Raw genomic sequence first — 71,665 nt, forward strand, 5'->3', positions numbered from 1 at the left:
AATTTCTTATAGGTTTCCTTCCACATGCTTAGTGAACTCTTGATTTCATCATTTTCCCCCTCTTCAAAAGGATTTGCCCTAAATCCAAACCAACATAAAATGGAAGTGAGTTATGTGAAAATTGTTCTCCATTTTATTCTTGGACATAAGCATATTTCCAAATCTCATAATTGTTTTCTACACTTTGAGGAAGTTTTTCTTCATTCAATTGATTGCCTTTATGACTTAGAGAAGAAAGGTTAGTATATTGAAAAATATTAGAAGAATTCCAACACTTAACCACACAAAACAATCTAGACGAAGGTACTAGTGTAATAGTAGGCAAAAAAAAAATCAACATTTTTCTCTCTCTTTTCATTCACCTTATTCTCCTCATTTTCCTTAAAATCTTCTTTCCTCTTTACTTTTTTCTCCTCATGAATTCCTTCCTCTCTTTTTTGTTATCGCTCTCTTTTTTCTCGATCACTCTCTCTTGCTTTTTCTCATTGACCAAACTCTTAACCCTTTCTTTCTCAATCTCTCTTTTCATGATTTGATATTGATCCACTTGATCATGTGCAAGAGTGATTTGATGAGTTTTAAATGAAAATGTGTATGCTTTTGCGTTCTCGATCATACTTTGCTCAACGTTGTTGCTGCAACGGAAGCCCAAGCAACAAACCCCTCGTTTTGGAAGGCACCACATCAAATAGAACCTCATCTTCATATTCTCCAAGTATGAATGACAGTCGCACTTGTTTCGTCATGAGAACATCAACCATATCTTTAAACTCCGGATCCTTAAGACTATAAAGAATATATATATATATGGTTCTAGATCCTCAACAACCGAAAGTTGAAACTTCTCAAGCATGGTTGTACTGGCCATATTGATCCAATATTTTCCATCAACGACCAAACTACACATCTTATCATTCACAAGACATCTAGTAAAGCAACAATTATTTCTTTGTTTGCCTTCCATGATGAACCACTAAAAGATACAAACTTATCAACAAGAAAAAAACACTAACAAACTAAATAAAAATTGAAACTTTTTTTTTAATGTTTTTTTTCTTCTTTCGTTTCTTTTGAAAACTTCTTCTTTTCTTTTTTTCGTAAAGCTTCTTTTTTCAAATTTTGTATTTTTTTTTTTAGATATATGGGTAGACAAAGTGATATTGATGGTAGATATAATTGGGAAAATATAGATGACTCAAGGAAATAGAACAAGAAATATGATACGATATAAAAGCAATAACAAAAATTATTTTTTTTCGATATATTTGAAGCAAGTTTATATATTATAAGATGAAAACAAGCAACAACGGAACAACTTTTTTTTGTTTTGAACAAAATAAGGTGATAGATGATATACAACACCTGATTTCAAGAGTCGATGCTCTGATACCAACTGATAAGTGATCGACTAGGACCATCTTGAAAATTGGCAAGGAACTTGACCCTAACCGCGACCTGTCGGTAGAACCAAAGTTGTCAAAAAGTGTGACCCTAACCGCGATCTACCGGTAGAACCAACACTATAAAAGTTCTTGACTCAAGAGCAAAGGAAAAGTTATCACGAAATAGAAAACTCTCAAATTGATTAATTCTTCAAATTGTGATTTGAGAAGTACATGAGCTTCTTATTTATAGCATAGGCTTGAAAAACTATAAATAAATTATCACTGCCATGCATTTATCAAATACATTGATAAGTGCATGTTTATTACCTATAAAATAGGCACTAACATGACTAAAATTCTCACTAGCCACTATAATGACTCAGAGCACTACTTTGAAGCATTTAGAGAGGCTAGGAGAATACAAAAGATCATCTAAAAATCCACCCAAAAATAAAACGAAAATTACATATTAAAATGAAAAAAAATTGGACTTTTAATGGTTGTCTTATTTAGCAGTAATATATCAGCTCACTAAAGCTTCTTGTCATGTGAATTTCTTATAGGTAGGTTTTCTTTCACATGCTTAGTGAACTCTTGATCTCATCACAATACTACTGAGCAATTCTCCTATTTCACAACAACAGATTACCACCAGTTCGAATATGAGAAGAAGGATACAAAGGAGAAGAATGTGTTAAGATATAAGTATGGATTTCGTGGTACGAACACGACGACGACTATACAATGGAGTTTGACTTTATGTATGAACAAGAAGGTTAAATTCAAATAAAATTAGAAGAGGAAATTTTTTAAATTGCACTAGGTCCCGTTTGGATTGAGCTTATTTTGAGCTTATGTAAAACAAATTATGCCAAAAAGTAAGCTTTTATCTATTATTCACAAGCTTGTTGAGATGAGTTATGAAAAAAAAAACTAAATACGAAGATACAATATTTGTTAGTGAGAACTTATGAATTAATATAAAAACTTATTTATTTGCATAAGCTAATTTTCATAAGCTCAAAATAAACTCAATCCAAACGAGACCTAAATATTAATTTTTTGAATTAATATAATACTTTTATTGAGGCAAATACATTTTTTTTAATGAATTGAGGCAAGTACATGTATCATATTTTTTAGGAGAGTACATGTATAAATTATTTTATAGTAGTTTTATTTATATTAAATGAGTTTTTTTTAGAAATAAATTATATTCAATAAGTATAACATGCAAAGATTCATTCAATTAATTTTGCATCGTTAACATTGTAAATTCGGAAACATGAGTATTTTGGTGGCTTAAATATAGACATATTTGTAGGCATATGTGCTATGTCATTTTATGTTATTAACATGGATGTTGTGAGTTTGTTAGTAGATTCATCCGTTTTGTTTTTAAAGACTTTGAATTTGTATTGTATCGAATGCACTCTATCAATTTGAATGGATGAATATCATTTATTTTTGTCAAAAAAATGTATAATTTATTTTTTAGTAGTTTTTTTTTATATTGAATAAGTTTTTTTTTGAAATAATTTATATTCAATAAGTTTTTTTTTTTTTTGATAGAATTATATTCGATAAGTATAGTACAGAAAATTTATCCCATGTTTTATAATCGGAAGTCAAAGAAAGTCCATGTTCGGTAAAGAAAAAGCCCACATTTAATCTTATAAATAAAGAACTTATCTATTATTATCTATTAATGATGATGAGTGAAAACCCTAAAAAAAAGAGTAGAGAGTAAAACCCTAAAAAAAAGAGTAGAGAGTAAAACCCTAAGATGGAATCCCAGTGCCCTTCTGCCTTCACCACTTCTTCCATCCACAAGCGCAAACATGTATCTGAGGATCACGCGCCTCCATTCCACCCTTCTTGCGACTCTTCGATGCACAACTTCACCGGTTCTGTCAACAGTTCAGCCGCCACTTCCGGTTCTGTCCCCGACTTTGTGGTTAAGGAGGAAGCCGCAACAAATATATTCACTGAAAAATTGCAGACAAGAGGTGGCTACAGTGCCAGGGAAGAGACTCTTAAGAAAGAGGAAGAATCTGGATTGCTCAAATTTGAATGCGTGTGCAATGATGGTGTTGATGACCATATGGTTTCGTTGATAGCATTGAAGAATATATTTGCTAGACAACTTCCCAACATGCCCAAGGAGTACATTGTCCGACTTGTTATGGATAGGAACCATAAGTCTATAATGGTTATAAGGGAGCCTAATCGCGTTGTTGGAGGCGTTACATATCGTCCATATGCAAATCAAAGGTTCGCTGAGATAGCTTTTTGTGCAATTAGTGATGATCAACAAGTAAAAGGTTATGGTACTAGATTGATGAATCACTTGAAACAGTATGCACGTGATGTAGATGGACTAACACACTTTCTCACGTATGCTGATAATAATGCTATTGGCTATTTCATCAAACAAGGATTTACAAGAGAGATTCACTTGGAGAGAGATCGATGGGAAGGTTATATAAAGGATTATGATGGGGGAACTCTCATGGAATGTGAGATTGATCCAAAGCTTCCTTATACTGATTTATCAACTATGATCCGTCGGCAAAGACAGGCACTATATGAAAAGATTAGAGAACTATCTAACTGTCACAATATTGTTTATCCTGGAATTGATGTTCAGAAGAGATCAGAAGCTGCAGGTTTTCCTAATAGAATTGTTGATGACATCCCTGGTTTGAAAGAGGCTGGATGGACTCCTGATATGTACGGTCATTCGCGGTTTAGAGCTTTGGATGGTGCTACTGACCATGTTACAAACCTAAAACATTTAACTGAGTTTATGCGTTCAATTCTAAAGGAAATGCATGATCACCCTGATGCTTGGCCATTCAAGGAACCTGTTGATGCACAGAGTGTTCCTGGTTATTATGAAATCATAAAAAATCCAATGGATCTAAAGACAATGAGTGAGAGGCTGGAGTCGGAACAATATTACGTCACATTTGAGATGTTTCTCACCGATGCCAGAAGAATGTTTGAGAATGCACGTACCTATAATCCTCCAAAAACCATATATTACAAATGTGCTACAAGACTAGAAGCCCACTTTCAAAGCAAAGTGACAACACTCCTCCAGTCTGGCTTCAAAATTCAGTAGAGAGACTTCAACAGCCCTGCATACTACTGTATTTAGATTAATGGTAGATTTTAAAAATTAATATGTTAGCCTACTCTTTTATTTTATCTTTATGAGAAAACTTTCACTCATTTATTAAATATATATTCCCTCGTTGCTTTAATTGTTTTTTTTTTTATTATGTAACGTGCCATGGATATATATCAAGTGTTTCTGCATCTATACCATTCTAAAGGGTTAAATAAGTTTTGTCTTTAAAAAATTACAAAATTATCTGACACTGGGAGAAAATTGTATGACTGTATTTTTCTGTTCATCACGTTCACAACATGGATTTTTCTGCTCTGCTTTTTTCTTTTCTTTTTGTAGACTAATATCAGCACACATAGCATAGAAAATGTAGCTAATGCGGCAAATCAGCCTATCGAAAGAGTTCTTGAAAATTGTTAATTGGTTATTTGTTTTGGTGTAGTCGAACAGAGAAATTCATTGGAGTACTATCTTATTTATCACCTTTAAATACTGCATTTCCAATCACTTTCTTAGTGGTACTTTTTTTTTTGGTGAAAAACTTTCTTAGTGATACTGGAACTCTATCTCCAAGCAATATAAACTTCAAGAATTGAGGAATAAAGACGAATGATCATGAAATTATTGAAAAGAGTAAATAGCTGATTTTTAGGACATTCAATATGCAATTTGCAAGGTAAATATGGCAGCAATTGGGAAATATTTATGCATTTATTAAAAGAATAATGTACTGGTTGCAATCATGATGTAGCCATGAGTCTTGTGTTAGATGCATCTGCTATAGCCTAATTTAGACTTGACTCAGTTATAACTTAATATGTGATAATTATGTATACCTAGTTACATGTACAGAATCCAAAATGCACAAAACATAATGATTTGAAAAATAACCAAGAAAATGAGAGGATAGGAGCAACAAGAAAACCATAAGACAAAATAGACGAAGCAACTCTCCTAAAGTAAGAAAATACGAGCCTTAATGGAAGACAAAGAATGCACAGACAGAATATGAATGGTCATTGATATTTGATATTGAAATGGGACTAAACTGGTTGCAAATCCAAGAACATGTTCACATGAAATATATTTTTTTTTTTTTTTGTGTAAACCAGATCTCCTCTGCATGCAGGTGTGAAGGCTAATACTCAAATGAGCGGCAAACTCTCCTTACAAGTAAAGATAAACTATTTTTTTGGGAAAATGAAATATAAACTTTTGTATAAGGATAAAATGAACCTATGCATTCTTTTAAATCAAGCTTTTGATTATATAACGCAAATCACACACCGGTGAGATTCTAAAGTTGAATTTTCATAATCATGTCAAACTTTTTATTATACTAATTCAAATTTTCATTGCTGCCTAACTCCGTAGAAACAACCATTTCTATCGCGACCTCGTATCCTTGCGCCGCCGGACTGCTAGTCTTTTAGACTTTGTTTGGGAGTTTGGAGGGGAGGGAAAGGACGAAGGGCTTTGAGGGTGATAAATACATGGGAAAATTGAGAAATCTTTTACATTCTAAGAGTATTTTTTTAGAGAGTTATAAATTAATAATGTTTTTGATTAATATATTTTTAATTTTAAGAATATTATAGTGCTTATGATTAATATATTTTTAATTTTAAGAATATTATAACAACGTTGCTTAAATTTGAAGAATTTGTATGAACCCTCCCAAACACCAAAAACTCTCCCTCAATACAATTTTTTAGTTCTCCAAACTAGGGAGATTTCATATTTTGAAGAAAAATAAACCTCCAAAACCATCTTCCCCTAAGGTTCTCTATTTCTTCCACTTACTCAATAATTTTTGCCCAAACCCTCTCTTTCCTTCCCCTCCAAACTCGCAAACAAAGCCTTAGCATACAATTGCAATGTCCTACAATGTTTTTCTCACACAGTTTCCGTTGTGATTCTTCTCGGAAATTTCATGTTTCTCTCAACCACTCAATTCCTGTGTTTCTTTTTTGTTTTCTTTCTTCCTTGCGAATTTACATCAATCAGCTTATGGGTTCCGCTGTTATTTTCATGAGCTCCCCCTTCGATTGATTGATGGGGTTCTCTTCTCTGTGTTGCGTTTCCACACTGTTGACATTGACTGGTCTTTTTCTCACTTGCTTGACCTAAAATTGTTAGAGGCTGGGGGTGGAGGACTGTATATTTTCTCTCCTAAAATTGTCACCTAGAATTTTATGATTTGGCGGGTAACATTCGGCAGGCCTGTCACTCTTAATGAGTCGCTTACCATGGAATTGTGTGGGCTTCGGAGCCCACAAAAAATTTATCAGGATGGTGAGGGTAATATTAAAGCTCAGCTCGATAGATATGTTGCTACGTCTTATTAGTTATCTCTCTATGATTCTGAGTTGGTCTAATTTTTGGTAAGACACTCCTCGGATCATATGCCCATATTATTACTCCTTTGTGTTAAACGGGGTAGGAGGCGCCACTTTATCAAACCAAAGTGATTTGAACAATGTTGGTTGAGGAATGAGGACTTTGAAAATCAAGTCTTATATTAGAGATATATGTTAGATACTAGTTAGTTAGTGAAGGAGTAGTATATATAGTTGTAACAACCCCGTTAGTGGGATAACTTCCTCATTTGTAATATCACATTTTACAATCAATACAACAATTTCATAGCTATTCTTCCATTCCTTCCATGGATGCCATGTTTCCTAACATGGTATTAGAGCTAATCTGGTATCCACCTTGAAGGATATTTTCCACTGCATTTTCTCAAGAAAATCTAATTTTCTCACATCAGTATCACTTTCCTTTTCTTGTTCCTTTTCTCGTTCATTTTCCTTACTGACTCAATTTCTTGCATTTGAGTCTTTGATTCGATTTCACTTCTGATCAATTTTCGTTTGCTTTCACTGAATTCCTTTTTCTCTTTTCTAATTGATCGTCTTCGATTCGATTTTGATAATATCGTTTTTCCCCAAATCCTAGGGTTTCACGATTAAAATTCGATTTCGATTCATTTTCTTGACTTTACATTCAGATTCGTTTTCACTTTCTTTGTTCCCGATCGGTTTCGTTTTGGTTATCGATCTGTCTCATCATAATTTCGTCTGTGATTCCCTTGTTTCAGTTTTGCATTTGCGATTGCGTTTTTTATCGTGAATTTATGTTCTCACCTTTTCCGAATTTCTCGAGTTTTTGATGTTTCGATATCATTTATCTCAATTTTCTGTTTGAATTATGTTTGTCTTTTGATTCGATTTCGTCCTCATCATTTTTTCCTTTTGCTTTGATCTGTTTCTTTCATCTCAAATCCTTGTTCAACTATAAGATTGATTCGCTTTCAGTTTTCTCAGTTTCCATTTCGCGATTCTGTTTGTGACTCAATTTCAGTGGTTTGAAGATCTCTTTCCAGTTGGGATTCTATTGTCGGTTGAAATTTTGTTAAAGGTTGTGATAACTACTGTTTTAAGCCCCGGCTTCAGTAGTTGTCAACCTCAATATCAGAGTTGCATTTTTTTTTTACATATACGAGCTTTTTCTCAGAAGTTATTTGTTCAACTGGTATTTGATGAAGCTTCTTGTACACATCAGTTTTGGTAATCTCTCATATCCTCATTCTATGATGCTTCAGAGTTGATTACTTCTGGTTCAGTTTATGGAGGCTCAGAGAATGACTTTTATGGGAGTAGAGAGGATGCACTTTTGTGGAGTATTGATGACTGGTTTTTGAGGTATTGGATTGATTCTTTTTGGCATCTACATAATGCATTCTTCCTCAACATTTGGTTTTCTCGCTTTATCTGGTTTGTGAGTTCTTGTTATTCCATGTTTCCTCTAGTGCATTGATCTGTCAATTTGGTTGTGTATATGAGAGGTATCTTCTTTACATATGGTTTGTCAATGTGCTGCTTGTGGTTTGATGAATTATTGGATACACATATGTGAATTTGTTATGTTGAGTTATGAGGTTATGCATCTGCTGAGTTCTGAGGTTATGCATCTGCTGCAGAATTCTTTTAATTAGTAGTTGGATTGCAGAGTTATTTGATGATACCACTTTATGGGTGATACTTTTGATTGCATTATGCACATGATAGTAGCGATTGCAGACCAATATTGGTTGCCTTCGGTTGGATTCCACTTTGATTGATTACCTTCTGTTTTTAGTTTACTTGTGTTGGAATGGTATTTGGGCAACATGACATGTTTGTCATCTCAATATTACCTCACTTTGCTGATTTGAATGTGGAACTTTGAAGCCTAAAGGTGTCTTTACACAAGGATCAGAGGATTATCATATATTGGCATTGGAACAATTCATAAGCATCACCTTTGGCAACTCAACACTCTATTAGTTCTAAAGTGGTTTGATGTCAAAATTGGAAGCCTTTGATGCATTGCCTCATATTCCTGGATCGTTATAGAAGCTTTTAGTCTCTGCCTTTGCTTATGGTTGGTATTTGGTGAGACCTATGGTATAGATCAGTATGGTGGTATAGTGAATAGTAGCTGTTGTGAAGTGTAGTCTCTGTTAGCTTCAGCAGGTGCAATCATAGATTACATGACAATAAGCATGTGATTTATGAGTGGTGGCTTATTTGGTTTCTGCACCAAAATCTCTTGATGTTGGTTAGCCTTTATTGGCTTGTTTTTGGGCTTCTGTCCATGATGGTTAAGCCTTGTTGTGCTTCTGTCATGGATTGTTAAGCGTTGTTGTGCTTCTGTCCAAGGATGGTTAAACGTTGTTGTTGTGCTTCTATCCATGATGGTTAAGCTTTGTTGTGCTTCTGTCATGGATGGTTAAGCGTCGTTGTGCTTCTGTCCAAGGATGGTTAAGCATCGTTTTCTTCTTCTTCTTGTGCTTCTGTCTTGAGTTATTGAGAACTCTTGATGGTTAAGCGTTGTGCCTTTTATGGCTTTGTTGATGTTGGCTTCTACTGGATGGTGGTTAAGTGTTGGTTTGTTGCTTCTTCCTCCAAGTGGTTACACCTTGAGTTGTGGTTTCCTCTTGTTGGATAAGCATTTGGTTGATTGCTATGCTCTTGGCCGATGTATTTCCGGCATCTTTCCTTGTACTTTCATTTGCTTGATGTATTTCCTTGTATTTTCTCATTTCAAGTTGGAAGTGTTTTGAACACCTTCCAACTTGAGGGGGACTATTAGAGATATATGTTAGATACTAGTTAGTTAGTGAAGGAGTAGTATATATAGTTGTAACAACCCCATTAGTGGGATAACTTCCTCATTTGTAATATCACATTTTACAATCAATACAACAATTTCATAGCTATTCTTCCATTCCTTCCATGGATGCCATGTTTCCTAACACTCGGCAGGCCTGTCACTCTTAATGAGTCGCTTACCATGAAATTGTGTGGGCTTCGGAGCCCACAAAAAATTTATCAGGATGGTGAGGGTAATATTAAAGCTCAGCTCGATAGATATGTTGCTACGTCTTATTAGTTATCTCTCTATGATTCTGAGTTGGTCTAATTTTTGGTAAGACACTCCTCGGATCATATGCCCATATTATTACTCCTTTGTGTTAAACGGGGTAGGAGGCGCCACTTTATCAAACCAAAGTGATTTGAACAATGTTGGTTGAGGAATGAGGACTTTGAAAATCAAGTCTTACATGCTTGGAATTCAAATTCCTATCTTCTAAACTAAAAAATTCCAGCATACATTGATGATTTTGCTAGGTGGGGTGATGCTCGATTTTGTGATGTGCCAAAGAAAATAAAAGAAGTCCAACATGAACTTGGAAAGATTAATGCTAGATCGAATAAAGAGATATTATGAACAATATATTAACTATCCTGAAAGAACCCTAGACAACCTATTGGAAAACGAAGAAACATGGTGGGCTCAAGGAAATTGTGGCCGCAACATGGTGATAAAAGTACTAATTTATTTTTTGTCATAAGGCCTCCAAGAGAAAGAGTATAAATTGCGTGGATATTGTTCACACTTTTACGCATTTCTTCCAAGATATTTTCTCATCAACAAAACCTTCCAGAAATGATGAAGTGATTGAGATTGTGCAAGACGGAGTCACAAATGATATCAGGAATGTGCTTAACCAACCTTTCACTAGAGATGAGGTCCATGCAGCTCTTCAAAAATAATGTAAATATAATTTACAAATTAAATTAATTTTCATTTATGATTAGCACAAAATTAGTTGCATACTTCATTTAACAATATATTGCTATAATATTTTGAAGAATTAGGCTTCTAAATTCCTAGCTAGTTGTATTGAACAGGACGTGGGAGAAAATTCATACAAATTATGAGATGTATGAGAACAATATGATTATCCATATGTAATAAGAATACAAAGACAAATTTTTTAACTCTTTTACTGTAGTTTCCTTCTAAAATTACCAATATTGAATAGGATTCAAAATATTGACTAAGAGCAAGTTTGAGCATGTTTCATATTTAATATGAAGTAATGAAGTTATTATGGCTAAGAGAGACATATACATATTAAAGTCGTATCTTGAAAACAAAATTTTATTGTGTATCCAGAGGCAACGAAATCATGGACAGGAAACACAGCACAACTTGTCTATTTTCTATAACAAGAAATGCCAAGGATTCATAGTTCACAACAACAGACTTACAAAATAAAATAAAAAACTAATCACGCAAATATGATGAATAAAAATGTAATATCCCGCGAAATTATAAATAGACTGATGTATCAGTCGAGCATGTCAAGACCGAAATAATTTCTAAAGGGTTAATTAGTTATTGAGAAATTTTATGGTAACAAGTAATGGAGGGTAAATGTGTCTTTTCCCTTGGAGGGTATTTTGGCAATTTGGGTCTTGAGATTTTTTTTAAGTGGAAAAGTCCACATTTTTCTCTATCCTTCCACACACTTCCTCTCACTTTGTGGAAAAGCTCTTTCCCTTATCTCTTCCTTCCTCTCGGCTCACTCCCTCATTCTCAATAAACCACCAAAATCCAACCTTAATCCTTTTAGAAATCAATATGCAAGTGATCATTCTTGTTCCTCAACACACTAGGAACCTTCAGCAAGCTTTGAATCCCCTTATTATTCCCTCTATGCCACGTGACCCATCCTTTCTCTTGTTCTCTTGGCTTGGAAATTTGTTAAATTGGTAGTTTTGTTATGTGTTTGTGGTTTTGAGGCAAAAGCTTGGTTCTTGGCAAGAAATTGAAGTGGGTATAGAGGAATGGTATGACATGTATGTTTGGAGCTGCAAGGACAAGAAGAATTGATAGAGAATTTTAAAGAATTGGAGCTTATGTTCATCAATGGTAGTTCATCCACAATTTACAAGGTGAGTTCCTTTAGCTTAGATCTCACCTTTGGAGATTGATTATGATTATGCTAGATCATTAAGATAATATGAATAATTAAACTATTTTATGAATTACTTGCCTTTTGTGCAAACATTTCTATTATGTCATATGAATGGTACATTGAAGTAGAATAAATATAAGATAGTTAGAATGATTATTTCTTGATTAGACTCCCTTACTTGTTTATTCTAAAATATCATATATGTTAATAAGTATGTTGATGTTAGTATAAATGTTGGAGGGAAATTAACAACGCAATTGATGCATATATATATACTTATAGAAATGATTTGAAAGAAAAATTTGAAATGCAGCCTGTGAGTAACATGCTCACAGTGAATTATTGAAAATCGCAGAGAAATGGAAATGAGGAGAAAAATTGAAATGAGTAACATGCTCATAGAAAAAGAAAAAAAAAAGAGAATATATGGAAAAACCGTTTGCTACAACGAGAGATAATGTAGCCTATGACGTACGGGTCATAGTATACCGTTTGCTACAACGAGATATAATGTAGCCTATGACGTACGGGTCATAGTATACCGTTTGCTACAACGAGATATAATGTAGCCTATGACGTACGGGTCATAGTATACCGTTTGCTACAACGAGAGATAATGTAGCCTATGACGTACGGGTCATAGTATACCGTTTGCTACAACGAGATATAATGTAGCCTATGACGTACGGGTCATAGTATACCGTTTGCTACAACGAGAGATAATGTAGCCTATGACGTACGGGTCATAGTATACCGTTTGCTACAACGAGAGATAATGTAGCCTATGACGTACGGGTCATAGTATACCGTTTGCTACAACGAGAGATAATGTAGCCTATGACGTACGGGTCATAGTATTCCGTTTGCTACAACGAGAGATAATGTAGCCTATGAGGTACGGCTCATAGTAACGAATGAAATGTATAATCAATGATATAAAACTTAAAGTCAAGAATTATTCGAATAATATTTGAAATAGAACAAAAAATATAATTATGGAATCAAGGAAAAATTCTAAGGACCCTCCAACATAAATATACGTATTAATATGAGAGTTATGTGTAGAATGAATTAGCTACGAAGCAATATTTTATGGGCATTTTACTAATCGTTGGAAATGAGGAATTTTAGTAATGGAACTCCGGCTTAGTTAGCCGAAACTAGTTGTTATCAGAATACGATAGATTGGGTATATGTTTATGATTATTGTTATGTTTATGATTAAAGTTATGAGTATGACTATATTTATTATATGATCAAAATAGTATTTCAGACAGCGATTCTAGTTATCTCCTAATCGCTCAGTTATGCATAATGAAACGTATAAACCCGAAATGGGTTAAGTTTAGAAACAGATGGCGATCCTAGGTTCCCCGAGGTTGCCTATAGCCTAGGATAGGTGGAACTCACTGAGACATCTTGTCTCACCCCAATCCCTTTTATTTATTTCAGATATTCAAGTTATTATACGACAGGATGGTTGTTGATGAAGAAGCAGAAGTAGCTGGACAATATAAAGTACAAGTCGGTGGTACTATTTCTGAGTTAACAGGTGAGAAATTCTAAGATTTGGTCAGAATTTTTATTTATTGAAATTTTAATGTACCCGATGCCGAGTTTAACACTCATGCTAGATATCCTAGGTAATTTTCTAGTAGGGGTGTTTCAAAAAAACTAATCATGCAAACAGATAGGATGGTATGCTTATACATCCTGAACATTTGACAGCAAAATCTCTTTTATAATAACAATAACAATAGAAGACCATTAAGCAGAATTGCTGTAGAACATGAGTTTGTAAAATATAAGAAAGTTACGTTGCTACTTTGTCCTTCACGAAGGAAGAACTCTAATAATACTTCACTGTTGAAGAATTTTATGTTTTTTACAAGCATATCTAAGTCTACATACAGTTGAGGACTTTGTTCACTAAAGTAAAATTATGTAGGGTTGGTCTTGTTAAACTTCTTACACTACAAGAGTAAAAGAAAGCTTGTGAGGTAGAATACTAACCTGTCTCCAAAAGCTTGCTCCTAATCAAGGGCTTAGCTTCCTTAACTTTCAAGTATGTTTGCTTCTTGGCTTCTGCAACCTTATCTTTCTCATTCTGACTTTTGATTTTCATCTGCAACCAAACCGTCTCCGTGCACTTGTTTCCAAACGGTGGAACTTCAATGATAGGCATAGCTTCAAACGGCAAACACCCGTTCATCCTTAACACCAGACTTATCCCTAAACGCCGGTTTTGACTTCAATCATTCAACGCCGTGTAATCATCAGGAGAGTCACTAGGCACACTGGTCACCACCCCAGTACCTTTATCCATCAAAATAGACAGCGTAGGAAGCACGTATATAACATGGCAGAATAATATCGTCCACATGATCATTTAAACCAAACCTTAACAAGAGTCGATTCCAATCCAGCATATTTTTAATATAAAAGGAGCACCACTGATATTAGAATATGGTATTTTGAAAGTAATGTTTACCCATATTTCACATTGGTCACAACATCACACAACCACTCAAACCATATTTAAGCCATTTCCAAGAACAATTCCCACCTCATTCAAGCTTACTGAAATTTTGGTTGTTTTTGCGGTTAAACCTTTGTCACCTACTCAAATCTCACTTTAACCCATACGCCCAAGTGGCAAAGTTATGAGTGAGCCGGTACTAGGTAAAAAGTAACAAAGTAATTAATAGTTGTTCCAACTTCCAGAAATTTGAGACATGGAAAATGTATTGGATTCTTATTATTAGAATTTGTAAGAAAATAATGGGATTATAAAATGTAAATGACAAAAGAGTTGATGCTGGATTCAAAATATATAAAATTGCGTAAGTATAATTGCAGAATCCTTTATTCGGAAGCATATTTCTATGGATGGATTAGAACTCGTATACCTTTAAGGAAAACTCATTTTTACATCATAAACTCATTTTCTATGGCATGGAGCCTAGCATTTTAATTTGGTGATCCTCTTAAATTCTTTTGATTTTAAAAATTTCCTTTATCGACATCATACATTTCTTTATTTGTTATTCACTCTTTATTGCAGGAGAAGTGATCTGTGAACATACTCTGGTTCTATCAATCTTTTCTGGTTTATTTTTTTAGCCTAATTGATTCTGAGGTTAATTTGATTTGTTTAATGTTTGTTTCAGTTTTAAGTTTGCCCTTCGTATTTGATGATCTGATTATTGAGTTCGTTAGGGTACCCTCAACATTCTGTAAACAATGCCCTCTGGAACATCGAATTTGGCAATGTCGGTTTTGAATTGGATTTTGATGCTGCTCTTTGTCGGAACAGGGTGAACAACCAAGATTTATTCCCTATCAAATTTTATTCTGATCAACAAGATGAATCACAGAGGATTTATTTTGCTCTTTCTCGGAACAGGGTGAATAGGGACAAATATTCATGTTTAAAACCACCTAGATTGAACCACCACCAAGAAGATTTACAACGATAAAAGTTTTCTTTTCTATTGAAGCAAGAATCATGTAAGGGATTGATTCTTCATCTCTCGTTTTCTTTCAGTCACAGCAGATACCAAGACTTGGTGCTGTTGCCAGACTTGGTACCTGCCTTAATGTGTGCCACGTCTTGATATTATCCAACCAAAAAACACACTAATTTCCACAGACTTGTAAGTCACTGAAATGCAAAATGCATAGTTATATTTGTTCCTAATGTAAAATACACATATGTGTTAATAAATATTGCACTTCCATGATTTGGAACACATAATAAAGCCTAAATAAACACACAAATTTCAACTTCTTTTATCACAAAAGACATTCAGAAATCCATTCTAATATGGAGATGCTGAAGAAGTAGTCACATTTATTTTGGTCTGAGGAGAACAGCCTCCCAAATAGGGATATGATATGTGACAAACTAAAATTATTCAGATTGAAGTAGTCCAGCCTCCTTATAGCTCTCAACAGAATCAATGAGTGTTTCCTCCAATGGCCTGAATTTCCAACCTAAACTTTGCAGTTTCTCTGAGCTCAGCATTTTGTAATCATCCATCTCAATATAGCTGCTAGCAACGAAAACTTTAACATAAGATTGTAACCATCAAATCTATATAAACACTGACACATTCACTGCTGGACACGACATTGACACACTGACACCAATGATAATTTGATAAAACAGAAGTATTGATTTTAATCACATGTGTAGGTATCGTCTCGATGCCGGACACAAGATACACCTTCAACCTGAAGTTTCGATGCTACATTGAAACTATTAATATTGACACTGCTAGTACTCCATCGCGCAACATTACTTGCAATTTTTCCTGCTCATTCTCATGACTCTACAATTTTCCTGATACAATTGTTGATATCTCACAAGAACATGCTCAACAGTTAATCTCCTTTACATATACTCCTCATTAATTAATTAATTACTTCATTAGTTTTCTGTTGCAAAAAATTCTTTCTTTTCACATTTCTTACATATTTCTTATACATCTTACTATTATTAATATTACTGATAATATTTAAATTTAGAGGTTGGTTTATGACTACTACTTTAGAAAATGAAGCTTACTTCGTAGGGTACTTGTAGTTTGGATATATACTCTTCAATCTCTCCACCAAATCTTGTATGATGATAGTGTGTGAAGTGCAGATGTATCTCCCGTCTGCCTTGTGATTCTCATAAGCCAAAAGTATTGCATCAACTACGTCTCGTACATCAACAATCCAAGCACACTTATTCTCGAATGAGTCACGGCCTTCTAAGAAAGACATGATTTTAATATTTATATGAAATCTATAATGTATGAAATTAGTTAAACTATAATGGCAGGAAAACAAGTTATGCAGAGAAAAATCCCCATGAAGGGCATATTCATAATTCATGATCTATCTAGTTAGCAGCAGATAGCGTAGCATAGCAGCCGACTCCCAAAACACGATTGCGGTGAAGCGGGTAGTGGTATGGCCATACACTTATAGAGGCTAAAAAATAGAAGAATGCACAAGGAATTTTATAGAAGTTTTGTAACACAAGGAATTTTAACTCGCATTGTACAGTTCAAAAATATGCATTTTTTAATACGAATTTGATAAGGCATATCAGTAGGTACCTTTTAAAAGTTTGATGAGAGTCAAGCTACTTGTATTTGTGGTTGACTGTAAAATTGGTCCCAAAACATGTGTAGGACAAATGGTTACCACGTTAAGTCCAGTTCTTTTCGCGAAATTCAGGGCCTGTTCTTCTGCTTCTGTCTTGGAATAATAATACCAGTTCTGGATCATATGTGACGCATAAGTTTATTTACATAACACAAAATTCTTTGATGATTGAAACATAACATATTTCGAAACTTAATGATCTGAATAAAAATAGTATAACAGACACTACTATCATATCATAAGGTTAATGATAAGTTCATGTCATGCACAAATATAATAAAATCTTAGTGACCTTAGTATTCTTGCAGTAGTCTTTGTCAGACCAACAAGACTCATCAATCACTTTATCTTTCGGTAAATTAGGGTTGATAATAACAGCAGCAGCAGATGATACAAAGACGACACGTTCCACATTAGCTTTGAGACAGGCTTCAAGTACATTAGCAGTTCCCTTCACAGCAGGCTCAATCACTTCCACCTGCATATTAAGCTTCAAGTATTCAGACTTTTTCATGGATGTCGTGTTTACTAACTTGAGGCAAAACTAGAACCACGCGGTGACATATCAAATTAGTATGCATATAAGAGAACATTAGAAATGTTACCTCAGGATTAGGTACAACTGTTGAAGGTACAGGGCTAGCAACATGGAAAACTGCACTGCATCCAACAATTGCAGAGTAAACCGATTCATAATCCAAGATATCTGCTTTGAAGAGTGTAAGGTTCTCAGAAGCTTTCTCCAGTTTTAACAAGTGTTCATATTTCGGACTACCTGCAGTTTTCAGACATACACTTCAAATGAATCCCAACACTCATACCTCGAAAGAATGAGAGAAAAGAGGCATAACAACATCCTCTTCAACAATTCTATTCAAAATAGTATAATAAGTAATTTGAAATTGTAACTGTTGAGCAGATTTTTCAAAGGTCATATATAGGTCATGGAGTTGGTTGAAAACAAAGCATAAAGGGTTCTCACTTCTCGTATGATATATGAAGCATAGACACCTTCGGGATTTCGCGTCTCTGTGTTGACATGAGTTAGTCTGACACTCGTACGAAAAGTGTCCCAAAACGAAACTTTTTATTTTTTGTATCAACACACGTTAGACACTTCTTGGACACATCTCAAATATATACATACAGGGATTAAATATATATTTGTTGGGGTCAGTGTCCTATGTTTTTGACATTAACAGTGTTGACTTGTCCGTGTCAGAGTTCTATGATGGTCATAAATGGAGGAAATATATTGTTAATTTGCTCTAGTTTTGCAAGTTGCTACATATTGGTTGACTTTCATTTAGACAATTAGATTTTGGATTGAATCACCATAAATTTTTTTAGAACTTCTCTTGATCTCTCTTACAGCATCAAAATTACATGTCCTTAAGCCTAGTTTCTTTCCATATATAGTAATGAAATTCATTGCTTATTAAAATAAACTTAAACAATACATATATAACATTAACATCTAATGAATGTATTAGAATATAAATTTTTTTTAGAACTTCTCTTGATCTCTCTTACAGCATCAAAATTACATGTCCTTAAGCCTAGTTTCTTTCCATATATAGTAATGAAACTCTTTGCTTATTAAAATAAACTTAAACAATACATATATAACATTAACATCTAATGAATGTATTAGAATATAAAAAAATTTAGAACTTCTCTTGATCTCTCTTACAGCATCAAAATTACATGTCCTTAAGCCTAGTTTCTTTCCATATATAGTAATGAAATTCTTTGCTTATTAAAATAAACTTAAACAATACATATATAACATTAACATCTAATGAATGTATTAGAATATAAATTTTTTTAGAACTTCTCTTGATCTCTCTTACAGCACCAAAATTACATGTCCTTAAGCCTAGTTATTTTCCATATATAGTAATGAAATTCTTTGCTTATTAAAATAAACTTAAACAATACATATATAATATTAACAACTAATGAATGTATTAGAATATTTTTCAATAATAACTAGATATTTTTAATTAATTCTAAAAAAATTGAAAATTATTAGGAAAAATGAGATGAGAAATAGTACCAGGCTCTCTAACAGTTCCATGGACAAAGTAACCTTTGGAAAGAAGAAGCTTAACAAGCCATGATGCTACAAACCCACCTGCTCCAGTTACACACACCTTCTTATTGTTATTAACACCCCCACTTGTTTCCATTATCTCCTCCTCTTCTTTTACTATCAAAAAATCTCAAGAGCACAAACACAACTCTGAATCCTTAAAAATAAAATCATTCATTAACTTAACAATAATAGTATGGAGTCAAAGAAAGAACAATTATATTATTCAGGAAAATTTCACTGATGTTATGTTGGTGTCATGTGATTCTGTGGTCCATTCATGTTACATGTACATTTTTTCTTGCCATGTTTGGATAAATGGACAATTGTTTATAGCAATTCTACAATGGCAATTCAAAAAAAAAATTGACAAATAAAATGGCACGTCAATTATTTTTTCTATTCCTAGAGAACACATAAATGCTGAATAATTTAAGAGAAATGATATTTTTAGAACAACTTTGTTTATATTCTCATTATATTATACTCTTACTTTCTCAAATTGCTCATTTAAACCAAACCTTAACAAGAGTCGATTCCAATCCAGCATATTTTTAATATAAAAGGAGCACCACTGATATTAGAATATGGTATTTTGAAAGTAATGATTACCCATATTTCACATTGGTCACAACATCACACAACCACTCAAACCATATTTAAGCCATTTCCAAGAACAATTCCCACCTCATTCAAGCTTACTGAAATTTTGCTTGTTTTTACGGTTAAACCTTTGTCACCTACTCAAATCTCATTTTAACCCATACGCCCAAGTGGCAAAGTTATGAGTGAGCCGGTACTAGGTAAAAAGTAACAAAGTAATTAATAGTTGTTCCAACTTCCAGAAATTTGAGACATGGAAAATGTATTGGATTCTTATTATTAGAATTTGTAAGAAAATAATGGGATTATAAAATGTAAATGACAAAAGAGTTGATGCTGGATTCAAAATATATAAAATTGCGTAAGTATAATTGCAGAATCCTTTATTCGGAAGCATATTTCTATGGATGGATTAGAACTCGTATACCTCAAACTCATTTTTACATCATAAACTACCAGGTCTATTTTTCTTGTAAAATTATTAAAAGAACAAATTAAATGCTAACAGAAAAGGAAAAGTCACAAATACCGAAGATGAGGTATCCTTTTCTACACACTAGTAAATGACAAAATATGAATAATATATAGCTCTAATTTTAAACCAGCATATTATAATAAAACGCTCCCTGCACAAGGTGTACAATGGGAGGCCACAAAAAGATACAACAGCCAAATTATATTATAGTAGGCTGTAGGAAGAAAATACACAGGGTGCTATAAATAAGCGCCCAAAGCAACACAGTCCAAACTACAAACAGCACCAAAATAAAGCACTGCTGACCAAAACCGCAGCAGCACCAAAACAGACAGAACAGCTCCTCTGCCTATATATAAAACACTGCTGGTACAGGCAGTCCAACTGCCAGATACGAGAATCACAGAAACCACAATAAACATAAGGACACCAAAAACAAAGTTGCAACACACCAAAAATCAACTGCATCCCACCTCAATGCTGAGGACATTCCTTCTTTGGGTTGACGTACGTGCTTTCTGAATGTCGGTAACCAAACTTTCAACATAAACTCTGGTAGAGAACCATTCTATTTTATTGATAATTCTCGTCCGCTTTCTTTGCTGTATATATTATCCCTCAAATTATATAGAATTGCTCGTTCTTCTAGATTATTAGCCAACAGAAAGGTGCAATGACAACAATGGACAAGTTTTAAAGTCAGAAAAATCATGAAATCTAGTCCGAAGATTTTGGTAACTAATTTTAAGGAGTTGAGTCCATGGCTCTTCAACTCCAATGATCTTCATCTTCCATATAATGAAATCAGTTTTTCTGAAATCATGAGAAAAGCACAAGGAGTCCTTCAATATACATAAACAAACTTGAACTGCTTGAAATCAGTACACAAAAAATGCCCCAACTTCTTTGACAAGTAACCCATGATAGGGTTCCAGAAACGGAAGCAGATCGGTACACCTTCTGCAGATTTGGAAGAATAACCAAGCAAACAAATCAATCCATTGCAAGTTCCAATAGCATACGGACAATCACAATCTTGACGTTGATAATAACGGTCATTCGAAAGGAGGACCCGGATCCGTGGGTTCTCATTGATTAAACGACGCACCGGCGCGGGAAGGAAATAAAATCTATAATGGTTCTATATATTATTCTTGGATAGTGTCAAATAAGGGTTTCGCGCGGATCGCTTAAGATGAAGTTTGATGAATGCAGGATCAGAAATTATAGATTTCCAAGACTTGCATACACACCTCATTTGCATAAGAGATTTCACATCAATAAAGGAAAGGACTTCGATGATAAGGTCATTACAGAGGCTTACCAGAGACTCTGCATCAGGTCGAGCTGAAGTAGTAGTCATTAGAGAGAAGCAATGCTTGTGGGTGAGTGAAAGAAGCAGCAGCGGCAATGTTGTCTATTCACAACTGGTGCATGAAGGTTATTAATTGGTATATGTATATCTTCCACCAGTTGCGTGGTTCATTTCTGTTGTGAGAGTGGAGATGCAATGAATTGATTAAGATGAAGATTTGTGAAGAAGGCAATGAAAGTGGTTGTGTTGCATGGTTCAGTTCCGGTGGAATAGGTGTTTGAAGAGGTGAGTGAAACTATAATAACAAACTACAGGGTGATGATTTCTTTGAAAATGTTTGGTATGTGTGTGTGTTTAATATGGGGAGGAAATTTCAGAAGATCCCAAGAGTAAGGTTCAATGTTTTGTTTCTTTTTCTTTTTGTTCTCTTAAGAGAAGTTTTAAAGAGTAAAGTAGGTTCAACATTTCTTTTCCTTTTGATATAGGTGGGAACATTTTTGTGAGAGAGACGGAGCTTTACTATACATACTTCACACACTCTTCCATTCCACCAAGTGAAATCAATAAAGGTAAATGGGGACCAAGAGACTTAATTTCCAAGACTAAAGTTAAAGTGCGTGCATGCATGCATGGGACTAGGGAGAGGAAAATGTGGTGCCTATCTTCAAATGCAAACAAAGAAGCTTATTTAGGTTTTAATTAAAACAATTAATAATAATAATTAAAATAAATAGGTTTTTATTTTTGAACTAAATGTAGTATCATGAACACAATAAAAATTGGTGGTACGTGTCAGGAGTTTAAGCCTTCTATCGGTGGAAACACTTAAAAGCAATCACCTTCTCTCAAAAAGAACGTTTTTGAATCCTTCTTCATCAATTTTTTTAATTCTTGTTACAAACTTGTCGTCACTGAATTGTAAATGGCGATTCAACTCTTTTAATTGACTTGGGCCAAGTTGGTAAAAAAAAATAAAAAATTTACACTATATTTTTGAAGTTAGGGTTGTTTGGTTTCTTTATCTAATTTTTTAATTTTTAAGTTAAAAATTGTTTGGCAAAATATTGTACAAAGCTTTGAATTTATCATGAATTGACGTAATAAATTAAAGAATGTTTAAAATATTTTTTGAAGGGAAAAAATGTTTAAAATATAAAATATATATTTTTATAAATACGTTTTTTTAATAAGCTAAACTAACCCCCTCAAATTGGCACCAGATACGTTTTTTTAATAAGCTAAACTAACCCCCTCAAATTGGCACCAGAGAGAATCGAATCTGAGACCTTGAGGAGGAGCACACTCCCAGGTCCTAAGCCAATACCACTTGGCCAACCCAAGTGTGTTATTTTTATAAATATTATATTTACGTTTATTTTGTGTAATATGAATACAAATTCATAGTATCATATACAAAGGACTTGTTGAATATTTGAATAAGAGAAATAATTTAAGGAGGCTCAATTATAATAACATAAATAATAGCAAAATAGCTTGCCAAATTAAAAGCATAAATCATCTTGTTAAAAAAAACATAAATAATCACAAACTCAAACTTTTTTACTCTCCTTCAACACAACTCCTATTTAATTTCTAACTCTATTCACTAGTAAAAGACCCGTGCTTTCTCACGGGTCGCGTAACAATATGATAATTATATAAAAAAATCATTAGATTGTTAATATTGTAGAATGTTTATAGATATTAAATGAAAATTGATAAATAGTTGATTAATGCAATGTTTCTATTATTTAAATTTTTACTTTATATGCAAAATATTGTTCAATGTTTGCACTGTCTTCCGTTGCAGATTTTAAATGTTTATATGTGCATAAAAATAAATTTATATACATATATGAGAAAGTCAATATGATAAAATTTTAAAAACTCATGACTATTTTCAAAATACGTAGCGTGTCTATTAAATAAATTTTAATTTTATATTTAAAACGCCATTAAATATTTAAACTACACTCGTTGGGGATTTTATATGGTTATATATGCAGAAGAAATTTTTTATGTACCGATACACGATAGTCGATATGATAAAATTTTGAAAACTCGTGACTATTTGTAAAATATCAGCATTAATGTAGTGTTTCATTTATTTTAATTTTTATTTTATATGCTAAATATTGTTCAATGATTGCACCGTTTTCCGTTGCAGATTTTAAATGTTTATATCTGCATGAAAATAAATTTATATACATATATGAGAAAGCCGATATGATAAAATTTTATAAACTCGTGACTATTTTCAAAATATGTAGTGTGTCTATTAAATAAATTAATTTATATTTTATATTTAAAACATCATTAAATATTTAAACCGCACTCGTTGAAGATTTTATATGCTTATATATGCAGAAGAAAGTTTTTGTATGTCGATATGAAAAACTTTTGAAAACTCGTGACTAATTCTCTACAACTTGTGATTACTTATTCCTTAAAAAAAATCTTGTGATTGCTTATTATTTACTTCATAGTTATCCAAAAATTTGTTACAAACAATTATCCATAATACATTTTTTTTAAATAAATAAATTAAATTTTGTGAAATGACCTTTATGCACATAAAATTTAGGAGATTATGAGTTTGGGTAAAATATGCATTTCATCCCTGCAATTATAGGTCATTTGATTTTTCATCCCTGAGCTTACTAATCCTCCCATTTTGCTCCTGTAAAAGTTAATCATTTGAAATTTCGTCCCTCTTCCCGGTTAATCACTGCCACATCATTAAATTAGCAAAATGGCATGGGAAATGACAAAAATACCCCTGGCTAATTTTTTTTTCTCAAAATGGCTTAAATATGATTTTCGTCCTTGTAATTTGGTCCAGTTTTGATTTTTGTCCCTGTAAAATCTGAAAAAAAATTAAAAATCATAAAAAAAATTCGGAAAAAAACTGTTAAAATTAAATTTTTTGAAAAAAAACAAGTGAAATTTAAATTTTTGAAAATTAATTGTTTTTTAATTTGAATATTATATATTACATTTTTTTTAAAATACTGGAAATTATATTTTCAAAAGTTATAAATTTTGAGATTATATAATTTTTAATTTTATTTTTCTTCATATTTTAATTTTCAAACATTTATTTCCATATTTAAAAAAAAAAAGTAATTTCCAATTTTTTCTTCATATTTAAAAAAAAATATTGGAATTTCCAATTTATTTCCATATTTACATGGATGTTTTTTTTTTTTACACATTTCCAATTTTTTTATAATTTCCAATTTATTTCCATATTTACATGGAATTTCCAATTTTTTTCTCATATTTAAAAAAATATTCAAAGTTTTTTTTACAGGGACGAAAATCAAAACTGACCCAAATTACAGGGACGGAAATCATATTTAAGATTCATCCTCTTCTTATAAGTCAGTGGTATTTTTGTCATTTCCCATGCCATTTTGCTAATTTGATGATGTGGCAGTGATTAACAGGGAAAAGGGACGAAATTTCAAATGATTAACTTTTACAGGGGCAAAATGGGAGGATTAGTAAGTTCAGGGACGAAAAATCAAATGGCCTATAATTGCAGGGATGAAATGCATATTTTACCCTATGAGTTTTAATAAGGACGATTATGAAATTTTGCTATACTTCAATTTTTATATATTGTTAGTAGATGTAGCATCCATCTCCATCTTGTACACTCTTTCTGGATTATATGAACTGATTTCTTCATTTATATTGCTTTCTTCGTCACCCTCAATCATATATCAGAGATAACATCACATTTATTAAACTTTTTATCTTTAACTATACATATTCGATTAAAGTTGTGGAGTGTTGTTGTTTCAACTATGATCTTTTGTTGTTTGATTAGTGAAAATGGTCGCATATCACATAAGCCTAAAATCAGGAATGTGATATCTTTCACCTTTGTATGGTGAAAGGTACCCTTTCATGTTTGATATCCAACATCTACCAGATAATACTTTTTTAAAAATTATAAACTTCATCGTTAGTTTATGTGTAAAGTTAAATCTATAGATACGCATGTCTTAAAATTTATTATAAAATGAAATTATGCGTACCTTCAGGAGGATGTTGGAACACATCTTTCATTTCTTCAATCACAGATGAAAGAATACGAGTGTCATGTGCAATACCAAGTCAGCCAACAACAACAAAATTGAATAACATGTCTAAGTTGCACACTAGCATGACATTTTGTGTTGGATATCCCTTTCTACCAATATAACGAATTTGGTCTTTAGTAAGAACAATAGTTGAAATATGTGTTCCATCTGTTGCACTAATGCATCCTTCAAAATGAGGCCAATACCTACATTCATTTTTTAGTATTACTTTTCCCACCCTATGCCTTTCCTCGCGCGCCCTATTTTTTTCCAATTTTACCCCTTGTGCGGATTACGTTTTCCGGATTGCATTGTTAGAATTTTGCAGATGTATCCGGATTATATAATCTGGAATAGTGTTTTACCAGAACTTTTGCAATTTTAAGCTCTACAATTCGTAAAATAAAATGCAAATAAAATAAAAAAAACAGAAATAAAAAGACACAAACATAAAAACAATTCATTTTATTAATATATGAACAATACATTACAATAATTTTCAAGCTTTTTAAGCTTATTACATAAGATCCTAAATCTATTTCTAATCTCCTAAGAGCCTAATTCTAATCTCCTAAGTGCCAAACCACTGGTATGTGATGGGACATACCAGTAGTTTGCCTATTGGAGGAAAACTGAAGGAGGGAAGAGGAGGGCGGGAAGAAGAAACCAATGCCCCTAAGGGAGGTGGGGGGTGCTCAAACTTACGCTCAGACAGGCGAAGCTAAGAACCACACTGAGCCATATGACCCTCAGATGAACCGCGCTTAGTTGCAGCGCGGTTCCATCCTCATTGACCGTTCATACAAACCCTGAAAGTTTTCAACGAGGCCCTTATCTATGAAAGGCCAACGATGGAAAACCATGGTTGTAGAAGGAAGAAGAGGAGGAGAGGGTGGGAGAGGATGGTGTGAGAAATGGTGGGGTTTGGAAGGCTATTTATAGGGAGGGGTGGGTCAAAAACGGTTGGGAGGCCATAAATGCAGTCAAAAAACGTGGTAAAACATGTTTTTTGACTTGACCACCGACAAAAACATGTGGTGCAAACCACCGGCCATGACACCGATGCAGTCCGGAAAATAGAATCCGGAATACACCTTTGGTTTCCAGAATATATTTTCCGGATTAATGCGATAATGGTGAACGAGGGAAAAGTTAGCACTTCTTTGTAGGGCTAAGGACATTCCGGAATGTAAAATCCGGAACGCTTCAGCATTGGATTCTTTTGAAAGAGAGCTTGGATTCTTTTGAAAGAGAGCCATTAATGTGGGTTTGGACGGTTACAACCACTAACACGTTTTCATTGACTGTATTAATGACCTAGGACTTGTTTTAGGCTATAAATAGGCTTCCATCTTCAACAAATACCTTCATTCTTCACTTCACCTCTTTTCTTCCATTTTCTTCAAATGTTTCTAATTTTTTAGGGGTGTCGGTGGTGTCATGGTCATTGTTGACCGTTCCTATGAACCCTGCAATTGCACTGCAGCTTGTGTGGGGTTCATATAACGGTCAACAGAGACCCTTGACATCAAAGAAAGACACAAAAAAGCACATAACATCTGGTCCGGAGTTCTTTTTCTGGAAATCACTAGCAATCTTGTCCGGATTATATAATCCGGACCAGGGATATATTTGAAATTTTGTAGGGCGCGCGAGAAGGTCATTGGGTGGAAAAAGTAAATCTCTTCAGTTTTTAGTACTCTAATATCCAAACATAGCGTTTGGATAAAACGCTATCTAAACCCCAACCAATACTAGCGTTTGAGGAAAAGTGTTGTCGTTCCAAAGCTAAATAATAGCGTTTTTCCAAAAGCGCTATCTAAGCCATATTATTGTCTGGTTTATCTTAGCACCCGACCAAAAGCGCTATAAAAGGCATGTGTGTTGCCTTTTTAATAGCGTTTATGTAAAAATGCTATTAAAGTTGCGCAATTAAAAACCAAAATTGCTAGATTGTAACCAATTTTGCTACGGTTTTAGTGTTCGGCGGTTCTAAAAGTGACATATGTGATTTTTGTCATGCTTATATTTGGTTGGGTAGCGGACCTTCTGATATTTTGGGTTTCAAATCTCCTTTCTATTGTTTTGTCATCTGAAAATTCCTTCAATTAATAGTTGTATTATAAAAAAAAATCGTAATTTATAGCATTAATAAACTACGTAATTTATTTTTTAAAGGGTCTTGTTAACGAGTGCTCTCGGGGCACTCTTTAAGCATGCTAAATTAGAAAGTTATTCTTTAAAAAAGTCAAACAGTTCAATTTCCAATGTATTAAATACACAGGTTTTCATAAAAAGTTACTATTCTAGGCTCTTAAAGAGTGCCCTAGGGGCACTCGTTAACATTTCCCTTTTTTAAAAGTACACGAGCTTTTTAGTCAAACTTTTAATGGCCCACACAAACTATTTTTTCTGGCTCCGCCACTGTCAACGTTCACCAAATAAAATTAAAACATTCATAATACTCACCTTAATTTTAGCTTCCCACCGGGTAGGATCAACATCAATAATTCCTGTTTGATGATTCCATCCTAATCTGTTTCTTTACCCATTAATTGTTTCCATGTAGTCCAATCCATTCTTAAATTATCCATTATATTCTTCAGTTGTTTTTTAGTATAGTTTTTATTAGCATCTTTATTGAATGCCTCATATATCTCTTCCCATTTCTTATTCCTAACAGCGATTCCAGGTTTCCCACATTTCATATATCTCTTCCCATATTGGTGAGACTAAGGTACCTGAGCCTAGGTGCGTCTATTTCAAGGCAAGCCCCAGCCTCATTCCGAACAGTGACTTCCTCCAACCTCTTTAATGAAGATGGAACCCAAAGGTTAGCCAAAGATTCAGGACTAAAGGAAATTTCGAGATTCTCGAGAATGGGGCGGCTAGAGAAGGATATCGACCGAATTCAAATCCACGCGATGCATGTTTAATAGTTGTAGCACCTTCAGTATCGGTAAGCATATTTGTGAAGAGTCTTCCAATTTTTCAGATATAATCATTAAGACTGAGGTACAATACATGAATGGTACGTTATAAGCAGCATTGTATAATATCACATCACATCACATTTAAATTAAATATGAATAGCTGAACTAAGCAAAATAATTTGGTTAAATATGTTTTTATTCTCAAAACATAATTAACCCTAAAATGTAAAAGAAAAGAAGATGAAATGAATTGTTACATACCTGGAGACAAGATTAAAGCAGCAAGAAAAGAGGGTGAGTGGCAGATTGTTGAAGGCGTAGGTGGCAGAGAAGAGAGTGAGATGAAACTACTCAAGGTGGTGCCAATGGCGGTACTGATCCACGTGGCAATTGAGTAGGCAGCGGAAGGGGTCGAAATATCACCGCCATGCCTTCTGATGTCGCCGCCGTAAACAAGTCTTCCTCAATCGCTCACCGCCATGCCTTCCACTGTCGCCGCCGCCATGCCTCCCGGCGATGCCGTCGATCAAACACAACTTCTCTCCCTCTCACCGCTCCCTCTCACCTCTTCACCGACCATCAGATGGAGATTCAACAATTTGCATCCTGACTTTGTGAATAGGATTCAAAACGCAAAAATTGAGTTTGAGTCAATTTAGTGATTGGTTGGAGATTAATGTTCAAGGCATGAGATTTCACAGAGATAATTCTGTCATATAGTTTTGATAATTTAAATGATGATAAAATTCATCTCTGCATCATAATAAAATTCTGCTTTTTTTTTTGAATCGGCAAAATATTATTAACCAACAAGCCCGTGCAAGGTGCACTAATAAGCTCGGGTGGAGAAAAAAATACAAAGAAGGGGAAATCGGTTGTCGTAGAAAGACCGGCTCGAACAAAAACCCTTTAAAAAACCACCCATAAACCAAGAAACAAACCCAAAAGAGTACTGAGGCAGGCATATACAAATGACAAGCCACAACCCGTGCGTCAATACCGGACGCAAGCCTGAACCAAAAAGGAACACCACCTACTGCCGCCACAAAGTTGATCACAAAACCAAAAAAATGCCAAGCCTCTACCAACAGTCGACCGCCCTAAACATGGCCACCCCCCAACAGAGCCCAACCGGCACAAAAAGCCTGCACATCCCGCACAGACAGGCTGCCTACAGGAGCAGCACATGCGCTGCACAAAACCACACAGGCCGAACAACAGAAGCATGACAGGGACCAAAACAGCACCACTGCAGCGCCCAAAAACAGAGGCAGCAGCACATCAGCAACCCAGAAAAAGAGCACTCCCTATCTCCTCCAAACTTTCCAGGCAAGACATAATTGGGGATTCCAACACCACTCAAAGAATAGGCAAGACGGAATGTTCAATCTACTCAACGTCCACCTCCAAGACATAACTTTCACCTCGTCAATAATATTATTCACCACAAAAGTGGCCCCATTAAAGATCTTATTATTCCGAGCTTTCCAAAAACTCCAAACCGTCGCGAGCCAAATCAACCTTAAACCTTTGATGACCATCTTATTCGTCTCCCCGCCACTTCAACACTCCTAATGCACAAAAAGATTAGGAGGAATAATGAAAAGGCGGTCAATCCATGACATCAACTGACGCCACACCAAAAACGCCACATCACAATGAAGGAAAAGATGAAGGGAAGATTCCTCCACTCTATTACACATAACACACACACTAGACTCTTTCGGATCTAGAACATTCCTCAAAACTAAATTGTCTTTGGTCGGGATTCTATTAAGAAGTACCCTCCAAGCAAAAGCCACCACCTTTGAGGGCGCCGGATTCTTCCACAACTTATCAAACACCCATTTATCCTCTTCCCTCCAATCCACCTCTCAAAAAACCATCCCCTACAATTTCCCATAAGATGACTTAACCGAAAAAACCCCGGAGTCTTCTAACCTCCATCTCCACACATCTTCTTGGGATGACAATCTCACACCCACCAAGTCCTCCTTAAGACTAGTGAGGACCTCCTCCTCCCACCTAAAAAGGTGTATTCTCCAAGTAAAATTCCACACCATCCCATATTCCAACATCGTCCCCATCTCCCCCACCTTGGCTTCCCGTTGAGTCGAGATCGAAAAAAGTCTTGGGTATTTAATCTGGAAACATCCATCCCCTCTCCAATTGTCATTCCAAAAGCTTGATAACCTCCCGTTCCCCACCTTCCTTTCAACCTCCGAGTTGAACCAATTATTGTTACCAAAATTACCAAGCTTGACAACCTCCTTCCACCATGAGGAGGTGTGCCTCGGCCATACGCTAGTACCATCCTCCAACAAACTCCCCACACAATTGCCATATTTTGAAATCAACACCTCTTTCCACAAAGCATATTCGCCGTCAAGCAACCGCCATCTCCATTTAGCCAAAAGGCTAACATTCATGACCCGGATATCCTTAATCCCCGCTCCCCCATTCCTCTTTTGTTGACAAACCGATTCCCATTTCACCCAACTAATCTTCTTACCTCCTCCCACTCCACCCCATAAAAATTCTCTTTGAATACGAACAATCCTTCTCCAAACTTGCACCGGCAACTTTAAGGATAAGAAAAAAATAGGAATAGCATTAAGGACCGCATTAAGGAAAACAATTCGGCCACCAAAACTAATGTGTTTATGTCCCCACGTATTCAACTTCCCACTCAATTTCTCCACCAAAGGATCCCAAGTTGACATACTTCTCGAATTCGCCCCCACCGGAAGCCCCAAGTAATTGAAAGGCACCCTCCCCTTACTACAATTAAGAAAATTACACGCCATATCCATGAAGTCATCATCCACATTGACCTTAATCAAGGAACTTTTGAAAAAGTTAATCTTTAATCCCGACGCCATTTCAAATCCTCTTAGGAGAGATTTCATCACCCAAAGGTTATCCACCGTTGGCTTACCAATACAAAGTGTGTCATCGGCATATTGTAAATGGGAGACCACCAAATTACTCCCACCAAAGGTAAAACCCTCAAACATATTTCTATCCACCGCATTAGTCATCAATCCACTAAAACCTTCCGCAACAAGAAGGAACAAAAAAGGAGCAAGAGGATCACCTTGCTTAAGACCTCGATGTATGCTAATCTCCTCTGTAGGACTACCATTCACAAGAATAGACATACTACCACCAAAGACACAAGCCTTCATCCAAGCCACCCATTTCTCACACATACCCACTCTACCCATCATATACTCCAAGAAACCCCAATCCACCGAGTCATAAGCCTTTTCAGATAAAATTCTGCTATTGAAACAATTTAAATGACAATTCTTTGATTTAACCCCTGAGAATGCATTACTAATACCTGCATTGTTTTTAAAATTGTAAGAAATGGTGATGTATCGATCAAACACACAACAATAGTTCAAAGAAACCTTAGTCTATGTTTGGTTACCCGGTCAAAAAGCCAAAACGCGCGTCCATGTCCTCAAAAGTGATTTTACAGTGTTTGGTTCTCCTCTACAAGTCCACCGCCATCGTACGTTTAGCTTTTTAGAATCAATTTTAGGTGAAGCTCCAATTCCTAGCTTCTTGAAATCGATTCTATCAACCTCACACATGAGTTGATCAATTTCTCCTTTTTACCCTTTTGTGTACGACTGAAAGGGTTTGATATAGGGCTTTCAAAAATCTGTCGTTCTCCTTTGCAATGATTTTTCTTTTTTACTCTGAATTTTGCAATTATATTGTACATAGCAGTGGGTAGATCAGCAACATGTTGAAGGTTGAAGATGAATAGATCAACAATGGAGCAAGGGAGAAAACAGAGAGAAAGAGAGAGGGATACGGTGCATGAGAGGATGTGACTCAATTAAATGGAGTTTTAATCCAAACCATTTATTTCAATCAAATGGTTGATAATAATATTCTCTCACTCTGGCCCCCTATTTATGACAAACACATTAAAACCTATTTTAGTCATTTAAACACCCAAAATCAATTTTGACACAAAATATCCAAACAACATATTTTAAACGAATCACTTTTGTGGTGAAGGTATCCAAACATAAATAATTTTACATTAAATTCGTTTTTAATCAAAATCAATTCTGCAAAATCAATTCAATCAAAATCAATTCTAGCCACCGCATAACCAAACACACACTTAGTCTCAGATTATGAACTTAATTTATATTGGAAAGGCAACATTCACGTACTAGAAGAAGAGAAGACAAGCACGTGTCTCTCCTCTATTTTTATTTTTAATTAAAAATAATAATGTACTGGTTATTTTTAATCTGAACCATTGAAACCTTTTTTTTCCACATGTCAATCATCCAAGTCCCTAAATGGGATAAATGGAGCTAAGGGTAAATGGAGCAAGAACTATTATTCTATAACTATTTTTTTTTTGAAAAAATTATTCTATAACTATTATTGATTGATTCGTCAAATAAACTGGCGGAGATAAATTAAAGTTAAAGTTTAGTTTGTTTACATACATTTTAGAATAATTTTGTGTGCAACCATTGTCATGTCATCTTCTTCTTAATCAAATTATTGCAGTCTTCCAACAAAAGATTTAAATAATTATGGATATGAGGTAAAAGAAATAAATAATTAATGCAATTGAAAATTAAAAAAGTGTCCTCTTTTGTTGGTAAATAAATGAGTATGTTATAAAATGTGAAAGAGACATTTTAATGAAATAAAATAAAAATCTTTATGCTTAGACCATCCCCAAAATGGTCTCGTTTTAAGGAGCCTATTTTGAATTTTATATACTACTAATAAGAGGGCCCTACAACACTACGTCGTACTTATGATGCATTTTGCTATAATGGTAAAAAGTTAAGGTGCATTATATTAATGACGATACGTGACTTTCCAAACCAAAAATTAATCATGATAACGTACCTTATTTAAGCTATTTTTACAATTTTTATGTTACCCGCTTTATTACGTCAAGTTTCTTCAATGGAGAGAAAAAGTAAAGAACAAGTTCATACTTGTATGAAACTCTCCTTGATGTTCTTACCAACTATTTGTGTGTTGTTAGAGCATCTTCAACATTCTATCAACAAAATAAAAAGAGCATCTCCAACATTAAATTCTTACTGGCTTGCATTAATCTTTTTTAGTTCAAGTTTCTTATATATCTTTGTCATTAAACTTCTCATATAGAAACTGTGATTGCTTAATTCGAACAAATACAGCTTAAGCAACCATGAAATTAATCCATTAAGATAACAACTTATTTATGATGTGTCAAAGGCAAAACATATTAGCCAAGGAGATTAAACGTAGGGACAGCTTGGAGCTTCAATTTCAGATTTCAAAATCATGAAATGCTTTACGACTTTTATCTAATTATCTAATAAAACAAACATAATTGACGGTGATAGAAATGTATAGTTGTAAAAATTTCATATAACATGGTAATGATCTACAATGACGGTTTACATGATACACACATAAAGCTAGCTAGTTTAGTGGATCTACATAAAATAGAAACCATGACATGTGGTTCACTTAATCAAGACAAGACCAAAACAAATCAACAGACACATATTCTAATAGTATGTTTATTAGATAAGATGACACTAGCAGACTAACAAGTTATTTCAAATGCTAACAAATGATTGATTGCATGAGACTCTATGTAAAGGAAATCAAATTCTTGAGATCAAAATATACAACAATCTTCCTGTTAGCGCCTCATACGATTCCTAACATATAAAAGCAAATAACTCCCAAAAACTCATAATTAAAGGTGATAATAAGTGAGGTTTTTCAATGACTTTACACACAAAAAACCCAATATTTTTTTTCAAGAACAACATCACTATGACCTTTTGTATACCATGTCTTGAATCTTGATTAGAAAACCAGAAAAACAAATTAATTTCCACAGACTTGTGAGTCACTGAAATGCAAAATAAATATTTATGTTTGCTTCCTTCCAATGTCATCTTTTTAATGAAGTCCCAAGCCTCTGACCAAACATCATTCTGCCAGCTTCAGAAATCTTTGCACTCCAAACTCGCACTGCACTGCCAAACATATACCTGAAGAAGTTATTCAAAGCCTGTGAAATTCACTACCAACAGGACCAAAAGATTAGAATCTGCAAATACCTAAACTATCTGCAAATACCTAAACTATCTGCTATAATGAGATACAAAAAGTTACTAAGTCACATAATTTTAATCTATGGACATAATGAGGTTTTACAGATCAAAACATATAGCAGTATATGATAATTTGATTCTGTTAAGATATCTAATAACCAAACCAATCAAGTCGAGAATGGCAGCAACACATAGCAGATTATTAGAACTTAAAATCTTTTACCTTTGTCTGCATACTGAAATTACTTTTACACAACAGACAAACAAAGTATTGCTTCTGAAAAAAATTGACTTTTGGCATGCATGCTAGGCAACCTTAAAGAAGATGATCTAAGTCGTAAAATACAATAGGTACCTTGAACTAAATTACTTTTTTCAGTACCCAAATCTGCAACAAAGCAATGGCAACTGAACACAAATGATTTCATATGAAACACAACATATAGTCATATACTTGAGTAAACTTTGTATGAAAGAATTGCTAGAATGGGTTAACATCAAAGTTAACTAATTTTGTTTACCACAAAAGCCAAACATGTGCAGAACATATAGGTGACAATGACATTCTAAGTAAGCTATAAAAAAATCATAAAAGTACTAGAACATATTAAAAGTATAATGTAGTCCAGGGATACCTTCAAAGCATACAGAATATTTACATAAAGAGGGATGTGGAAAGGGAGGATAAAAGGTCAAATGCCCTGTTTCCTAACTACCTACTAAATTTCAACAAGAGCTCAGGCACCTTTTAAGTCTTACTGTCTATTTCAAGAGGGGAAAAATTCTCTAAAATCCTACAAACGTAAATTACATTTATTTATGCTTCTTCAGTTAAGAAGAAATTATGCTTCCATAATATTCACTCAGAATAATATGATACTGTTAAACGATTCATGAACATAAGTTTAGCGATTTCCCATATAATGGTAGCATCATAAAAGTTAAAATTGAATGCAGATACCACAAAAACGTGGCCAAATTTCTGCAATATTTGTAAAATTATATTATTTTCTCTTGAACCTAAGTGACGTGAAATTTATAATTTTTCCTTGAATTTTAGTAAGGTCATCATTATCTTCAACCTAATAAATCTTTCAAGTTGCAAATCTCAACACTTGGAAAGCTTGAAATCCAAAAACAAGCATTGTCTAATGAGAAGCTTATTTTAGTACAGAGGGCCAATCCCAGGTAGGTATTATAATGAGAAACTAACTAGATCAAATAAAAAATGGATATTTTGGGGCTATGGAATTACACAGTTCAGCCGCAAAATGGTTGAAAATGTGGTGACAGTGACATGCATGTAAAAACACAAGAAAGATCTAATTTTGGTGGGAATCAGAGGATGGGGAGAGGAAGGGAAAAGGGAAGCTTGTGAGTTTGAAGTTTGAGAGAAATTCTCATATGGAACCATATTAAAAAGTTATTGAAATAAGTACAAAGTTCTATAATTTAGTGAGCTTATTAGACACTAACTATCAAACTAACAGAAAAGCTAAAAACTTAATATTCTGAAACACGTATAATTGTCAGACGAAATCCAATCTTCATCATCGTTAATGCAATACTCTAAATAAAAAAGAGACAGTAAGAGCTTGCACCTTAAGGAGACACGGTTGAGTCAAATTTCAGTTGACACGTGACAGATCCCCTTGGTATATCGGTTAATCTTTTGAGAGAACGATACTTGTTAGTTAGGTCTATTGAAGTGTTGAAAAAAATAAGCACTGTGTGCAAAACAAGCCCGTGACGCAAAATATATTCTGTAAATGCCAGCTCATCTTCAAATCCTTGATATCCTTCTATGTGAATACAGGTCAGGTGGGATTCAAGACATTTCGGAACTGTTGTTGGCTTTGGATCCCATGTTCTTAAAGGTGATGGTTCCTCCTACAAGCAGCAAGGGACACAACGACTCAAAGTTATATTTGAGTGTGTATAGATAGATACATACATACGTGCATACATAGACAGACCAAAAATTGATTTAATTAACCTTGAGAACTTAACAAACCTTGCTGCTCTGAATGATGAGAACTTGAAGCATATGGCATTTCTCAAGCACGTTGATCAAAAGATTCATGTTGAAGCAGGGAAGAATGAACTTTAGATGATGTAAATTGCAAAATTCGGGATGGTTTAGAATAGGGGTGTGAAGTGGCCACTGTACAGATAACAAATAATTGCGCAATATTAGTACAAAACTACATATACAAATAGATACATATAAATCATAATAATAAAACTTCACCTTTGTTTTCGAATGACGCAAAAGTAGATGTAAATCATGTTTTTGATCATGGAGGTGTTTGAGCATAGGGTCGACAAATTTACTTTCACGCAGGGAAAATAGATCAAGATATGCTTCCTCCACAGTCTGCAAGTTGCCAATGATTCCCAATGTGGTTTTACCGTACTTTACATCAAGCCAATCAGCATCTATTTGAAGACAAGTCCAAGAGAAATTTGTAGTGGTTAATTTTAATCTCTTGGAGGAAGGGGGCATGGGAACGTTGGTCAAGAATGAGCAATCAAATAAAGTATCAAAAGTTTCAAGTATGGGACAGCCAGAGAGAAAGTCAATTAGTGGATCCACAATGTCTATGCCGTCGATGTCCACAATGCCAGGGTCGATTTTCAACATCTTGAGTGACGGAAAATGAACTGAAGAATGTTGAATCTTGACAAGGATTGAGCCAGCAAGACTGCAGTGTGTGTTATCAAATCAAAAAGACATGTTAAATAACATTCTATATATGTTACTTTAAAAAAGTTGTATATCACGTATACGGACATGGATACGACACTGATACTCCATCACAACTAATAATTTGGAAAAAATTACATAATTAAGTGTCGTGTCGGACGTGTCCAACACCGGGACACGCCTAATCCGAGAAGTGTCGGTGCTTCATAGATAATGAAGATCAATTTTGTGATGGTGGCATTAGAATGAAATAACCTACATGAGGGAAACGAGATTGGTGCAGTTGAAGAAGGAAGGAGGGAGGAGAACTAGTTGGGCTCCAAAGCCACAGTTAATAGTGAGATCAAGTTCTTGAAGGTGGGGCCCAATGGCAGCACGGACCCACATATCGACGCATTCGCCGGGAAAGTTGTAAAAATCGGAGATACTGCATCTGAGACGGAACTTTTGAATGTCGCGGGATCTACGGCGGGAAAGAACAGCATTCACGAAAAATGCAAACCTTCTGAAAATTTTGCGCAGTTCCTGGTTACCGCTCATGTCGTCGTCGAAGTCGAAAACCTGTAGATGCTCCCAAAGGTGGAGCCAACGGCGAGAGACGAGAGTCATAGTCGCAACGGAGGTTCTGGTTGGGAGGAAGGAGAGTATATGGGAAAGAAGAGAGTCCGGTAGAGTACTAAATCTATCGGTGTCGTTTTCTACTTCTTTCTGTCGTTTAGAGCTTACATCCGTTGCCATCGTCGTTCTGTTCACTCCAAATTCGATTTCCAGATTTTTCTAAGAGCGAGCGAAAATGTCTGAGTCTGTTTGACTGACTCATTTTACTAAACTGCCCGGCTATTTATTGCATTCAAATAATTAAATCCACGAGCTTATTCTCTCAATTGAAAAAATAAAATTGATAAGGGTGATAGAGCTGCCAATGAACCGAACCAACTCGATTAAAGTTTGTAATTTGATTCGACAATTGATTCGTCGAACTTGGTTCATGAACCAGATGAGCCGAACTTGAGCTGAAAATTAAGTTCGTCAACTAATTGAGCTGAATTTGAGCTATATGTAGTTCGACTCGTTTGGTTCACGAGATGACTCGATTATATATATAACACTTAGAAAATATTTTTAAATTTATATATAATTGATTTTACACAATTATAAAATTGATTATATATATAATACTTTAAAAACTAAGACAAAACACTTAGCAATAATAGGATAAAAATGAGTTACTTTAAAATTGATAGACAACGTCATGCACAATGTTGTTGTAGTTTTTAAGGATTTCAAAACTAAAATAGTTCCGCATCGGATTATGCATGAAAAATGGAGGATGCGATTATTTATGACATAAGAAGGAAATATTGGATTTGGTGGTTGTATACTAGTGTTAATTACTATGTGTAATAATAGCTAAATTCTTTGACTTTTGAGTTACGTGGTTCAAGTGACTTTACTCATTTCCTTACCTAAAGTTATGTGCTTTGAACAAACGAATTGAACCTAATGAGCCGAACCAAATTGTTCGTGAACTTTAAACGAGCCCAACTTGAGTTGAAAAAAAAGTTTGTGTCAAACTCGAACCGAGGTTCGAACCAAGACAATTCTTAACGAGTCGAGTCGAACTCAGACAAGTTCTATTCGACTCGACTCATTTCCAGCCCGAGGTGATGTTAATTTATGTCTCAAGGGCACATGTTAAAAAACTAAAAAGAACAAGTATTTGAAAACATAATATTTTAATTTTTAAAAAGTTAAATGCACGATTTTTAAAACGTATATTTTTATAATGAGTATCTTGTCATGTGCTTTTTGTAACGCCCTCCTTTTTATTTAATTATTTTAATTAGTTTTAGAATATATTTATATGATTGGTATGATTTACATGATTTATGTGATATTTTGTTATGTTATATGTTGGTATTTACTAGCATAATATAATTGTTATTTGGTGTAGAAATATATTTGTTATTTGTTATAGATATATTTGTTATTTGGTGTAGAAATATATTTGTTATTTGTTATAGATATATTTGTTATTTGGTGTAGAAATATATTTGTTATTTGTTAGAGATATATTTGTTATTGGTGTATTATTATTATTAAGTGGGGGAGAGATATATTTAATTTAGAAATAAATAAGATTATGAGGAATAGAGTAGTTTTGAGGTGTAAGAGAAATAAGAAGGGGGTTAGAATAGAAAGAAGAATAAGTTGTTGGGCCAAAATAGATTTAGGAAGAGCGTTTAGTATTATAAATAGAGAAACTTAGGTTAGAAAGAGTTTACCGAAAACCGCTTTTTGGAAAAGAGGAGAACAAGAAAGAAGAGAAGAGGAGAGAAAAGTCAAGAGAAGAGGAGAAGACCTTAGGAAAGAAGAACGCTGCCTCTGATTCATGAATTAATCTAAGGTGAGGGTGAGACTATCTTGCATTAATATTAAGTTGTTAAATCATTAGATTACATCTAACAAGTTGGGGAGAGTTTGTGAGAATTTGAGAATTAGGGTTTTGAGAGAAATTTGATGATTAGATGATGAAAACTTGTTGAATTGATGTAGAAATTGTGTACAGACCTTAGATAATCCATAGGATGATTATTGGAAGTAGTTTTGAGGTTAGAACCATGAGATTAGGTGAAACTTGGAGAAAATCTGCATTCTGCTCGAATTCTGATATTAAAACCTGTATTGATCGGTGCGGAATTGGTCTTAGGTGTAAACACGAAAGTTGTAGGTATGGATGTTAGATTTCTAATGTCGTTGGTCTCACGTCAAAACGATTTATAGAACTTGAGTTATGGTCAAATTACTGCACGTAGGTCACAGTGAATTTTTATGGACTTTCAGCACAACTTTTCCGAATTTAAAATGAAAACTGGTATTGATAGGTACAGAATTGGACTTAGGCGTAAACATGAAAGTTTTAGATAATTTTGTTAGCTTTCTAGTGGCTTTGGTTTGACGTGAAAATGATATTTGGTCTATGAGTTATGATGAAAATACTACAGGGAGGTCTTAGCAAAATTGTACGGTGACAGCATTCTCTGTTTCATGTTTTTGCGTTTTGTTCATATGTTTCTGTTTTGAATTGATCTTTGTTGTAAACATGAAAGTTGTTGATATTTGTGATATCTTTCCAATAGCTCTGGTTTGACATGAAAATATGTTGTGGATAATTTATTATGTTTTTACAAAGATACATAGTGAATTATTGTTGATGTTTAAATACGATGTTATATGAAGTTGTTTATGATTGATGAATATGATGTTTTAAGATGTTGTTTATTATCATTTGATATTGTTATATTATGATATGACATGAATTATTTATGTGATCCATATGTTGTCATGATGCTAAGATGTTAAGACGTTAAGATGATATGAAGTTGTTAAGTCGTCGAGTCATTATGAAGTCGTCAAGTTGTTAAGATGTCATAGATGTTCATGAAGTTTCTAACACGTAAGATGTTGAGTCCATGCATACTCATTTAAAGATGAGGGCTCATGCCCTGGAGCTTTTGCTCAACCACGACGATGGAGCTTATGCTCAACCAGAGACGAGGGCTCATGCCCTAGGAGCTTTTGCTCAAATAGCGACGAGGGCTTATGCCCTAGGAGTATATTTATGCTCACAAGCGACGAGGGCTTATGCCCTAGATTGGTACCACATGCATTTGCATTATCATGATGATTCAAGATGGTTTAAGACGTTAAGAGTTGCATAGTCGAGCCTAGATGCATTGTCGAGTCAAGTTCTTAAGTTGTGATGTTTTAACGAAGTAATCTAATGATGAAATATTTGTATGATGTTATGTGACGATGATTGTGACTGTTATATGATGATATATTGCTAAGATGAGTTGATGTTAACTATGTATTTGAATATAATTGTTGAATTATATGAAGTTTGTGTTGTTAAATGTAAATGATGATTTATATACTTATTATTATTGTTTGAGAAATCTCACCCCTTCTGCTTGAAAATGTTGCTCTTTGTATGGGTAACTTGCAGGTAATCAAGATTAGCTGCGGTCGTGGGTGACTAACTCTCACTGTGTCCTTAGGTGCTCTGATACGTAACGGGATGAGGATTTTGATACTATTTTCTGTTCCTTTACGTATTGCCTTTTTGAAGTTTAAGAATTATTATTGAACTAAGAATTTTTGAGATCATTCAAGATGAGGCCTGCGTGCCAAGACTATTTTAGATGTTGAATTAATTCCGCTGCGAGATATTAAATAATTTTTTGATTGAATTTGAAGGATAAATATTTATTTATTCCATTTATGATTTTTAAGAAATGTGACATTCCGTTTTGTGAAGAAAAACTTTGATTTTATTAAGAAATTTTTACGTTGGGAAAACGGGGTGTTACACTTTTGATGACACAAGTTAGCATTTGTCAATTGATAAAATAACATATAAGATTTTGATTATTGATAATGTTGAGATCAATCCTCAAGATCTCTACATTGTTTTTTTTTTTTATAAATATTTTCAATTGAGAGGATCTATTTTCATCAAATTCATAGCAAGGACATGCTACTGCTTTCCTTTTTCTTAAATATTTGTTCTAAAAAACAAGAATATTGATGATCAACAATTAATTGATTCAAATGGTAAATTATTTAAACTAGTTAAATAATCGGTGAGGGGTACGATCCCCGACTTTTGTGTTTATTTAGATAAAAATTCGTTTGGAAGGGGAAAAAACCCTTAGATTTCACCTAAAATTCTTGATTTTTTTTGGTAGATTGACAAAGGAAAAAAGAAAGAAAAAAACCCAAAGACATGTCTCAACCTGAGGCATCAAGGCTCAATAGTGACTCCAACTCCGAAAGAGGAGTCTGCCAAAATGTCACACCTAACCTTGAAGAACAGTCGAGCTTGGTCAAAAAATATGCACAACAGTTTCCATCTCTAAGCACATGTTGGAAAGAAATGTTAGGAACATGCTCCTTTAAACCAAGGATCTTCACTAACAAAGAAGCGTATGCATGCATATGCGAGCAGTTCGAATGTTGAAGAAGGCGGAGGACTTCTAAAGAATTTAGCTCGCAAATAACTTGTTGAATAGAGTTTTTTATTACCAACATCAAACCATGATAAACACCAAAGAGCTCAGCAAAAAGTGTATACCCCTGCCCCTCATTAAAAGAGAAGCCAGCTATCCAATTGCCCTTGTTGTCACGAAGTAAACCGCAAGAACCAACGTCACTAGAGGCACCACAACTTCCACCAATAACTTAACGTGTCCATCTTGAGGTGGGGTGCACTTAACAATGTTATGATTAATGTGGTGCCCAGAGGAGCGGATATTAACAGAAGTTAGGTCGGTACGCATGATGTCTATAAAATGAATGGCATATTTGGGTTTTCCATTACTTGTCACCAAGCGTATGGTTATTTCTGAAGCGCAATATCCACCGAATAGCTATTGCAAACATCTTACCAAAAGGTCCTTTAAACATAGTTTGTAACCATGTTTTCATGGTTGTGAAGCTGGATAAATATGTTTGATTAACACTACAAATTTGTGGCCAAACTTCCTTCAATGGAGCACAATCTCTAAGGCAATGAAACACATATTCATCATGGGTTCCACCTTGTATATAAAATTAACAAAACAGTATTTTTTTTTTAAAGAAAAATTAACAAAACAATATTAAAAGTACTATTTGACATGCGATATAAGTTTAATTTTATTCTTGTTTCATTTAATTTAATAAAAGTAATTTAAAACTACCCACCAAAAGTAATTTAAAACAAAATGGTGTTTTTAGTCCTACATTTTCATAAAAGTTCACATTGCATGTTTCAAGCGACATTTGTTTATAAAATATCATTGATAAGACCTTAAAGAGTTCGACCTTAAATGGAGCATACCCGAACTCGACCTTAAAATATCACAATTTAGTAATTTAACCATTTTTTCATCGTTGTTAATTTTTCTATAACTTCAAATTTAAGATTAAATTATTAAATTAAATAGATAAGTTACCATCTAATACATGAAAAAATATATTATTTCCCTAAAAAAGAAAAGAAATCTAATACATGAAAAAAGTATAGTCTAAAAAGGTGGTTTTATAAGTAATGAAGCCTCTTTCAAAAAAAAGTAATGAAGCCTAAAAAAGTTGTTTTTTTAAGTAATAACTGGTGTAATAATTCGTGATAAGCAATAGTAAGGCTCGTCGGGTTTGAAAAATAATAAATTAGTAAATAAATTTTAATTTTTTAAAATAAATTTATTGTAAATATAATTGTTATTTTAGTTTGGTATAAAAAAATTGTTATTTGTCCTCTAATTAAATGTAAAATTGAATAAATAACTGTCAGACAACTAGGAAATTTGTACAAATTATTTGGCCTCAAAAAGTTGTTTAAAAGACTAACAACTTTTATATATAAGATAATCTTACTTTAAGTTAATATATAATAATATATAGTAGTTTTTTTGGGTTACCATGACATTGATGCAAAATTTCTACCGCCGTTAACAATGGTTAATTTTCGTCAGAGAATTTGTGGGACACACAAAGTGGATTTTCCCCATCCAACCAAATTTTACTATACGCATGAGCGAGGAATCAAACATCTGATCACATGTTTAAGAGAGTCAAATCTCTTTAGAGAAGTGCTATTTGGTGCAAGAAGGGGACAAACGAAATTCAAAGAAGCTTGACGTGTTTTCTTAGTAATGGAAGATTTAAGGGAAAATTCCACTTTTGATGGCATTCATGGGGAGGAGGCTGATATCATCATGTGAAATGGGAAATTTTTTGCCTTCATTGGTTGTCGTCAAATTGTAATTCGCACCACGTATCAATTCCCATCTCTTTATCACTTGGACCAATTCAATTCATTGGTGCTTATTAGAAAAGATGGCACTGGCAGATTTACAAGTTACTTCAAATGCTAACAGATGATTGATTGCACGAGACTATGTAAAGGAAATCAAATTTTTTAGATCAAAATATGCAACAAACTTCCTGTTAGGGTAAGCAAATGACTCCAAAGCTCATAATTAAAGATGATAAGTGAGGTTTTTCAATGAATTTCCTTTACACATAAAAAAACCCAACAAATTTTTACAAGAACGACATCCATATGACCTTTTGTATACCATGTCTTGATATTAGCAAACCAGAAAAACATACTAATTTCCACAGACTTGTGAGTCATTGAAAAGCAAAATACATACTTATATGTTTGCTTCCGGTGTCATCCTTTTAATGAAGTCCCAGGCATTGACAAACCATGATTCTGCCAGCTTCAGAAATCATTGCACTCCAAACACGCACTGCACTGCCAAAGCCTGAAAAATTTACTGCCAACAAGACAGAAAAATTAGAATCTGCAAATACCTAAACTATCTGCTATAATGAGATACAAAAAATTACCAAGTCACATAATTTCAATCTATAGACATATAGGTTTTACAAATCAAAACCTATAGCATTATATAATAATTTGATTCTATTAAGATATCTAATAACCAAGATCAATCAAGTCAAGAATGGTAGCAGCACATAGCAGATTATTAGAAATTTAGTTTTGCAGACTATTAAAACTTACATCTAATTTGCTTTTACACAACATACAAAGAATTGCTTCAGAAAAAATTGAGTTTTGGCATGCATGCTAGGCCAACTTAAAGAAGGCACAAACACAAGCATGATCTTAGTCGAAAAATACAATGGCTACCTTGAACTAAATTACCTTTTTCAACACCCAAATCTGCAACAAAAGAATGGCAACTGAACACAAATGATTTCAAATGAAACACAACATAACATATAGTCATATACTTGGGTAAATTTTATGAGAAAAAATACTAGAATTGATTAACATCAAAATTATCTACTTTTACTACAAAAGCCAAACATGTGCAGAACATATATAGGTGACAATGACATTCGAAAGTATAAAAAACATTAAACATAAAAGTACTAGTACACAATTGAAGAAGTATAATGTAGTCCAGGGATACCTTTAAAGCATACAAAACATTAACAAACAGATGCATAACATAGTTGACATGGCACTCTAATCAATCAAAAACTTTAAATAGCATTATACATTGGAAAAGTACAATATTGATCCCAGTTAGGTATTATAACGAGAAACTAACTATATCAAAAAAAAAAAAAAAAAATTGGATACTTTGGGGGTATTGGAATTATATAGTTAAGCCACAATATAGTTGAAAATGCAGTGACCACTATTGATATGTATGTAAAAAGGAGGCTTGATAGTTTGAAGTTTGAGAGAAATTCTCACAAGAAATCATATCGAACAAATGATGAAATGAGTACAAAGCTCTATTGTTTCTATAGCTTATTAGACACTAGCCACCTCATTCACTATCAACCATCTAATCTAACTAACTAACCAACAGAGAGTTTTTTATTTGTTGCAAAGGCAAAACAAACATATCATTAATATAAGAAAAAGACCATAGGCACAAGAAGTGCACTATGGAAAGAACAATCCAACCAAGTTCTCGATACAAAAGAGTATACCGACACAAGCTCCTAACCAAACCCAACCAAACATGAAAACCAACCCTCACACTTTGCCGCATAATTATTCAGGAAGTGAAATACCTAATTGACAAAAGCTTTCCAATTCCCCAATATACTAAGCATCGCCTCTAAAAGCAACAACTGCAAGAGCCTATATACTAAGCTTGATTAGAAGTTTGGCACCAATTCACTATCCACCACCCTCCCATATACACTTGTTCAGCGCCAAGCCTCACACCAACGCACTTCAATACCTACTATTTCACAGTATGCACTGCTCATCCCCTTGAGAGTGGAAAAAGAAAAACAAATTGGACATCGCGACTAAAGAGCTTCCACATAAGTACAAGTTTAATATCACGTTGAGGTCCACGAGATACTCACATCCTCTAAAGCTCTAATATCTCAGACGATCAAGACAACATAATGAGTTCAAAGCCAAAACCACTCTTGTACTCCACATCTAAAAGTCAGCTTCAGAACATATTTGAATAAAACACACTAACCACTAAGACAACAAAATCACAATCATTTGGAAAAAGATGGCAAAAATCCAAAACAACCTTCCTACACCAAACTCCCGCTACCAACAAACCCAAAGCAACAAACCCTCCCATCAGCAAAACCAACCCCCACCAAACTCCCGCTAAATCGAACAAACAAAGCCAGCAACATGTTACAACCAGAGACCACTCCAAAATAAGCAAATCAACATAAAAAAGTCAACAAACTTATTATTCTCACTGGCTATAAACTTGAGGGAGCTTCAGATTAAGAATTTTAAGTTTCCAAAAAAGTCAACAAACTTATTATTCTCACAGGTGTATGGCTATAAACTTGAGGGAGCTTCAGATTAAGAATTTTAAGTTTCCAAATGAGTGCATAGGATTCCTCGTAGGTATGACTATAAAGTTTAATCTTTTACTATTAATATAATTGGTATTCATTTGGAATTCACTGATTAATAATTTGGTAATTTACAGAAAAGGATACATGAATTGAATGGGTATTTAACTAACAAAGTATTTCTATGCCAACATAAAGAGTACACAAATAAATAAAAATTTGCAATAATAACTAGTACACAGAAGACATTTACAAAGTTACAATAAGTGGCATGAAACCTAGAAGCTTTTCCATCAATTTCAGTAAGCATGTTAATGGTCATCACTTTCTCAACCTTAATAATTTAGCAGATTTCAACTCTTGCAAAGATCAAAATCCTATAAGGAACATTGTTACAGGGGAAAGATTAAAATAATTTAGTTTGGTACAAAGGGCCAATCCCAATTAGGCATTGTTATTGTTATTTGAAAACAGATAGATACAAAATATTTTGGATGCATTGTAAGGAAGTTAAGTTAGAACTAAAGCCAGCCTTAATCAACTTTGATTCATTAAGACAAAAAAAAGAAAAAAAAGACCGCGACCGCGAGAGTTTTTACCTTATGAGGATACAGTTGGGTCGAACTTAAGTTGGCACGTGACAGAGCCCTTTGATATATGTGTTAATCTTTTGAGAGAACATTCCTTGTCTGTTTTGTCCATTAAACTATCAACAAAAATAAACATTGTCCTCAAAACAAGTCCGTTCTGCAAAATATATTCAGCAAATGTCAGCTCATCTTCAAGTCCTTGATACCCTTCTATGTGAACATAGGTCAGGTGGGATTTGAGACATTCAGAAACTGTTGTTGACTCCGGTGTCCATGTTCTCAATGGTGGTGGTTCCTCCTACCAGCAATAAAGGAAACCATGTCATTACTCAAAAATATATTGGTATGTACAGATAGATACATACATGCATGTATATATTGACAGGTCAGAGATTGTTTGGATTAAAATTGAGAAGTTAACATACCTTGTTGCTCTGAATTATGAGAACTTGAAGCATGCGGCATTTCTCAAGCACGTGGACCAGAAGATTTGAGTTGAAACATGGAAGAATGAACTTCAGATTTTGTAAATCGCGAAATTCAGGATAATTTAGAACAGGAGCATGAAGTGAACACTGCTTGTAGACGATAACAACAAGTGATTGCAGAATATTAGTACGAAACTACACGTATAAAAAGTTAGAAACCATAAAAGTATAACCTCACCTTTGATGTCGAATGACGCAACCGTAGATTTATAGCATCATGGGGAACTAGGAGGTGGTCGAGAACAGGGTCGACAAATTCACTCTCAAAACGGTAAAAGACATTGAGAAATGCTTCCTCCATAGTGTGAAAGTTGCCTACAATGCCCAAATTAATATATCCTTCGTTTATATCGAAGTAAGTCCAAGTGAAATTATGATTGGCCGGTTTCGAGCTCTGGGAGGAAGATGGAACGAGAGCATTGGTCACAAAGACTGCAGGTTGAAAGTAAAAGTAAACCTGCAAAGTTTCCAGCTTGGGGCAGCCAGAGAGGAAGGAAAGTAATTTACTTTCATCCATAATTTCTGTGCCGAGAGACAACATCTTCAGTGATGGAAAATGAAGTGAAGAATGTTTAACCTCCATACTGATCTTACCAGAAAGACTGCAGTGTTTACCAAAAACTGACAGGTCAATATAACATTCTATATTTGTTATAAAAAACAAAACAAAAAAAAAGTAACAGAACAATAGATGAAACAAAATAATATTAGTAATTTGATGGCAAACAGGCAACAAGCTGCGCCGCTAATCCTTTTTGGATGACAAAACCAATCCTCTTAAATAGACCATCGAAAGACCTAATTGACACAACATTGCTATTCATCATGACCCTTTTCAATTTGAGCATAAAAATAAATGATTGGATATTATTGAGTTTAGTAATTACAACTTAGTGAAGCATTATTTTGTGCATAATATATAGTAATAAGAAGGTGTAACAAAATTGATACTGCAATGAGAGGTTACCTAAGGGAAAGGAGGTTGGAGCAATTGATGAAGAGGGAAGGAGGGAGGTGTATAACAGCATCAATGTGAACATAGAGATAGAGGTGTTGAAGTTGGGGTCCAATGGCATCAAGGATCCACGATTCAACACAGTGGACAAAGTTGAAATAAGAGTTGTCAAAAACGGAACGATGAAAGGTGAGATCGAGATGGAACTTATGAATGTTGCGGAAATTGCGGAGGTTGAGGACAGTGTTGACGAATAACAGAAACTTTTTGAATGGAATTGAATGTAGACGGTAACAGTAGAATTGGAAGACTTGGAGATCCTTCCAGAGGTGGCGCCACCGGCGAGAGACGAGGCTCATAGTCCAAACAGAGGTTCTAGTTGGAAGGAAGGACATGATATGGCACAGGAGTGTGTTCGGTAGACTGCTCAATATGTCGATGTCATTGCCTCCGCCATCGTTTACTAACTCTTCTGCTGATTTCTGTGGTTCCATGCTTCTTGATTCTGCCATCGTCGATTCGGTGTATCGTACAAAGCGTGGTAGCTAAGCTAACGAGTGTGAGTGAGTGACTTTCACTAGGGTTTAATGCCTTTATCACTTTCGATTTAGAGTTAGTTTGTTTGTTAGGTGAAAAAAATTATTAAAATAGGAATAATCACTTTATAAAATATTAGAGTGAAGATTTGTTTTTGTCCTTCACAAATTTTTTTTTTGGGCCAATTTAGTCCCTAATAATTTTATTTTTTTGTCAAATAATCCCTAATAATAATAAGAGCACTGCTAAATGGTGCGAAGATTTTTTTCGCACTTAGCACACGAAATAATAATGGAAAAATATAATATTTCCATTATGGAATTGGCAGTAAAGACTCATTTTTCCATAACCTGTTAGATTGCCACTACATGTACCTTTCTGCAACCTGTTTGTTTTTGTTGCCGCCATCGGCACCACCGTTGATAGTCGTAATTGCTTTCATCCAATGGCCTTATGGATAGGTTGTTGCTTTGCAACAATCATCCGCCTATTAATTGCGCTATCCGTCGTCACCGTGGTTACTATCACTACAACCACCGCATGTTGTCAATTACTGGAGAGGAAAAATATTGCATGGTGAACAGTGAAGCGGGGGCAACAACAGCACAATATAGCACCACGATTTACCGGTGACATATTTCAAGGAGATTAGTGTGTGTTAGTCATTTTGGCTGAAATAATGAATGAGAAAAAGAGATATCTGACGGTCATTAATGCTACACCTCCTTCGCGTGGATTGTGCGAAAATTATTTTCGCACCATAAAGTATTATCCTAATAATAAAATCTAAAGTAATCCATGACATTTTTATATTAGGGACAAATTAGTCTTAGACACAATGTATACAGAGAGACTAACTTGTCATGGTATGAAAAAGTTCTTTAAAAAAAATGGTATGAAAAGGTTAGAGACTAGTTTGGATTTTATTTTTGTCAAGTACTAAATTGGCCCTCACAAATACCTCCATCTTGAGAAGCGACAATGGTACTAAATATTTATATGGAAATCATGAATAGTTTCTCCAAAATGAATGTATTAAGTATTGATAAACATGCGATCACCAAAAAAAAAACATCGATAAACATGCACAAATATGTCTAGTGGGGTTGACAAGATCTTGAATCAAGGGGTTCACACTTTTAAATTTTAATTAATAATATATATTTAAAAAATTATATATCTAGTATTATATATGACTAGCGGAAAACTGGCGTTATATGCTTGTCTATCCACATTTTTTGTCTACTATTTTTCGTTGTTTTTATATTTTATGTTTTCTTTTTAATTTAAATTTGAAAAAAATATTAGATTGTTATCCGAAAAATTCGTAAAAAAAAATGTTTAAGTAAATATATTTAGTTTCCAATTTTTTATAATTTAGGCATGAATTTCTATTTAAATTTAAAAAAGAATTGGATTCATAAGGTAATTTTGTCCAAAGAAAATGTCCGACCAAAAGTAGTTAACTCATGATTAACTTTAAAGTTTTTTCTTTTTTTTGAAGGAGATTAACTTTAAAGTTGTCTTTATATAATGATATAGATATGAATATTAGAGTCATAACATTTTAATATATTTTTCATTTTGGTTAATTCATCCCTTATGGTGTGAATAATTTGAAAATCAGGTTATCGAACCTTGACACTTGCATAACACAATGTCTCTACCAACTGAGTTATGCGCATAAAAACTATATTAAAATATATTATAATTTGCAAATATTATATACATTTTAAATGTTAAATATATATAAATATGAACCGATATATATCACATATGTTCCCTTAGTTTAGTGGTAACATTTCAATGAAAACATGGTGCATCGCATCACATGAAAAAACGTGGGTTGCTGCAGTTAAATTGAGACTTTGTGGTGCAAACATGGTGCAGCTCTTAAATTCAAAGCCAAAAGCTACTAGATAATATGTTGAAATTTGGTAGGTTGAGGTTGTGAATACGCCTCAACATATTGACAAAAGTGAAAGAAAGAATAGACACCTTGAGATAGTTCATGTCATTGTTTGGAGAGCAATGTTCTAAAGTTTGTATGGAGAGATAATGTTCTAACAACATCATATCTTATAAACAGAATGCCTACCCGGTGCTAAAATACTGCATCATCTGATATTTTCGAAAACTTTTTTCCAGCATGTTGATTACATGTTGATTTACCTTTAAAAGTCTTTGGTTGTACAACTTTTTTCCATTATATTTTTTCCCATCTTAGTCACCATATTTTCAACGTAAATGCCATATATAATTTCAAGTAATAATTGTTACAGTTTGTATTATAACTACTTTGTGAATCATTTCAACAACAAAAAAAACTATTTTGTGAATTTTCAACTGGTAGATGCTAGTATCACTGTTTCATTTCGGTTAGTAGCCATGTTATATGCTGTACTGTCATTCTCATGTTAATTACTTCAAAATTGCTTTAGGTTGTGAGAGATAGCATGATCCAATGTATGTCACCACCAAGGAAACAATAAAAAGTATAGTCAGTCTATTGCAAGTTTTTCCAATTTTTCAATAATTATAAATTATTCCCAGCTTTTTTAGTAAAATACACAAATACGGCTAATAGATTAAAAATACATTTTTGGTCTAACGAATATTTTAATATTTTTAGTAAAATACACAAATACGGCCAATAGATTAAAAATACATTTTTAGTCTAACGAATAGATTAAAAATACACAAATACACCCATTTGTTTTTCAAGAACATCGCTACGACCTTTTGTGTGCCACATCTTGATATTAGCCAACTAAAAAACACACTAATTTCCACAGACTTGTAAGTCACTGAAATGCAAAATGCATAGTTATATTTGTTCCTAATGTAAAATACACATATGTTTACTCCTAATGTCATCTTTTTATCGAAGCCCCAACGTCTGACCAAACATGATTCTGCCAGAAATCATTGCACTCCAAACGCGTACTGTCAAACATATAGCAGAAAAAGTCATTCAACCTATAAAACTACTACCAACAAGACTAAAAATAAGAATCTACAAACACCTAAACTATCTACTATATTGAGATACAAAAAATTACAAAATCGTATAATTTCAATCAGTAGATATAATCAGGTTTTACAAATCAAAATATATAGCATTATATAATAATTTGAATATGCTAAGTTATCTCATAACCAAGACCAAGCAAGTCGAGAATGTCAGCAACATATAACAGAGTATTAGCGCTTATATCTTTGGGTTAATTATGTTTCTAGTCCCTATAAAATAGCGACCTTGTAAGTTTAGTCCCTACTTAATTTTAATAGCATTTTTAGTCCCTAATTTTGTTTTTCTGCACTGAGTATTAGTCCCTACTCAATTCAAATTTGTTTAATTTATGCTTAAACTCTTAAATTTTTGAACAATTTTTTGCAGACATGTTTAGAACATTACTAAAAGTTCGTCCGCAAAAAATTATTGCAAAATTTGATTTCTACATCCAGATTTATTACTTTTTATCTTTAACTTTTGTCGTTTTAAAAAATTCATATTTAATTCATTTCATGTCAGAAAATTCTAAATTTTAGTAAACGAACCTTTCATAGTGTTCTAATCTTGTCTCAAAAAAATCGTTCAAAAATTTAAGAGTTTAAGGATAATTAATCAAACTTTGTTTTAGCAGGGACTAAAATTATAAGTAAATTTTTTTTTATAGGGACTAAAAATGCTATTAAAATTAAGTAGGGACTAAACTTACAAGGTCGCTATTTTATAGGGACTAGAAACATAATTAACCCTATATCTTTTAGCTTTGTCCGCAAACCGAAATTACTTTCACACAACAAAGTATTGCTTCTCAAAAAATGAGTTTTGGCATGCATGTTAGACTAACTTAAAGAGTACAAAAACACAGACACGATCTTAGTGGGAAAATACAACATATATCTTGAACTAACCATTTTAAGTACCCAAATCTGCAACCAAAGCAATGACGGTCTAACACAAACGGTTTTCAAATGAAACACACATATACTTATCTAAATTCTGAATGAAAATTTTGCTAGAATTGATAACAACAAAATTAATTAATTATTTTTATCACAAAAGCCAAACAGCTGCATAACATATAGATGACAATGACATTCTAAGCAAAAAAAAACATCAAACATAAACAGTAGTATACATTGGAGGAAGTATAATATAGTCAGGGATACCTTCAAAGCATGCAAATCATCACACAAAGAGGGAGGGGGTAGGGAGGGGAAAAGGTCAAATGTGTTGTTTCCTAACTACCTCCTACACCATGAGATTTCATCAAGAGCTCGGGCTCATTTTACGCACTACTTTGTATTTCAAGAGGGAAAAATTCTCTAAAATCCTAAAAAACGTAAACTACGTTGATTACTACTTCTTTTAAGCAGAAGAAGTAGCGTACAAAGTAAACATCTAAAGGGACAGTCATACTTAATAATTATAATCAACTTTGTCATTTCTCATCAAAATAAAGTTCTAAAACAGAGAACCTACATAACAAAGCAAGACCAAGAAGAACAGAATAGAACCTAAAGTACAAAGCAAGAAATACTTAAGAGAAGAAGAACAGACAAAGCAAGAAGAACATGAGCAAAGCAAGGAGAGAAGCACAAGTTCAGAAACCTAAACAGAGTAAGAATAACCTGAACAAAAATAAGCATAACGAAGCAAGAAGACATACGCACACGAGAACGCAGCAGAACACACATGTATTGTAGATGAAGCAGAACATGTATGCAAGCAAGAACGCAGCAGAACATGAACGCAGAGCAAACACAGAAGAAAGAGGAAGGAGAGAGTGACAAGAAGACTAACAGAAAAAAAAAAAACATGGGAATTGAACTACTAAAATAATAGATCACTTAAACGGGGCAAAATGACCATCATACCATAGTTAAAAGTATGTTATTTTCCAACTTGCGTAAGTCTCTTTGGAGACATGTTTGAAGGGTCACACAACAGTCCTACCATATTAGATTTGAGAGAAAGAGCTAATACACATTTCTCAAAACTGTACTTGTATTGAATATTCTAAATCTTTAGTTAGTTATATAATGAAGTTGGTGACCTATTTGATTGACCGTAACCTGCTCACCCTAAGATTAAACTGCAGTGCACCAACTTCTGAGCTGGCACTAACTAACTTTTACAGACTGTGCAAGCTACTATTACAATCTGAAACTTCTCTTGCAAGCTTTCCTAACAGCTGGTGCATACGTTAATTAACTGATACAATCAGTTTCATCTAACCATTACATATATTCTCATATAACCCCTAAAGGGTCTTGATCAGCTAGTGTCATTAGTGAAAAAGAGAAAGAGAAACTACAAAACATTTAAGTGGAGAGTACATTCATACACCCATAGCACCATTAGATGTGATCTTCACACGGGGCTCAAGAAGTACGACCCAAGTAGGAGGTGCAAGACAAGACACCTCAAGTTAGCTAAAACGTTTACACAACAGTTAGAAACAAGCAACAAATGTTGGAAACAATACTCAAAAAACTATTACAACTTATTATAATGTTTATCTTTGACACAAGAACACTTCTTCAAGTCATGAAAACAAATTTTTATGAAGTGGGTTACACAAAGAAAGATTGCCAAGAAACTAGTTGGATCAGGTATGTTCTCTATAGTGCAAGCTTTCCAAGTGATAGACCACCTGAAATTCTTTTAAAAGGCAAACCAACATTTAAGAATTTTTTCAAAGTAAAATCAGATTTTGTAAAGGAACCAATACCAGAAACTGGTATTGAAGGATTGGGGCAAAGGTTGTTGACTGAAGATAGACCTTTGATGATATGGAACCCATATGGTGGAAAGATGAGTCAGTTTTCAGAATCTGATAGACCTTTTCCTCATAGAAATGAAACACTGTATAAAATTCAATACTTGTCTGTATGGCATGATGGTGACAAGAATGCTGCAAGGCATATAGATTGGATCAGGAAGCATTATCAGTTATAACTATACTACTCCTTGTAGGGATCTTGATTTGGGGATTAACCCCAAGAATAGTACAAGCTATATAGAAGCAAGTGTTTGGGGATATAGGTATTTTAACGATAATTTCAACAAGTTGGTTAAGATAAAGTCTAGAGTGGATCCTGAAAATGTGTTCAGGCATGAACAGAGTATTCCACCACTTACCATAATTCTAACCGAATTCCAACATGCATTTTTCTCACTCTTGTTAGCACAGCTTCTACTCACAAATATATTGGTATGTACAGATAGATACATACATGCATGTATATATTGACAGGCCAAAGATTGTTTGAATTAAACTTGAGAAGTTAACATACCTTGTTGCTCTGAATTATGAGAACTTGAAGCATGCGGCATTTCTCAAGCACGTGGACCAGAAGATTTGAGTTGAAACATGGAAGAATGAACTTCAGATTTTGTAAATCGCGAAATTCAGGATAATTTAGAACAGGAGCATGAAGTGAACACTGCTTGTAGACACGATAACAACAAGTGATTGCAGGATATTAGTACGAAACTACACGTATAAAAACATAGAAACCATAAAAGTAAAACCTCACCTTTGATGTCGAATGACGCAACCGTAGATTTATAGCATCATGGGGAACTAGGAGGTGGTCGAGAACAGGGTCGACAAATTCACTCTCAAAACGGTAAAAGACATTGAGAAATGCTTCCTCCATAGTGTGAAAGTTGCCTACAATGCCCAAATTAATATATCCTTCGTTTATATCGAAGTAGGTCCAAGTGAAATTATGATTGGCCGGTTTCGAGCTCTGGGAGGAAGATGGAACAAGAGCATTCGTCACAAAGACTGCAGGTTGAAAGTAAAAGTAAACCTGCAAAGTTTCCAGCTTGGGGCAGCCAGAGAGGAAGGAAAGTAATTTACTTTCATCCATAATTTCTGTGCCAAGAGACAACATCTTCAGTGATGGAAAATGAAGTGAAGAATGTTTAACCTCCATACTGATCTTACCAGAAAGACTGCAGTGTTTACCAAAAACTGACAGGTCAATATAACATTCTATATTTGTTATAAAAAACAAAACAAAAAAAAAGTAACAGAACAATAGATGAAACAAAATAATATTAGTAATTTGATGGCAAACAGGCAACAAGCTGCGCCGCTAATCCTTTTTGGATGACAAAACCAATCCTCTTAAATAGACCATCGAAAGACCTAATTGACACAACATTGCTATTCATCATGACCCTTTTCAATTTGAGCATAAAAATAAATGATTGGATATTATTGAGTTTAGTAATTACAACTTAGTGAAGCATTATTTTGTGCATAATATATAGTAATAAGAAGGTGTAACAAAATTGATACTGCAATGAGAGGTTACCTAAGGGAAAGGAGGTTGGAGCAATTGATGAAGAGGGAAGGAGGGAGGTGTATAACAGCATCAATGTGAACATAGAGATAGAGGTGTTGAAGTTGGGGTCCAATGGCATCAAGGATCCACGATTCAACACAGTGGACAAAGTTGAAATAAGAGTTGTCAAAAACGGAACGATGAAAGGTGAGATCGAGATGGAACTTATGAATGTTGCGGAAATTGCGGAGGTTGAGGACAGTGTTGACGAATAACAGAAACTTTTTGAATGGAATTGAATGTAGACGGTAACAGTAGAATTGGAAGACTTGGAGATCCTTCCAGAGGTGGCGCCACCGGCGAGAGACGAGGCTCATAGTCCAAACAGAGGTTCTAGTTGGAAGGAAGGACATGATATGGCACAGGAGTGTGTTCGGTAGACTGCTCAATATGTCGATGTCATTGCCTCCGCCATCGTTTACTAACTCTTCTGCTGATTTCTGTGGTTCCATGCTTCTTGATTCTGCCATCGTCGATTCGGTGTATCGTACAAAGCGTGGTAGCTAAGCTAACGAGTGTGAGTGAGTGACTTTCACTAGGGTTTAATGCCTTTATCACTTTCGATTTAGAGTTAGTTTGTTTGTTAGGTGAAAAAAATTATTAAAATAGGAATAATCACTTTATAAAATATTAGAGTGAAGATTTGTTTTTGTCCTTCACAAATTTTTTTTTTGGGCCAATTTAGTCCCTAATAATTTTATTTTTTTGTCAAATAATCCCTAATAATAATAAGAGCACTGCTAAATGGTGCGAAGATTTTTTTCGCACTTAGCACACGAAATAATAATGGAAAAATATAATATTTCCATTATGGAATTGGCAGTAAAGACTCATTTTTCCATAACCTGTTAGATTGCCACTACATGTACCTTTCTGCAACCTGTTTGTTTTTGTTGCCGCCATCGGCACCACCGTTGATAGTCGTAATTGCTTTCATCCAATGGCCTTATGGATAGGTTGTTGCTTTGCAACAATCATCCGCCTATTAATTGCGCTATCCGTCGTCACCGTGGTTACTATCACTACAACCACCGCATGTTGTCAATTACTGGAGAGGAAAAATATTGCATGGTGAACAGTGAAGCGGGGGCAACAACAGCACAATATAGCACCACGATTTACCGGTGACATATTTCAAGGAGATTAGTGTGTGTTAGTCATTTTGGCTGAAATAATGAATGAGAAAAAGAGATATCTGACGGTCATTAATGCTACACCTCCTTCGCGTGGATTGTGCGAAAATTATTTTCGCACCATAAAGTATTATCCTAATAATAAAATCTAAAGTAATCCATGACATTTTTATATTAGGGACAAATTAGTCTTAGACACAATGTATACAGAGAGACTAACTTGTCATGGTATGAAAAAGTTCTTTAAAAAAAAATGGTATGAAAAGGTTAGAGACTAGTTTGGATTTTATTTTTGTCAAGTACTAAATTGGCCCTCACAAATACCTCCATCTTGAGAAGCGACAATGGTACTAAATATTTATATGGAAATCATGAATAGTTTCTCCAAAATGAATGTATTAAGTATTGATAAACATGCGATCACCAAAAAAAAAACATCGATAAACATGCACAAATATGTCTAGTGGGGTTGACAAGATCTTGAATCAAGGGGTTCACACTTTTAAATTTTAATTAATAATATATATTTAAAAAATTATATATCTAGTATTATATATGACTAGCGGAAAACTGGCGTTATATGCTTGTCTATCCACATTTTTTGTCTACTATTTTTCGTTGTTTTTATATTTTATGTTTTCTTTTTAATTTAAATTTGAAAAAAATATTAGATTGTTATCCGAAAAATTCGTAAAAAAAAATGTTTAAGTAAATATATTTAGTTTCCAATTTTTTATAATTTAGGCATGAATTTCTATTTAAATTTAAAAAAGAATTGGATTCATAAGGTAATTTTGTCCAAAGAAAATGTCCGACCAAAAGTAGTTAACTCATGATTAACTTTAAAGTTTTTTCTTTTTTTTGAAGGATATTAACTTTAAAGTTGTCTTTATATAATGATATAGATATGAATATTAGAGTCATAACATTTTAATATATTTTTCATTTTGGTTAATTCATCCCTTATGGTGTGAATAATTTGAAAATCAGGTTATCGAACCTTGACACTTGCATAACACAATGTCTCTACCAACTGAGTTATGCGCATAAAAACTATATTAAAATATATTATAATTTGCAAATATTATATACATTTTAAATGTTAAATATATATAAATATGAACCGATATATATCACATATGTTCCCTTAGTTTAGTGGTAACATTTCAATGAAAACATGGTGCATCGCATCACATGAAAAAACGTGGGTTGCTGCAGTTAAATTGAGACTTTGTGGTGCAAACATGGTGCAGCTCTTAAATTCAAAGCCAAAAGCTACTAGATAATATGTTGAAATTTGGTAGGTTGAGGTTGTGAATACGCCTCAACATATTGACAAAAGTGAAAGAAAGAATAGACACCTTGAGATAGTTCATGTCATTGTTTGGAGAGCAATGTTCTAAAGTTTGTATGGAGAGATAATGTTCTAACAACATCATATCTTATAAACAGAATGCCTACCCGGTGCTAAAATACTGCATCATCTGATATTTTCGAAAACTTTTTTCCAGCATGTTGATTACATGTTGATTTACCTTTAAAAGTCTTTGGTTGTACAACTTTTTTCCATTATATTTTTTCCCATCTTAGTCACCATATTTTCAACGTAAATGCCATATATAATTTCAAGTAATAATTGTTACAGTTTGTATTATAACTACTTTGTGAATCATTTCAACAACAAAAAAAACTATTTTGTGAATTTTCAACTGGTAGATGCTAGTATCACTGTTTCATTTCGGTTAGTAGCCATGTTATATGCTGTACTGTCATTCTCATGTTAATTACTTCAAAATTGCTTTAGGTTGTGAGAGATAGCATGATCCAATGTATGTCACCACCAAGGAAACAATAAAAAGTATAGTCAGTCTATTGCAAGTTTTTCCAATTTTTCAATAATTATAAATTATTCCCAGCTTTTTTAGTAAAATACACAAATACGGCTAATAGATTAAAAATACATTTTTGGTCTAACGAATATTTTAATATTTTTAGTAAAATACACAAATACGGCCAATAGATTAAAAATACATTTTTAGTCTAACGAATAGATTAAAAATACACAAATACACCCATTTGTTTTTCAAGAACATCGCTACGACCTTTTGTGTGCCACATCTTGATATTAGCCAACTAAAAAACACACTAATTTCCACAGACTTGTAAGTCACTGAAATGCAAAATGCATAGTTATATTTGTTCCTAATGTAAAATACACATATGTTTACTCCTAATGTCATCTTTTTATCGAAGCCCCAACGTCTGACCAAACATGATTCTGCCAGAAATCATTGCACTCCAAACGCGTACTGTCAAACATATAGCAGAAAAAGTCATTCAATCTATAAAACTACTACCAACAAGACTAAAAATAAGAATCTACAAACACCTAAACTATCTACTATATTGAGATACAAAAAATTACAAAATCGTATAATTTCAATCAGTAGATATAATCAGGTTTTACAAATCAAAATATATAGCATTATATAATAATTTGAATATGCTAAGTTATCTCATAACCAAGACCAAGCAAGTCGAGAATGTCAGCAACATATAACAGAGTATTAGCGCTTATATCTTTGGGTTAATTATGTTTCTAGTCCCTATAAAATAGCGACCTTGTAAGTTTAGTCCCTACTTAATTTTAATAGCATTTTTAGTCCCTAATTTTGTTTTTCTGCACTGAGTATTAGTCCCTACTCAATTCAAATTTGTTTAATTTATGCTTAAACTCTTAAATTTTTGAACAATTTTTTGCAGACATGTTTAGAACATTACTAAAAGTTCGTCCGCAAAAAATTATTGCAAAATTTGATTTCTACATCCAGATTTATTACTTTTTATCTTTAACTTTTGTCGTTTTAAAAAATTCATATTTAATTCATTTCATGTCAGAAAATTCTAAATTTTAGTAAACGAACCTTTCATAGTGTTCTAATCTTGTCTCAAAAAAATCGTTCAAAAATTTAAGAGTTTAAGGATAATTAATCAAACTTTGTTTTAGCAGGGACTAAAATTATAAGTAAATTTTTTTTTATAGGGACTAAAAATGCTATTAAAATTAAGTAGGGACTAAACTTACAAGGTCGCTATTTTATAGGGACTAGAAACATAATTAACCCTATATCTTTTAGCTTTGTCCGCAAACCGAAATTACTTTCACACAACAAAGTATTGCTTCTCAAAAAATGAGTTTTGGCATGCATGTTAGACTAACTTAAAGAGTACAAAAACACAGACACGATCTTAGTGGGAAAATACAACATATATCTTGAACTAACCATTTTAAGTACCCAAATCTGCAACCAAAGCAATGACGGTCTAACACAAACGGTTTTCAAATGAAACACACATATACTTATCTAAATTCTGAATGAAAATTTTGCTAGAATTGATAACAACAAAATTAATTAATTATTTTTATCACAAAAGCCAAACAGCTGCATAACATATAGATGACAATGACATTCTAAGCAAAAAAAAACATCAAACATAAACAGTAGTATACATTGGAGGAAGTATAATATAGTCAGGGATACCTTCAAAGCATGCAAATCATCACACAAAGAGGGAGGGGGTAGGGAGGGGAAAAGGTCAAATGTGTTGTTTCCTAACTACCTCCTACACCATGAGATTTCATCAAGAGCTCGGGCTCATTTTACGCACTACTTTGTATTTCAAGAGGGAAAAATTCTCTAAAATCCTAAAAAACGTAAACTACGTTGATTACTACTTCTTTTAAGCAGAAGAAGTAGCGTACAAAGTAAACATCTAAAGGGACAGTCATACTTAATAATTATAATCAACTTTGTCATTTCTCATCAAAATAAAGTTCTAAAACAGAGAACCTACATAACAAAGCAAGACCAAGAAGAACAGAATAGAACCTAAAGTACAAAGCAAGAAATACTTAAGAGAAGAAGAACAGACAAAGCAAGAAGAACATGAGCAAAGCAAGGAGAGAAGCACAAGTTCAGAAACCTAAACAGAGTAAGAATAACCTGAACAAAAATAAGCATAACGAAGCAAGAAGACATACGCACACGAGAACGCAGCAGAACACACATGTATTGTAGATGAAGCAGAACATGTATGCAAGCAAGAACGCAGCAGAACATGAACGCAGAGCAAACACAGAAGAAAGAGGAAGGAGAGAGTGACAAGAAGACTAACAGAAAAGAAAAAAACATGGGAATTGAACTACTAAAATAATAGATCACTTAAACGGGGCAAAATGACCATCATACCATAGTTAAAAGTATGTTATTTTCCAACTTGCGTAAGTCTCTTTGGAGACATGTTTGAAGGGTCACACAACAGTCCTACCATATTAGATTTGAGAGAAAGAGCTAATACACATTTCTCAAAACTGTACTTGTATTGAATATTCTAAATCTTTAGTTAGTTATATAATGAAGTTGGTGACCTATTTGATTGACCGTAACCTGCTCACCCTAAGATTAATCTGCAGTGCACCAACTTCTGAGCTGGCACTAACTAACTTTTACAGACTGTGCAAGCTACTATTACAATCTGAAACTTCTCTTGCAAGCTTTCCTAACAGCTGGTGCATACGTTAATTAACTGATACAATCAGTTTCATCTAACCATTACATATATTCTCATATAACCCCTAAAGGGTCTTGATCAGCTAGTGTCATTAGTGAAAAAGAGAAAGAGAAACTACAAAACATTTAAGTGGAGAGTACATTCATACACCCATAGCACCATTAGATGTGATCTTCACACGGGGCTCAAGAAGTACGACCCAAGTAGGAGGTGCAAGACAAGACACCTCAAGTTAGCTAAAACGTTTACACAACAGTTAGAAACAAGCAACAAATGTTGGAAACAATACTCAAAAAACTATTACAACTTATTATAATGTTTATCTTTGACACAAGAACACTTCTTCAAGTCATGAAAACAAATTTTTATGAAGTGGGTTACACAAAGAAAGATTGCCAAGAAACTAGTTGGATCAGGTATGTTCTCTATAGTGCAAGCTTTCCAAGTGATAGACCACCTGAAATTCTTTTAAAAGGCAAACCAACATTTAAGAATTTTTTCAAAGTAAAATCAGATTTTGTAAAGGAACCAATACCAGAAACTGGTATTGAAGGATTGGGGCAAAGGTTGTTGACTGAAGATAGACCTTTGATGATATGGAACCCATATGGTGGAAAGATGAGTCAGTTTTCAGAATCTGATAGACCTTTTCCTCATAGAAATGAAACACTGTATAAAATTCAATACTTGTCTGTATGGCATGATGGTGACAAGAATGCTGCAAGGCATATAGATTGGATCAGGAAGCATTATCAGTTATAACTATACGACTCCTTGTAGGGATCTTGATTTGGGGATTAACCCCAAGAATAGTACAAGCTATATAGAAGCAAGTGTTTGGGGATATAGGTATTTTAACGATAATTTCAACAAGTTGGTTAAGATAAAGTCTAGAGTGGATCCTGAAAATGTGTTCAGGCATGAACAGAGTATTCCACCACTTACCATAATTCTAACCGAATTCCAACATGCATTTTTCTCACTCTTGTTAGCACAGCTTCTATTCTATAAGCATGATGTATGATTTCCTCCCATACAGCCAACAAGGTGATAGAATTGCTTGGAAATTAAATCAATATACTGAATAAACTTTTATTAATGATACAGCACAAGGAAATCACTTACAATAGAGACTACATCTACAACGAGTTTAGCAATTACAAAGAAAAGGATGAAGAGAATAAGAGCGCACTAGGAATTCGAGAGTCTCTAGTCTCACCTAGCCTACCAATCCCCGAGTTAACTGAATGCACTCTTTTTCCCTCCCAACTTTATAATATTATATAACTTCTTCTCCAAGCCTAATTGTATTTCTAAGCTTCTTTTGAAGATAGCTCTCAGGTTTATAATTATGAGAAAATAAATAAATCAAAGAAATTTAGATACTTTGGGGGTATGGATATATGGAATTCCACCACAACCAATGTAGTTGAAAATTTGGAGGCATGCATATAAAAACAAGGGACAGCTAATTGTACAGACTTATAACATCATCTTTGATACAGTAAACCACGTAGAATAAAGATGGTGAGAGTTCACACCTTAAGGTGACGCAGCTCATGACCTCAGTCAGAGAAATTTAACTTGGCACATGGCAGATCCTCTTGGTAGATCTGAAATTTTTTTCATCCAGCGGTCTGGTTGGTCTCGCCAATATTCATCAACAATCATTGTCTTCAAAACAAGTCCATGTTGCAAAATATACCCAATAAATTCCAGCTCATTTTCTGGACATCCGTAAAAGTGAATAAAGGTCAAATGGGATATGAGGCATTTAGGAACACTTTTAGACTTTGCCTCCCATCTATATGAAGGCAACGAATCAAATGATCGATCCACCTGGCAACAAGGGGCAACTGATATATAAGATCCAAACAAAAAAAACACGAACACAACAAAGCTCGAGTTAAACTGGACAAACCATGTCGATGTCGAAACTAAATGCTATGAGAGTTTCTAGCATTGGACATTTTTGAAGCACGTCGAACAAAAAAGTTGAGTTGAAAGGGGGATACTTAAGCTTTAGATGAAGCAAATAGTGAAACTCCGGAAAATGTAAAATGGGGGCAGCAAATAGCCACTGCTTGTACACGGCAAAAGCAAGTGATTAAATGATTATTTAATAATTATTACTACAAAACAACATATACTACAAATAATGAAAACTTCAGTCACCTTTGTGGTTGAATTATGTAGTTCTAGACGTTTAATTCCGGAAAGAGCTCGAAGGAGATTGAGTAAAGGCTCATCAGATTCACTTTTAGGAGTGGGAAATACATCAAGATATGCTTCTTCCACGCTGTGCAAGTTCCCAACAGCCGCGGCATCACGGAATGTGATCCCTTCAAGGCTAAGGTACTTGAGACCAGGTGCATCTATTTCAAGCCAAGCCCCAACATTATTATCAACAGTGATTTTTAACCTCTTCAAGGAAGATGGCACCCGAATTATGTCCAAAGATTCAGGACTAAAGTAAAGTTCCAGATTCTCGAGAACAGGACAGGCAGAGAGAAGGATATGCATGGAACTCAAATTCAAGTGATGCATTTGTAGTAGTTCCAGCACCTTCAACGACGGTAAGCAAATTTCCGAAGGGTCTTGCAATGGCAACAATATATATCCACTGAGACTGTTACATTACATTCATGAATGTGTTATGTTAAGTTATCATCATGTATCATATCTCATTTAAATTAAATCAAAACAGCTAAATTGAACAAGCATAAAAATTAAAGTTAAACTACTTCCTCCGGTGCTATATATAAGAGAAAATTGGGTTAACAAAAAGTTGATGTATCCGATCCAAATTTTGAACCTGATACATCAACTTTCCAATTTTCTCTAACCCTAGACAATAACAATGGAATGCAGAAAACAAAAATAAAGAAAAGAGGATGAAATAGGAATTGTTGCATGCCTGAGAGAGACAAGGTTAGAGCAAGAGAAGAGTGTGAGAGGTAGGTTGTTGAAGGCACCAGCAGTAAAGAGGGTGAGATTAAATTCCTGGAGGTGGGGCCCAATGGCGATACTGAGCCACGTGTCGACTGAGTAAGCAAAGAATGGATCGTTTAGGATGTGGTCGGAGGAGAGACGGAACTTCCGAACGACGCGTGAGCGACGGAGAGAGAGGACAGTGTTGACGAAAACGGTGAACAGCATGAATTGTTCGTTGAATTCGTCATCGGGGGCTTGGTAGCTGTATTCATTGCATTTGTCGCGGAAATCGAAGACTTCGAGATTCTTCCAGAGGTTGCGCCATTTGCGAGAGACGAGGCTCATGTGAACGGAGGTTTTGGTCGGAAGGAAGGAGAGAATGTGACACAATAGAGAGTTTGATAGAGTGCTAATTCTGTCAATGTCATCGTTGTTCTCTCCGCGGTTGTTTTCTTCTTCTTCCGCCATTGCTCCTTCTTCTTCTTCAAACCAAAAAGAGCGTTTGAACTTGTTTGTTTAGTTATTGAAGATGGAGAAATGAACCAAGATTTTTTTTTCCACTGAAATTATGAAATTGCTCTTAATAATAGGTATGGTATAACCGGAGCAACGGGTTCTTAACTAAATATGTTCATTTTAAAAATTATATTTTGAACATAGTAGATAAGAGTCGAGATCTTCTCCATTTTGTATCCTCTCCATTTATAAAAATAAATGGAAGATGCAATTTGGAGGAGATAGATAGAGACATAAGATAGATAGTGAGTCCTACCATTAAATGTGTCCCACCATCATTAATTACTTTTTACTTTTTTGTGTGTCTTTATCTCTCCAAATGGTAAGAAATAGAGGGGATGATAAATGGAGAGGATATTAACTCAGAGTCAATATCTTCTCCATTTTGTATCCTCTTCATTTCTCCGAATGGAGAGATATAGACTCAAAAAAATTTGGAAAAAGAAAAAAATAATTTATGATAGTGGGACCCACTTAGTGGTAGGACCCACTAGCTATTTTATGTTTTTATCTCTCTCCAAATTGTGCACTTCCATTTATTTTATCAAATGGAGAGGATCATAACCCCGTATATAACTACCAGATGCTCATTTTAAAAAAAATTAGTATCTCTAGTTTTAAATGGACGAGTAAAAGTCGAAAACCTTACTACTATGAGGAAGATTTTTTCTTATATTTGGTTGGGTTTATGAATGTAGAGATATAGACTCAAAAAAATTTGAAAAAAGAAAAAATAATTAATGATGGTGGGACACACTTAGTGGTAGGATCCACTAGCTATTTTATGTGTTTATCTCTCTCCAAATTGTGTACTTCCATTTATTTTATCAAATGGAGAGGATCTTAACCCCGTAGATAACTACCAGATGCTCAGTTTAAAAAAATTAGTATCTCTAGTTTTAAATGGACCAGTAAAAGCTGAAAACCTTACTAGTATGAGGAAGATTTTTTCTTATATTTGGTTGGGTTTATGAATGGAGAGATATAGACTCAAAAAAATTTGGAAAAAGAAAAAATAATTAATGATGATAGGACCCACTTAGTGGTAGGATCCACTAGCTATTTTATGTGTCTATCTCTCTCCAAATTGTGTACTTCCATTTATTTTATCAAATGGAGAGGATCTTAACCCCGTAGATAACTACCAGATGCTCAGTTTAAAAAAATTAGTATCTCTAGCTGAAAACCTTGCTACTATGAAGAAGATTTTTTTCTTATATTTGGTTGGGTTTTGATGATAACAAACTCAAATCACAAAAAAAAAAAAAAAAAAAAAAACTATTAAGGCACAAGATGAAGATGAAGACTTTTAGATTATCTAGTGTGAATTATTATAAGTATGGTATTTATCTTTGATTTATTACTTTCAACATCTATATAACTTAGAATGCTCAGAAATTCATTTGAACTTAATCACAAATCATTTTCTAAATTAAATATGAGTGTCTGAGAAGCAAACTTTTAATATGTTGGAAAACTGATTTTCACTGTCAGGTAACAAGTTATCAAATACATGTAACATGTTACTAATTCAATTTTTCAAATATTTTTGAACGTAGGTTACGTAACCGGTTACTAGTTTTAAATTTTTGAATTTTTTGAACTTTACATACTATAAGTGTTTACACCAGAGTAGCACTTTGGTGCCATAGTTTTGGTGTCATTGGTGTCATAGCTTGCATCTCCACCACACACACACACATCACACACACATCCACACACATCAATGGTCAGGATTTCCTCAATGACACCAATGGCACCAAAACTATGTCATGGAAGTATTTCCCGTTACACCATATATGGTAATCGATTACCACCTATCATAATGCATTTTTTCATGAACCGATGTGATTCAAATTATCAATAATGTTCATGGAAATCCCTTGGAACCGGTGTCTTGCTTCATGGATGTTTTCTAAAGCCTATGTAAATATATTTCAATATCAAAACAACATCACACAACTTTCCTATTACAAATTCTATGATCAAATATCACTTTCTCGTTAAAACTTTCAAACTTCCATTTTGCGAAACCTTGATTATATTTTCATATCCAAAAGGTTTTTGAACATTAAGTTATATTCATTTGAAAGTGATATTGATTTGATACCTCCATACAAAAGTTCTTCAACATTTGTTTGTAAGTTTTTCATCAAGTGTTTGGTGGAAATTCTTGTTAAAGACAGTGGAGTGCTTGCTATCTTGTTTGTTTGTGAAAATTTTATCATTGGGTGTGGTGAAGATTCTTGTTGTAAAGATAGTGGTGTGCTATCTTGTGATCGTACATAAATATTGTTACGGGGCCTTGGGGTGAGGTTGCTTGTAACAAAGATTCTATCATAGTGAAAATCCTTCACATCGTGTGAAGGGAGTGGATGCACCATTAGGTTAGAAGGGAAACTGCTATAATTGCTTGTGTTATTTTTCTCTTTTTTACACTCTTTATTTTTCCAGCAATTCCTTCATATCTTCAACACAGTTTTCCGGAAAAATATTAAGAACCCTAAACTTACGAAATTGAAGGCAGTACATTGAACTTGTTTGGTCATCATGCATCAATATCACTATGTAATAGATATTTATAATCTTATCATTTTCTAAACCATGGCTAGACATAGCTTTTCCAAAACTAAGGTCATTGTGGACAAAATATGTCGACTTCTCATATAAGTTCATTAAAAGTTGTCACATTTGAGAGCCCTTTAGATTACCAAATTATCATTCATTTTGGTTCCTCGGCTGTGTGGACATCCGTAGTTCAACTGGTTTGAGTTACGGGATGAACATCCGGTAGTTACCTACCGGAGGTAGAAAATGAAATTTTTTTAAAATGAACATCTTGTAGTTATTTATCAGATGTACAAAATGGAAAATTTTAAAATGAACATCTAATAGTTATCTACTAGAGGTACAAAATGAAATTTTTTAAAATGAACATCTGGTAGTTAATTACTTGATAATCCAACGTTACATATCAGACGTATTGTTAATGACAATTTCATAATTTTAAGAGGCCTAAAGAGATATGGAGGGGGCCAAAAAGAAATCTTATGAATAATTGAACTTTAAATTTGATTTAGGCTTCGGCCCATAACTATTCAAAAAAAATGGCAATTGCTATATAGGCACCCTAAAAAAAAGACCGAATAATAGTTAATTACCATTTGGTGTCAAACGGTAGTTAAATTCTGTTCGGACACTTTTTAAATCACTTTAATCAATTTAAAAAAATTTAGAACGACAATTAACTACCTTACGACTTGTTTTAGGTGCATGTGAGCAATATCTTGGTATCTAAAAAGTAATCTCTCAAAAAATATCAATATTTGGATATACAGTTTAAAAAAATTAGTCAAAAAATAATAATTAAAATCATTACAAAAAATAATAGGTTACAAAATATAAGACATGGCTTGGTGCTGATTTGAACTCAAATTCGTCTAGCAACTTTTCTATTTTCTTTCCTTCAAATTATGCGAGTTGATTAGTAAACGATAGACTGAGTCTGAAAATAAAATAAGACATCCATCCAATAATTAATATAAATTTATCATGGAATGATCATTCTATCATAGTCACACAAAATTCATCAATAAATAAACTAAATAAATAATTTAAATAATTAATTTATTACAAATATTTGGCGTTGAAATTTTCTTAAATCTTGTATATACACTCGAATTGGATTTTGTAGTTTTTTTTTTTTTTTTTTACTTAAATGCACTTTTGATCCTTTTATTTACATTTTCTTTAACTCTTGATCTCCCTTTTCTAAAACCAACTTTTTGGTTCCTCTATTTAAAAAGTAAACAAAATTTTTTGGTCTCCTTCCACTACTAGTGATGTTGTACTCTCATTAATGATGTCGAAAAAATAATTTTCATGTCAATAATACTAATTTAGGTTTTTAAAAAAAAACTATTACTATTTATTTTATTCATAATCAAAATATTAAAAATTAATTAAAAAATTATCATTCATCATCGTCCATATCATATACATCACCATAGTTTCCGGCAACAACAATACGATTCTTCCTCATTAAAGAAAACAAAAACTTGCTTAAATATCAATACCACATTCATCCCAACAACAATTTTTGCTTAAATATCAATACTAGATTCATCCCAACAACAATACTCATTTCATTCCATTCACCACAACCCCCTTTGAATTCAACGCAATGAATTTCAATCACCACCATCTCTCCACCTCCACTTCTTTCTAATCGAATAATTCATCCAAAAATCTCAATCCATGATAAACAATCCGTTCCTTCAAGCCCGTTTGAACTGCAATTCTTCAAAATCATTTTTCTTCTTCTCACTAATTTGAAACTTGAAGAATGGAAACATGTATGGATTCACCATCATCCATGTCTGCTCTTCCTCATCATCATATGAACCTCAAAATTTGTATTTCAAATCAAAATACCCCTTCATCACCTTAATCTTTTTCAATCATCAACAATAATTTTTAATTATAAACAAAAAAAATATTAATTACAACAACGATGACATGAAAATTATTTTTTCAAACTCACTAATGACAAGTATGCACCACATCACTAAAAGATGAGGGGGATAAAAAATTTTGTTGACTTTCTGAATAGAGAGACCAAAAAGATGGTTTTGAAAAAAGGGAATCTAAAATTTTAAAAATATGTAAACAGGAGGATCAAAACTGCATTTAAACCTAATTTTTTTAATCATATTATACCCTCATTTTAATTAACTAAATTCCTCTCTCTCCCTCTCCCTCTCCCTCTCCCCCTCTCACTCTCTCATAAATATATTCTAACACTACTCTTCAATTGATCTTATCAACATGGAACTATTAGTATAGGAAACATAATTTAGTTTGACGAAAGTTTAAATTTACACAGTAAAAAATAAACTTTGTTTGAAAAAAAAAAACTTTATTTCAAAAAGAAAAAAAAATTTAATTTTATTGAAAAGGAATAAATAAGAGTAAATGAGAAAAAATATAATTGACAAATTTTATCCTTAAACAATCAAAACGACAGTTAAATAAGAGCACAAAATATTACTCAAATGATACTTAAAAATGAATGGAGGGAGTGTATAAAATATTAGGGTGTTACATTATTATACCCTCAAAAATAGTTTCGTCCTCAAAATTATAAAGTCTTCAAAAATTTAGGGTATAGTTATCTCAATTAAATAAAATCATATAGTTTAATAAAATCTATCTATATATAAAAGTTAACCAGTAAGCTAATGTTAGCCCTAATTTTAACCTAAAACCTATGCTGCCTTTTACTGTATTACCCCTAAGTTTTCCTCTTATGCAAAAGACTGAAAAACACAACACACGCGTTTCCTCTTTCCCGAAGCAAAACAACACTCCTTTCTTCTTCTTCCTCTTATCATCATCACCACCGCCAACCTTCTCCTCCATCCATCGGCGGCGACGACAAAGGTCAAGACGGCAATACTGGTGGTCGGAGCAGAAGGGGAGAACGCGCGTACGATTACAAATCGAGGGTTTTGAAATGAAGGTAATTACATTTTTTCCGCCGTTCCTTCAATTTTAAACCTCCGAATAAATTAGGGTTAACAGTGATGTGGCAAAATGGGATTACAATTTTAAACCTCCGAATCTATTCCAATTTTAAACCGCCGTTCCTTCATGTACATAATTTTCCTTTGCGAGATTGGAAACCTCCGACGTTTGTTTAGCGTTCCTTCAATTTCCGACGTTTGTTCAGCGTTCCTTCAATTTTGATTTGTCTTCGAATGAGGTAATTACATTTTTGTTCAGCAGGTCTCTTACTAGAATCAGGGGTGCAAAAGTTGTTATAGTATGATTTAGCTTCATGTAATGATTAAGAATGGTAATTGAACAT

General features: G+C 33.8%; 5 protein-coding genes, 1 long non-coding RNA gene and 1 pseudogene across 15 annotated transcripts; 2 read left to right on the plus strand and 5 right to left on the minus strand.

Moving 5' to 3' along the window:
- The first annotated feature begins 3,171 nt into the window (after positions 1-3,171).
- On the plus strand, positions 3,172-4,512 carry LOC146899747 (histone acetyltransferase GCN5 pseudogene; annotated as a pseudogene).
- A 6,664-nt stretch (positions 4,513-11,176) lies between these two features.
- Positions 11,177-16,298, plus strand: LOC146899748 (uncharacterized). 4 transcript variants are annotated; one of them, XR_015022073.1, is made up of 3 exons: positions 11,178-11,813; positions 13,289-15,346; positions 16,035-16,298. It is a non-coding gene; the product is annotated as an uncharacterized LOC146899748 (long non-coding RNA). The 4 variants fall into 4 exon arrangements; XR_015022074.1 differs by lacking the exon at positions 16,035-16,298 and having other exon boundaries at positions 11,285-11,813; positions 13,289-13,388; positions 13,471-15,888; XR_015022072.1 differs by lacking the exon at positions 16,035-16,298 and having other exon boundaries at positions 11,286-11,813; positions 13,289-13,388; positions 14,901-15,888.
- LOC146899749 (cinnamoyl-CoA reductase 1-like) lies at positions 15,480-19,279 on the minus strand. 2 transcript variants are annotated; one of them, XM_085733920.1, is made up of 6 exons: positions 19,056-19,279; positions 17,602-17,771; positions 17,289-17,474; positions 16,948-17,110; positions 16,407-16,593; positions 15,480-15,888 (listed from the first exon to the last, which is right to left on the minus strand). In XM_085733920.1, the coding sequence occupies exons 1-6, from the start codon at positions 19,186-19,188 to the stop codon at positions 15,750-15,752; spliced, it is 978 nt and encodes a 325-aa protein (XP_085590046.1). In that variant the 5' UTR covers positions 19,189-19,279; the 3' UTR covers positions 15,480-15,749. The 2 variants fall into 2 exon arrangements, with proteins under 2 accessions (XP_085590046.1, XP_085590045.1); XM_085733919.1 differs by having other exon boundaries at positions 16,407-16,596.
- Positions 19,280-34,109: 14,830 nt separating this feature from the next.
- Positions 34,110-38,144, minus strand: LOC146899750 (F-box protein At4g09920-like). Of its 4 annotated transcripts, none has more exons than XM_085735855.1 (5): positions 37,588-38,144; positions 36,873-37,326; positions 36,636-36,785; positions 36,223-36,511; positions 34,110-34,538 (listed from the first exon to the last, which is right to left on the minus strand). In XM_085735855.1, the coding sequence occupies exons 1-4, from the start codon at positions 38,064-38,066 to the stop codon at positions 36,224-36,226; spliced, it is 1,371 nt and encodes a 456-aa protein (XP_085591981.1). In that variant the 5' UTR covers positions 38,067-38,144; the 3' UTR covers positions 34,110-34,538; position 36,223. The 4 variants fall into 4 exon arrangements, with proteins under 4 accessions (XP_085591981.1, XP_085591979.1, XP_085591980.1 ...); XM_085735853.1 differs by having other exon boundaries at positions 34,110-34,543; XM_085735854.1 differs by having other exon boundaries at positions 34,110-34,558.
- Positions 38,145-44,329: 6,185 nt separating this feature from the next.
- On the minus strand, positions 44,330-49,322 carry LOC146899751 (FBD-associated F-box protein At4g10400-like). 2 transcript variants are annotated; one of them, XM_085733080.1, is made up of 5 exons: positions 48,746-49,322; positions 47,957-48,380; positions 47,716-47,865; positions 47,300-47,588; positions 44,330-44,656 (listed from the first exon to the last, which is right to left on the minus strand). In XM_085733080.1, the coding sequence occupies exons 1-4, from the start codon at positions 49,243-49,245 to the stop codon at positions 47,301-47,303; spliced, it is 1,362 nt and encodes a 453-aa protein (XP_085589206.1). In that variant the 5' UTR covers positions 49,246-49,322; the 3' UTR covers positions 44,330-44,656; position 47,300. The 2 variants fall into 2 exon arrangements, with proteins under 2 accessions (XP_085589206.1, XP_085589207.1); XM_085733081.1 differs by having other exon boundaries at positions 44,330-44,644; positions 48,746-49,304.
- Positions 49,323-55,467: 6,145 nt separating this feature from the next.
- LOC146899752 (F-box protein At4g09920-like) lies at positions 55,468-57,163 on the minus strand. The gene is made up of 4 exons (XM_085736847.1): positions 56,612-57,163; positions 55,823-56,246; positions 55,580-55,729; positions 55,468-55,479 (listed from the first exon to the last, which is right to left on the minus strand). The coding sequence occupies exons 1-4, from the start codon at positions 57,109-57,111 to the stop codon at positions 55,468-55,470; spliced, it is 1,086 nt and encodes a 361-aa protein (XP_085592973.1). The 5' UTR covers positions 57,112-57,163.
- A 2,573-nt stretch (positions 57,164-59,736) lies between these two features.
- Positions 59,737-65,918, minus strand: LOC146899753 (FBD-associated F-box protein At5g60610-like). 2 transcript variants are annotated; one of them, XR_015021624.1, is made up of 5 exons: positions 65,264-65,853; positions 64,522-64,975; positions 64,268-64,426; positions 60,898-64,185; positions 59,737-60,347 (listed from the first exon to the last, which is right to left on the minus strand). XR_015021624.1 is itself a non-coding variant. In XM_085733082.1 (5 exons), exons 1-4 carry the CDS (start codon positions 65,746-65,748, stop codon positions 63,916-63,918), a joined length of 1,368 nt encoding a protein of 455 aa, XP_085589208.1. In that variant the 5' UTR covers positions 65,749-65,918; the 3' UTR covers positions 59,737-60,083; positions 63,888-63,915. The 2 variants fall into 2 exon arrangements, 1 of the variants encoding a protein (XP_085589208.1); XM_085733082.1 differs by having other exon boundaries at positions 59,737-60,083; positions 63,888-64,185; positions 65,264-65,918.
- Positions 65,919-71,665: the final 5,747 nt, after the last annotated feature.

This window comes from Medicago sativa, chromosome 8 (assembly GCF_051527215.1).
Source record: "Medicago sativa cultivar Bolivia chromosome 8, Bolivia_mono, whole genome shotgun sequence".
NCBI classification, from domain to species: domain Eukaryota; kingdom Viridiplantae; phylum Streptophyta; class Magnoliopsida; order Fabales; family Fabaceae; genus Medicago; species Medicago sativa.

Excerpts from the sequence above, each read along its gene's own strand:
- LOC146899749 (XM_085733919.1), bottom strand. The coding sequence starts at position 19,188 with ATGGAAACAAGTGGGGGTGTTAATAACAATAAGAAGGTGTGTGTAACT. Across the intron at positions 17,475-17,601 it reads CAGTTGTACCTAATCCTGAG|GTGGAAGTGATTGAGCCTGC; the intron begins GTAACATTTCTA and ends CTTAATATGCAG. Across the intron at positions 17,111-17,288 it reads ACTACTGCAAGAATACTAAG|AACTGGTATTATTATTCCAA; the intron begins GTCACTAAGATT and ends CATATGATCCAG.
- LOC146899750 (XM_085735855.1), bottom strand. The coding sequence starts at position 38,066 with ATGGCAACGGATGTAAGCTCTAAACGACAGAAAGAAGTAGAAAACGAC. Across the intron at positions 36,786-36,872 it reads TGCGTCATTCGAAAACAAAG|TGGCCACTTCACACCCCTAT; the intron begins GTGAAGTTTTAT and ends TTATCTGTACAG. Across the intron at positions 36,512-36,635 it reads TCATCATTCAGAGCAGCAAG|GAGGAACCATCACCTTTAAG; the intron begins GTTTGTTAAGTT and ends TGCTGCTTGTAG.
- LOC146899751 (XM_085733080.1), bottom strand. The coding sequence starts at position 49,245 with ATGGCAGAATCAAGAAGCATGGAACCACAGAAATCAGCAGAAGAGTTA. Across the intron at positions 47,866-47,956 it reads TGCGTCATTCGACATCAAAG|TGTTCACTTCATGCTCCTGT; the intron begins GTGAGGTTATAC and ends GTCTACAAGCAG. Across the intron at positions 47,589-47,715 it reads TCATAATTCAGAGCAACAAG|GAGGAACCACCACCATTGAG; the intron begins GTATGTTAACTT and ends TATTGCTGGTAG.
- LOC146899752 (XM_085736847.1), bottom strand. The coding sequence starts at position 57,111 with ATGGCAGAATCAAGAAGCATGGAACCACAGAAATCAGCAGAAGAGTTA. Across the intron at positions 56,247-56,611 it reads TCCAACCTCCTTTCCCTTAG|TCTTTCTGGTAAGATCAGTA; the intron begins GTAACCTCTCAT and ends TAAACACTGCAG. Across the intron at positions 55,730-55,822 it reads TGCGTCATTCGACATCAAAG|TGTTCACTTCATGCTCCTGT; the intron begins GTGAGGTTTTAC and ends GTCTACAAGCAG.
- LOC146899753 (XM_085733082.1), bottom strand. The coding sequence starts at position 65,748 with ATGGCGGAAGAAGAAGAAAACAACCGCGGAGAGAACAACGATGACATT. Across the intron at positions 64,976-65,263 it reads TCTAACCTTGTCTCTCTCAG|TCTCAGTGGATATATATTGT; the intron begins GCATGCAACAAT and ends GTAATGTAACAG. Across the intron at positions 64,186-64,267 it reads TTAGTTTCGACATCGACATG|GTGGATCGATCATTTGATTC; the intron begins GTTTGTCCAGTT and ends CCTTGTTGCCAG.